Here is a 72,089-nt window from a genome sequence, read left to right as displayed (position 1 = left end):
ATTCTGGTGCCTTCCCCCTTCCTTTTCAGTCCTGAAGAAGGATCTCAGCCTAAAACATCAACTGTTTATTCTTTTCCATAGATGCTGCCTGACTTGCTGAGTTCCTCCTACATTTTGCATGTGTTAATAAAGAACTGTGTTAAGATTTCCATGCTAAAGGCACATTGTGCTTGCAGAGATTGAATCAGGTGCTTTGATCTGCATTTACAGCTTGGGAAACCTGTATGTTGGTTATTGAGTTACCTGTACTGGCCTCTCTTGTCGCTGATCTGCTTTCTTCCCCTGACAGATAATTTGCGGGGGCATTTCTCCAATTTCAGCCAGAGGCTGAGCTTTGCATTTTTGGAATAGAGTCTGTATTCTGGACCCTTCAGCCCAATTCTTATGTTTTAACAAAATAAAAACTGATTTGTATTGTTATAATTTGATATGAAAATAAATCTCAAACATTATCCATTTGTAAAATCTGTAATACCTTCGTGTTACACATTCTTGCATGTTCCCATATCTTGAATTTAAATGCTTGTAGATGTGGATAACAGTTAACTATATGGACGTAGGGTGTCCATACCATGGAAAAAAGGCAAATGAGACAATCCCCAAGACCATGAAGCCCAGGTAACAACCTTATTCAGCAGCCTGATGGAAAATGGGTCACATTATTCACTCACCCTAAGTTCCACAGTCTATTATTTTAAATTGCTTTCATAAACAGATAGCAAGGACATCAAAGGAATCTTCCTCTTCACAGACAGCAGCAGGAATTGAACCCTGATCAGTGATTGCTAGCACTGTAAAGCGTTGTGCTAACCACTAAGCTACTGTGCCACCCTTTCCTATATAGGAAGAGCTACTTCCTTATAACCATTAGGTTCTTGTACCTTAATCCTTCCTCAGCAACTTGTCTTTGATCGTGTCTTTGTGCCAAGACAATGCCTTAGTGCAAGTAACAGTCTTGTATATTGTACTTTGTATCTACGCGCTTGCGATGGTACTGCAAGTTTTTCATTGCAGCCATACCTAATCATAATTGTGAATATGAAAAATGCGACTTCTTTACGTATGAAAGTACTTACAGTAAAGGATCTCAGAATACTTGTGCTGGCAACTCATTTCCTGACACCCAAAGCCCATTACACCAGCTACAAGGTAAAAGTCAGAAATGTAATGGAATAAGCTGCTCTTCCTCGGATTATTACAATTCCGACAACTTTCGAGAAACTCAACATCATCCAGAACAGAGCCACCCACTTCCCTAAACAATCTTCATCCACTAATGCATATTGAGTACAGCATTGAAAAATGCATTGCCCATATTTGCCCTATAACACCACCGGTGCATTAGAACCCCATCTCCACCAAGGTAGGACCTCCTTCAAGTCATGCATAACCCTGACTTCAAAACGTGTTGCTGACCATTCAACACTGGGTTTAAATCTAGGACCTCCCGCTACAACAGCACCATGGCAGTGTGTTCATGATAAAGACTGCACCAGGTCAAGAGAGTGACTCAACATCACCATCTTCTCAAGATCAATTGCAAATGGACAATAAACTTTGGCCTTACAATTCATATGGTCAAATCTCTAAAATCACTTTTACAATCGTTTGGACCTAAATGTGGAAGGAAGTTCTAGACTGTGGTAAGATAGAGACCAAAACTTTCATAACATTAAAATGACTTGAATGTGTACTTTAAGAACCATGACTTGCCAGTCCGAATACTAAGTGATTAGGTTAGGCAGCTTTCAGGCATAACAGACACAATAGTCAGAATGGTCTTCCTATTATAAAACATTTTGTCTGATCCTATTCTACTTAATAGAGTCCCAATCAGAATCAGCTCTTTAAGGCTTACACTTCCAATTTCTCTCGTTGCTAGCGCTGTATAAATGCAAAGGACTCATAATTAAAATTAGAACAAATAAAGCAGAGGAAATGTACAGCGATGCCACTTCCTAACAATTAAGCATAGTATAAGATGTGCAAAAGAATTCTACCCTTTGATAGTATTAAATCCCAAATTGTAACGACTGCCAAGATGTCTGTGCAAGCAGAGGGCAGTGAATAGAGCAGACACTGCCTCAACCCCGTGAGTCTGTTCATGCATGTCATTTTCCAGGTTTGTTCTCTTTTAATGTGGTCAGTTTGACAGCATTTCAATGAACAACTTTAAATTCATTTCTATTACTACAAAGGGAAAGTTTAAAGCATATTATAAGTTCCCATTTATATCTTTTACTGTAGCATACTATATCTCAAAAATAATTAGACCAATATAGACACAAAACGAAGGAGGAAATATTAAGATGAGCAATCAAACGATCAATAAAAGAAGTGGGTTTCAGAGAAGGGGGTAAAAGAAGTGAGGGACGTGAAAATTAAGTGAGCTTCAGGAAAGGAATGATGAAGTATGGTGTCCAGATGAGTGAAGGTGAGGTTTTTGAGGAGGCACCGAAGGCCCGAGCTGGTGGAATGAGGAATATGTAAGAGCTTTGTGGAAGGTTACAGTGAGAGTCAAGGGACACTGGAACAAATGTATGAAAGGTTGCTAAGGGAACAAAAGCCAGATCAGGGGTGAGAGGTAAGCAGGTGAGGTAAAAACAATAGTTAGTTTGAAAATATGAAATGAAAATCAGGAAATACTGGAATAACACCTCTGGCCAAATGACAGATTGATGTCTTTTCATCAGAACTGGGAGAAAATACAGATGCAGTAAAAGGGAGGAGGGAGAAGACCACAACACAAGAGGTTTGTGGTAGAATGGAAGACCATAAGATATAGGAGCAGAATTAGGCCATTTGGCCCATCGAGTCTGCTCCACCATTCAATCATGGCTGATACTTTTTTCCCCTCCTCAGCCCCACTCCCCGGTCTTCTTCCCGTAACCTTTGATGACATTACAAAGAAAATGACAAGAGGAATGATGGTCCAGTCCTAAAGGGGAGAGTGGTAGATCAGGTATGGCACCCAAAGATCAGGTAGGATGAATAATAATTACAGAATACTGTGAAATTACCTAACATACTGGAAATCCAATATAAAAATGAAGACCACAAACAATGTAGAGGTGGACACAGGTGATGCAAATTTGAGGGAGTCTGTGCTGGTGTGTTGCAAAATCAATTCAGACAGAGCTGGAGTGAGTGATTCATAGAGGGGAAATCAAGGAGTTTTGATGCCTGCCCGACTAGCCAGGGTGTGAGCTTGGATCGCTCTAAATGCGGAGTCAATTTGGAGAGGTCGAGAACGGCCTTGGGCTGAGCAACAAGGCCTAGAGTGAATCACTGGGCAGCGTGGCCTAGCCTGGAGCATTTTGCTGCAGTGGGGTTTTAATGCGAGGCACAATCTCCTGTTTGGACAATTTAAATGCCATCCTGGATAGATTGGAATGGCAGGCTATTGGGACCATAGGTGACAGTCAGGCTGATTTTGCTCACTCTCCTGTGATGTTCACTCCTCTCTGCACAGTGTGGAGGCTGTGAGACTGCCCTAGCTGCAGTACTTCGTGTCTGTGAGCTTTACAATGATTTTTCCCACCAATGTGATGAACTGAGACCGAGGATTGGGCCTACTCTGGGCTTCTCTGGAGATACGGATCTAAGGACTCAGTTTTGTTCAAATGCTGATGCTCACTTCTATTGTTTGCATGATTTGTGTTTTTTTTCTTCTTTCTCTGCCCATTGTGTGTTGGTCTTTTTTTAAATTGGGTTCTTTTGGGTTTCTTGCTTTGTGGCTGCCTGTAAGCAGACAAATCTGAGAGTTGAATAATTTCTACATTTTTTGATAATAAATGTACTTTGAATCTTCGAAAGTCCAGGTAACTATATATATTACCAAAGTCAAGCCCAGAATTATTCCAAGTGTGAAAGTGAAGTACTGCTCCTCAGGCCTATTTTTAACTTCTTTGGCAGAGTGTAGGAAGCTAAGGCCAGAAGGGTTAGAATAGGAGTGAGGTAGAAAATTACAGTGACAGGCTGGAAGCTCGGAATGATACTTCCTGGCGGAATGAAGGCATTCTGTAAAGCATTAAATCTGTTTTTCATCTACCAGTTGTAAAGGTGACAACTTCATGAGCGGTGAATATAGTACATTAAATTGAAAGTACAATGAATTCACTGCTTCACTTAGAGCCCTGAACAGCAGGAAAGGAGGGCAAGTCAATTAGGCCAAATATCATGGGCTTGAGAGTTCTTAGGACTTCAGAGTTTGCCACTTTTTATTACAGTGTGCGATCTAAACTAAGTTTTATGCAATCAATCATGGAACTTCCAGGGTAACTTACAGTCACCAGCTCATAAATGCCTCATTTACATCAGTTTGAGCAAATTCTGTTGTTTGTGGTACAGGGAGTCGAATCACTGGCAGCAGCTGTGCGGCTGAAAGTAATGTTGGAAGATTCTATCTGACTGTTTGAATTACATGAACCAAAACCAATTTGGAGAAGCTATTGTAAATAAATATACATAAAACATAACAAGTTAGATACTCTCCAATGATAATGCAGAAAGTGCAGTAGGAGATATAACAACATACAATAGATAAATTATGCTAATAGTTTTGAAATAAAAGTTTACTGGTAGTTTAATAAAACTTTACAAAATGGTGGCATTTTTGTACTGTATCCAGCTGGTTTCTACAAAGGCAAAACCATCAGGAGAGCTGCAGTGTTATATTTCAAATTGTACTGTGCCTAATCCACTGAATAGTTCCAAAACAATTTTAGAGCTGAGTAGCACAGTATGAAAATTAATATAGTGTTTCTCATTACAGACCATGAGCATTTACTGCTGTGTCTGGATAAAATTCTCCACTGCACGGAATATGCCATCACTTATTAACACCAGCAACAAAAATAATTTTGAAATAATAGTCTAGTCTGGATTTTAGATGATCTAATTTTATTAGGAAATTGAATTGTTAATTAATATATTGCTTCAATAATGTTCAACAAACATAGGGTGTACAAATTCACCACCTCTGTCAAATATGCATGACTGCCCTTCCATATTATATTTCAATGCATATTTACCATGAATGACCGTGGATGAATATCTAGTCCCCTTGTTCACTGACAAGTGTAATGAATTCTCAGCAGCTTCATAATCATCGCAGCACCATGCGTGGAGCAGCAATGATCTATTTTTAGATTCAAATCCATTCTTCTGGGTGAAAGTGCAAAAACTGAATACTTCAGCAAGAACAAGATTCTAGGAAATAATCAAAATTCGAGTTATTGTTACCCATTCTAAAGTTTACTGGGGTTCAGAGGAAATACTAAGCTTCTAAGTCTTGAACATTGTCCAATACTTTTGGAACAAAATAATAAATGTAATAAGATCTAACATGAAAGAGAAATGAAAACTTTGATTGCTTAGGATAATTCTTAGGACAGACAAATATTAGCAAAAACCAACTCAAAATAAGTAAATATTATTAATGTTACTGATGCAAAAAGAAACACACATTGATATGCTTGTTCATAAATTAATATGCTTTTACATTAATCTTGTGGTATAATATGGAAGGACAAATTGTGTACAAATTGCTTCCAATTTATAACCATCAGCATTACGTTATATCTGTGAATATTTTGATAATTATATTGGATGAAATCAAAATAGTTTTGTACATTGATTTATGGTGAAGTTTATGGTTGTGGGTGCATTAACATCACAAATGAGTATATTGGTCACTGCAATGCCCGTAGGATTGTTAATATAAAAAAAAGCATTACTCAGCCACTCACTCTGATGCTTCCAGGATAACAGTACTTCCCTTTTTCCACACCGGCTCCTGGTGATTTATTAGAAGTTTCATGAAGTGCAAGGCTGTGACCAGTGATGGCAGAGATGACCGAGTTCAGCTTAATTTCAGAATGTTGTCAGTCAAGCTCTATAGCTGCAAGTGACTGGCTTTGATTTTATGCGCATAATTTATATTCTCTGCTCACATTTTCTAGGGGGGAGAGAGCCCTATTTATATCTGGAGACGTTTCCACAGATTTGGCTTCCTGTCCATTTTCTTCCTGAGTAAATTGACATTTTTTTGCAGCATGATAGATCGTTTGCTGTAATTCATATTTCCAGCCTCCAAATCATTGACTTAGAGTTTGCAGTGATTCTGTTCATTAAACATGCATTCATTTTCTTCCCCCAAGTAATGCTTGATATTCCAACATTTGCATATCCTTTCCACAAAGAAGTAGATATTGTAACTGCCTTAAACCCACCTTTTACAGCCAAAAATTTATGATTGCTTATTCTGTTACCTTAGTATATTTAAAAATATTATTTCAGATGACTTTCTCCCCTTTTATTAGCATGCATATTTCTATGAACAATCCTTTTAAGATACCTTTTTGGAGCGGAAGTATTCCAGCTACGCAAGTTATTTTTTCTACGCAGAAGATACAAAAGATTGAAACACATTCCTTCAGGCTCAAGAACAACATCTACTCCACTGTAATAACATGATTAAATGTTTTCCCAGTACGATGAGATGGACAATAGCACAATCTACCTCGCTACAACTTTGCATTTTATTGTCCACCTGCACTGCCTTTGTCTGTAGCGATACACCTTATTCTGCATTATTACTGTATTACCTTGTTCTACCTCAATGCACTGTGTAATGATTTGATCTGTATGAACAATATGCAAGATAAGATTTTCACTGTATTTTGGTAGCTGTGACAATAATAAACCAATAACGAGCACAAGAATAGCAAGATCAGGCATCTTAATGCATGACTGGTGTAGGGGGCAGGGCTTTGGGTTCCTGGATCAGTGGGAGAGGTTTGACCTGTACAAAAAGGACGGGTTACACCTGAATCCAAAAGGGTCCAATACCCTATCAGGCAGGTTTAATAGAGCTGTTCTGGAGGGTGTAAAACTAATTTGGGAGAGGGATGGGAACCAGAGTGATAGGGCTGAGGAAGGGGGAAACAGAAATAAATCAAAGATTGTGTGCAACAAAGATGATAGAAAGGACAGGCAGGAGATGAGGCATAATCACAGCCAGTGGGATGGGTTAAAGGGCAATAGAGGCGTGATGCAGTTAAAACAGAAAGCAACAAATACTGGACTGAAAATGTTATGCTTGAATGCACGCAGCATAAGAAATAAAATGGACAATCTTGAAATTCAGCTACAAATTGACAAGTATGAAGTTGTGGCGATCTCTGAAACTTGGCTAAAGGATGGCTGCCATTGGGAGCTGAACGTCCAAGGATATACGGTGTATTGGAAAGATAGGTTAGTAGGCAGAGGGGGTGGTGTGGCTCTGTATAAGAAATAATATTAAATCATTAGAAAGAGATGACATAGGATCGGAAGATGTAGAGTCTCTATGGGTTGAGTTAAGAAATGACAAGGGTAAGAGGACCCTAATTGAAGTTGTATACAGGCCTCCAAACAACAGCCGGGATGTGGATTACAAATTACAGCAGGGGATAGAAAAGGTGTTTCAGAAAGACAATGTCATGATCATCGTTGGGGATTTTAACATGAAAGTGGATTGGGAAAACCAGGCCAGTAGTGGACTTTAAGAGAGAGAATGTGTAGAATGTCTAAGGGATGGCTTTTTAGGACAGCTTGTTGTTGAGCCCACAAGGGGATCAGCTGTGCTGGATTAGGTGTTATGCAATGATCTGAAGATGATAACAGAGCTTGAGGTTAAGGAACCCTTAGGGAACAGTGATCACAATATGATTAAATTCCAATGTGTTGGTATTTCAGTGGAATAAAGGAAATTACAATGGCATGAGAGGGGAGCTGGCCAAGGTTGACTGGAAAGGGACACTAGCAGGAAGGACAGCAGAGCAGCAATGGCTGGAGTTTCTGTGAAAAATGAGGAAAGTGCAAGACAGATATATTCCAAATAAGAAGATATTTTCGAATGGAAGAAGGATGCTACCATGGCTGACAAGTGAAGTTAGAGCCAAAGTAAAAGCAAAAGAGTGGAAATACAAGGAAGCCAAAGCTAGTGGAAAGATAGACAATTAGGAAGCTTTTAAAAACTTGCAGAAGGAACTAAGAAGGTCATTAGGGAGGAAAAGATGAATTATGAAAGGAAGCTGGTGACTAATATCAGAGAAGATAATAAAAGCTTTTTTAAGTATATAAAGGGTAAAAGAGAGTTGAGGGTAGATATTGGACCAATAGAAAATGATGCTGGAGATATTGTAATAAGAGACACAGAGATGGCAGAGGAACTAAATGTATATTTTGGATCAGTCTTCACAGTGGAAGACATCTGTAATATACTAGACATTCAAGAGTGTCAGGGAAATGATATGTGCAGTGAAAATTACAACTGAGGAAGTGCTCAGGAAGCTTAATTGTCTGAGGGTGGATAAGTCTCCTGGACCTGATGGAATGCACCCTCAGGATCTGAAGGAAGTGGCTGGAGAGATTGCGGAGACATTAACAATGATCTTTCAAGAATCAGTAGATTCTGGCATTGTACCAGATGACTGGAAAATTGCAAATGTTACTCCACTATTTAAGAAGGGTGGGAGGCAGCAGAAAGGAAACTATAGACTTGTTAGCCTGACATCAGTGGTTGGGAAGTTGTTGGAATCAATTATTAGGGATGAGATTACACAGTACCTGGAGGCACATGACAAGATAGGCCAAAGCCAGCATTGTTTCCTGAAAGGAAAATCCTCCCTGACCAACCAACTGCAATTTTTAAAGGAAACTACAAGCAGGGTAGACAAAGGAGATGCAGAAGGCGTGGTGTACTTGGATTTTCAGAAGGCCTTTGATAAGATGCTGCACATGAAGCTGCTTAGCAAGATAAGGTCCCATGGAATTATAGGATAGTTACTAGCATAGGTGGAGCATTGGTTGATCAGCAGAAAACAGAGAGGGGGAATAAAGGGATCCTATTCTGGCTGGCTGGCAGTTACCAGTGGAGTTCCACTGGGGTCAGTGTTGGGACCACTGCTTTTTACGATGTATGTAATGATTTGGACTATGGGATTAATGGATTTGTGGCTAAATTTGTGGATGATACAAAGACAGGTGGAGGAGTGGTAAGTGTTGAGGAAACAGAGAGCTGCAATGAGACTTATATAGTTTAGGGAATGGGCAAAGAAGTGGCAAATGAAATACAATGTTGGAAAGTGTATGGTCATGCACTTTGGTGGAAGAAATAAATAGGCAGACTATTATTTATGTGGGAAGAGAATTCAAAATGCAGAGATGCAAAGGGACTTGGGAGTCCTTGTGCAGGATTCCCTAAAGGTTAACCTCCAGATTGAGTTGGTGGTGAAAAAGGCAAGTGCATTGTTGGCCTTCATTTCTAGAGGTATAGAATATAAGAGCAGGGATGTGATGCTGAGGCTGTATAAGACACTCGTGAGACCACACTTGGAGTATTGTGTGTAGTTTTGGGCTCCTTATTTTAGAAAGGATATACTGACATTGGAGAGGGTTCAGAGAAGATTCACAAGAATGATTCCAGGAATGAAAGGGTTTCTGTATGAGGAACATCTGGCAGCTCTTGGGCTGTATTCCCTGGAGTTCAGGAAAATGGGGAGAAATCTCATAGAAACATTCCAAATGTTAAAAGGTCTGAACAGATTAGATATGGCAAAGTTATTTCCGATGGTAGGGGAGTCCAGGACAAGAGGACGTGACTTCAGGATTGCAAGACGTCCATTTAGAACAGAGATGTGGAGAAATTACTTTAGTCAGACGGTGGTAAATCTGTGGAATTTGTTGCCACAAACAGCTGTGGAAGCCAAGTCATTGGGTGCATTTCAGGCAGAGATAGATAGGTTCTAGATTAACCAGGGCATGAAAAGGTATGGGGTGAAGGCTGGGGAGTGGAGATGACTGGAAGAATTGGATCAGCCCACGATTGAATGGAGGAGCAGAGTCGATGGGCTGAATCACCTACATCTTATGGTCTTAATACTAGCTTTATTCATTAATGGAAATTGCTAGAATTGCATCAAGGTCATCCAGAATCTTGCAAAATACAAACATTTCAACACCTGATCATTTAGAGACGTTTCAAAGGGCTCAGTAATGTTACACTCTGACTTATTATTTACAATTAAGTATATTGTTCACATTGTCAGTATTTTGTTCTTTATATTAGTCAGGTCTGCTACCATTGCTAGAAAATAAATATCTGCATATTAAACAATCAATATAGAGATTTGCTTGAATGCAAAATATTCAACATTTAAATTGACTACCAATTTGTGTGCTATTGAGCATATTCAGCAAGGAAATTAAAAAATTACGTTATCATATTAATTGGAAATGCCATTCACAATTATCCACTTTTGGTCAAGAAAAAGTGTAAAGACCATAAGACATAGTAGCAGAGTTAGGCTATTTAGCCCATTGAGTCTGCTCTGCCATTTCAATATAGCTGATTCAATATTCTTCTCAGCCCCAGTCTCCTGCCTTCCCCCCCACCCCCATCCCCCATATCCCTTCATGCCCAGACCAGTCAGGAATCTATCAACCTCTGTCTTAGGTATACATAAATACTTGGTCTTCACAGCTGCCTGTGGCAATGGATTCCACGGATGCACCACTCTCTGGCTAAAGAAATTCCTCCTCATCTCTGTTCTATAAGGACACCCTGCTCTTCTGAGGTTGTGTCCTCTGGTCTTAGAACTTAAGTGATCATTCTATATTGTCACCAATGACACAAGTGTTGTCAAATGGTGATGAGATAGATCAGCTGGTTGAATGGCGTCACAACAAAAACCTTGTACTCGATGTCAGTAAAACCAATGAATTGATTGAGGACTACAAAAAGTGAAAATTGTGGGAATGTGCGGTAGTTCCCATCGAGGGCTCAGCAAGGAAAAGGATGAGCAGCTTTAAGTTTCTAAGTGTCAACATTTCAGAAGGTCTATCCAGATCCCAAGATTCTAATGCAATTACGAAGAAGGCAGTTCAGCGGCTATATTTCATGAGAAGTTTAAGGAGATTTGATTTGTCACAAAGCCTAGTAAATTTCTACAAGTGTACCGTGCAGAGCATTCTGACAGGTTGCATCACCATCTGGTTTGGAGGCACCAATGCACAGGATCGGAAAAAGCTACAGAGGCTTGGAAACTCAGCCAATTCCACCAACGGCACTCAGACATCTTCAAAAGGCTGTATTTGGCCCAGTTCTTTCATGAATTAATCTTTGAAATATGGGAGTGCTGGCATGTCTACTCACCATCCAAAATGTCCCAAGATGCTGAAGTCATTTCCTACAGCACACAAGTTCACCTCTACTTCTCCAGATTTACAAAAAAGCTAAATTACATTTTCAGTTTGCCATGGTAGGGATGTGAATTCACATCTTGATGATTTTAGGTCAGACTTATGATCACATCTAGTAATCCACCATGCTCATTACCAAGCCTGTGCCCTGTGGCATCCACTTCACTGCAGACATAAACCTTGAGAGAAAAGAAGGGAAGCAGGCAACTTCAGCAAAATTACCATTGAAATAATGAGGTGACTCAAAGGGACCAATTAAAGCACAACTGTAGCAGAAAAAAAGTACCAATGTTGTTTCAAGGCAGATGTATTTTTGTTTTATACTTATACTTCCCATTAATCATTTATGATTTTTAAACTATAAAGATTTATTCATGGCCATTCTTCCACAATAAAAGCCTCCAACATTCTAAGGTTATACTGTCAAGCATATTAAAAATTAATAAAGGATTAAATATCTTAACATAAATTTATACCAGGTCAATTCCACTGGAATATGAATGTTCATTATGTCTTACAAACTCCTATCACAGCTTATTTCAAGCAATGGTTCATGAAGCTAGTCTTTTCTTGCAAATCACCAAATGCTAGTTGTGCATCACTCACCATTTACACAACTTGCCTCACTTTTGTGTCATTGATACATTGCACATAGGACTCAAAATCTCTTCACAGTCTATTTTGTGAACAGAGAAAGCGTTTGTTCTATGAATATGAGCCTAATATACAATTTATATCACATGCACATGACACCATCTTGTCATTTTCTTCATTCTATCCCAGAGAACCTAAAGTTTGCAGTATGATTTCTGATTATTTTGGGACTTTTGGCTCCTGTGTGATTTCTTTAGGCAGAATATAGAGTTCAAGCATTGTGAATCCTTCATTTTTGATGCATATGATTTAGTGCTTGAAACATATAGGTAGAGTTTATGAATCATTCATTCTATGGATGAAATATTGACAAGCTGACAATAAGGTATCTGTATGAAACTAGAAGCCAATGGGATGACAGATTATTAAGGCAAATTTCCACAGTGGCTTGTTATTAATGAAAACAGATGTCTGAAATGTAGCGGATTAACTGGCAAAGTAACTAGGTCTCAAGGAGGTGATAAAACACAAAATAAGAATCTGCATTGGCCCATCAGAAATAACATCACCAGTTCTGTACTAATGGCCACTGATGGAGACAACATGGTTCTTTCCTATCCACTCCTCATTATGAACCTGGGGCAGTGTTTGTTTATTCATATTAGTATACCATGATCTAGTAATGTATTAGAAGGAAAAGTGGCTGGTCATCAAGGACCATCAGTAGTCTCAGAAATACCCATGGTCATATTTGGGAGAAGTGTTTAATTCACGTAGGAATAACCCAAGTTATTGTGGCATTCAATATTTTATCAGGGGAGGGAATGAGGCCTTTGTTCAATTGTAGTGTTCTCACCCAGGAGTTTCACTACAGGCTTGAGAAGATTGGATGGGACTTTATCAAAATGCCATGTGGGCTATATTTTAGAGATATTAATTCATCAGGGGCACACAAGGCACTATTTTGAAAAAAGACCTATCCATTTTCCCACCCCTCCCATGAACATCCATTGCTCAGAAGCTTCATGAAAGCAGAACACTTGTTCATTGATCTCATTGCCATTTATGAATTCTCAACATTACAACAGTGAACACACTGTCAAATTATGCAAGTGGTTGGGAAATGCTGAAATGTGAAAGATGTAACTCAACTTTAACCATCTTACACTGGATTCCAACAATGAATTCCGAACCATCAATCAAACATCAGGACTGATATGGCAGAGATGATGTCCAATTCAACTCACTCGAACACCCTTTCAATCCTATTTCCTATTCTTTTCCCATGACTTTGCAACTTATTTGTTTTCCTGCAGTTCTTATTCAATTCTGTCTTTGGAGGAAAAAGCTCCAAATATAGACAGTCAATAAGTACTGGGGGAACTCAGCAGGCCAGGCAGCAAGACAGTTACCATTTTGAAAGTGAAATAAACAAATATAGTTAAATCCAGAGCTGGTGAAACCATTCAAGTCTTAGTATGGGTGACACTCATTTCTGTTGACAGAAATTACATAATCATCTACAAAACATTCTTTCCATAATTGAAAAGGGAAACACAAAGTTAGATGCTCTGCAAAAAAGATCAACAAACTGACAGAATTGCTTACAAATGAAAAATCACTGTATCATTTAAAAGCTGCTTGTGAAAAAGTAATGTACTGTTTTAAGTGACAATGGTCAGAAATAGATCTAAAGCAATATCAAGCACCATGATGTATTTTTGTATGGTATACCAGATGTGTTTACTGGGTCATTAATGCAGAGAAAAAATCCAATTTACAGCAGCACATGAATGGAACAAAGTCTCTCATGAAAAACTGTGAGTTGTTCAATTTATTGATCACAATGTTTCTACTGGTTCATGCAAAGTCGGATGGGCAAATATGAAATAAGAAAAGAAATATTGAGCACCTCAAGCACCATCAAGGAAAAGAGAAACAATTGATTTTTCCAATCAACAGTCTTTTCTCAGAACAGATTCAGTGCTACTTTGTTGTAAACTGAGGTTAATATTTTAAGAAATAATCTTTGATTGGTGCTGATGAAGTTCATATTTCAAAATGATATAATGGCTTTTCTTTTACAGATGGCAGTGTACTCACTGATTGTCTCAATCATCTTCAGCTTTCAATTTCAATACTGTTAAATTGACATCATGTGATTCAGGGATGAATTCACAATTTAAACATTTCAGACCAAGTAACTATAAGCAAATCCAATGTTTGGCACAAACATTACCTTTTTAATATTTCATAAGCTTTAAAAATTATTCTGTTGATACTTTCTCTATGAATTCAAAATATGAATAAGTTTGCCTTTTCTGTGAAAATTGACAATCATTTAGTATTTACAATTGGAGTGTAGTATATTTCAGTTGTCCTGCTGTTGTTGACCTACAGTCTGTAATCTTTTACGTACCAGCCTGGCTCAGCAGATAACAACCTAATGAGAATACACACAACTGACAGTTCAGCAGGGTACTGATGGACCGCTGTACTGTCAGCCATGCTATCTTTGAATAACAGGGAAAGAGCCTCTCTTTCCCAACGTAGATGGAGTTCAGTGACGGATTTATATATATATCCAGAAATTCTCTCTAATGTCTTTATTGCTCCTCAGCCCTTAACTATCAGGCTTTTGAATCAATGAGGATAACTTCACTAGCCCCATCACTGAATTGTTCCCACAATCTATGGACTCACTTTCCATCTCAATATGATATATATATTGCTTGTTTATTTTTTTTCTCGTTTGTAGTTGCACAGTTTGATCTCTTTTGTAAATTGTCTGTTTGTCCATCCTGTGGATCGGCCTGTCATTGATTCCATTGTATTTCTTGGATTTACCATGTATGCCCACAAGAAAACAAATCTCGCTGTTATACAGTGATGTATACTGTAAGGATAATAAGATAATAAATTTACTTTGAACTTTGCTGTTTCTCAACAAATTCACAAAACCTTCTAAATTTGTCATTTGTTCTTTGAAAGATAATCTTAGATTTAGACTGTCCAGAAAAGGATGGTTAAGATTAGCATTAATCTGAGAGAAAATTAATCTTTCAATTGCCTTTATTAGCATAATTACAGTCATAATTAGTATCTTTACAGTCATACAAGCCTCACTTGGAGTAATGTGAGCAGTTCTGGGAACCTTATCTAAGAACGGATGTCCTGACATTGGAGGTTCATGAAAATGATTCTGGGTTTGAAAGGCTAATCACATGAGGAGCATTTGATGGCTCTGGGCCTGTACTCACTGGAATTCAGAAGAATGAGGGGTGACCTCATTGAAATCTATTGATTGATGAAAGACCTGAAAAGAGTGGATGGGGAGAGGATGTTTCCTATGGTGGGAGAGTCTAAGACCAGATGACACAGCCATGGAATAGGGGGGTGTGCTTTTAGAATGGAGATGAGGAGGAATTTCTTTAGCCAGAATCTGTAGAATTCTTTACCACAAACAGTTGTGGAAGCCAAGTCAATGGGTATGTTTAAGGCAGAAGTTGATAGGTTCTTGATTGGTCAGGGCATGAAGAGTTATGGGGAGAGGGCAGGAGATTGGGGCTGAGAGGGAAAATGGATCAGCATGATGAAATGGTGGAGCCGACTCAATGGGCCAAATATCCTAATTCTGCTCCTATATCATACGGTCTTATAATAAGGTACACTTTCTGTGTAGATCCAGAACAACAGAAAACAGAAAATGTTGGAAACACTCAGTGGATCGATCAGGCAGCGGCAATGCAAGAGAAATAATTCATGTTTCAGGCTGAAGACCTTTGTGATGCAGAGAAAGAGATTAAAAAGCTCACATTACTTTGCAGGCAAGATGAAGTGAGGGATGGTTCAAACAATGTTTGTGAAAGGGCAGGATCAGGTAAATTGGGTTAATTGGGCAGCTGGAAAGTATTACACATCTTTGCCTGCAGAGGATGGTCCAAAATCCCAGAGGAATGGTGGTGGTGAGAGAGAAGCTTGTATCGTTTCTACACTTACTCTGCTTACTTGTACAGTAGAAGGAAGTTAAACTCAGCCATTGATTGGAGGACATCAGAGAACTATTTACATCTAGGCTGTACTTTTGACTGGATTTAATGTGATGAGGCAAAAGCATGAACCAGATTAATCCAGGATAAAGGGAAGGCCAGTCATTCATTTCAGCATCGAGCTTCTAAGCAGCAACTTTAGAAGACAGTGCCTTGGATCTTGAGGATGCATTTGTTGAAAAGCTGAAATGTTTATCCTGTTTCCCCTTCCATAGATGCTGCCTGACCAGATATACACTTCCAGCATTTTCCATATATTATATATAAACTTCAGAACATTCCTGGTTATACCGTAATTTAGGATGAATTGAAAAATATTTCTTGTGATTTATTTCCCATTTTACATTCTGTCCAATTACACTTACCATGAGAACTGAAAACCCGTCCAATTGGATCATTTTCCCTTTGTGCTAACACTATCTTCTTTATGGTTGCAGATTTTTTTCCTTAATGTACCGAAACATAACTGCAATATTTTGTATTCATAACATGATGATAAAATGGCCTTCAAATAAAACAGAATAATTTAACTTTCTAAAAGGTTTGGGTAGTGATATCAAAACCAGCTTTCATTGTTTGAAATGGAAATGAAGCTGCTGTGCAAACGATTGGATCTTTCTGTGTTGGTAAGACATGAATTTAAAAGACAAAAGAGACATATCAATAACCAGTTGCTAGGCAATGATGCTCCCTTAACCATGGTAACAACTTTCAATACGAGGTCTTCAGCATACTGACTCCCATGTCAATTAACCTCAATGGTTTTCTGAATATAACTTTTTATCTTGTGCCATATTTTATAGATGAGCCATAAATTTCTGGTCCCACTTGACAGTCAACTGAACTATTTTGATATTCCAGAGCCATAATTTATTTATTCTTATCAGAGATGTTGGCTTATTTATCTAGATTTACTCATTTAAGCTGTGTTCCATAATATATGTTTGGCATGCTAATAGCACTTGGTTAATTTGGCTGATTAATCTCATATTATCTTTAATTTTCTCCAAAAAGAAACAATACGTTTGTATTTATGTATCATCTTGTTGTTGCTTCCTGTGGCACAACAGTTGGCTTTTTTTTTTGCTGCTTTGGTAGCATTTTAGCAGTTTTTTACAAGGCCAAGTTACTAGCTCAATGCTCAACGCAGCCAGGATGGAAAACATGCAAGGAGCCAGCTGGATTTGAACTTGAGACCACTAGCCTTGAAGTCCAGTGCTAATGCCACTACGCTACTGGGTAGGTTATGTATCATCTTAAACATGTGAAAATATCACAAAGTACTTACTAGGAGGAAAAAAACTAACAAAGGAAATGGATGCTTATAAAGAAGTGCAAGTAAACTTTTAAGTAGGAGAAGGATTGGATGTGAAGAGGTGGGAAATCCACAGCAAAGCCTTAAGCAGCTGAAGCCGATACTGACAATAATAGGGGAAAGAATAAGGAAAATTTTCAAGAGGCCAGTGTTAGATGAATATGGTATTTAACAAAGAATTGTTGATCTGGAGGAAATTAGAGAGACATAGAGAGAGAATTCTATATGAGGGTCTGAGCACAAGGATAAGAGATTAAAAATCAAGATATTTGTGGGCTGGAAGCCCATTTAAGTCAACAAGCACAGGAAAAGTGGGTGAATGACGTTTGATGCAAATTGGATACCAGGCAACAGAATTTTGAATGATTCAAAATTTATATGAAAAACAGAAGTAAATTATGGAGAGACCCTGTGTTCTGAATGACCTGACTTACAAATATCATACTATTCTCCCATATATTTTCAAAACATTTTTAAGCTAATAATAATACTTTATCATGGTACTCATTTGTGACTGGATACAGTACAGGTATACTGTATTTTATTAGTTTAGTTATGGGTAGCATTAGACCAATCATTGAATAACAAAAAAGAATTTTAGCAAGTGTATGTAGAACAATAAAATATGGGTTATGATAGAAAACAGATATTTCAAATTTATGGAAAAATCAGCAAATTAATAGTTCCCAGGATCCCAGGAACGGAATCCTTGCATAACCTGAGGACCGCCTGTATCTGCAATGATCTGTACAAGGGACCAGTCATTTAAAATTGAGGTGTGCTGAAATGTTCTCTGTCTGGGAGTGGTAAGGGCCAGATTAATAGTATTATGTTAAAAATTTGGAAGTTGAAGGAACTGAGGGTTTAGGAGGAACTGGTACAGAAGGGTGGATTATGTTTGTGGCTTTCTATATTTGCTTGCAGTTAAGTGCAGAACAGTTGCTCTACAGTTGCTGTCATATGTGGATGAGAGTAGACATGGAGTAGTTAATAAGTTTGCAAATGACACAAAAATAAGTATTATAGACAGCGAACAGACATATTCAGAATTGAAGCAGGATCTTGATCAGCTCAGTAGGAATAGAAGATGGAATTTAATTCAGATAAGTGTTACATTTTGAAAAGACAATCATGGCAGGTCTTTAACATTGCATGAAGAGCCCTGGGTACTATTGCAAAACAGAGGATCTTGGAATACGGATGGATATTCCCTTAGGGTCACAGGTAAACAGAGCCACGAAAAAGGCTTTTGACATCTTGGCCTTCATCAGTCAGGGCATTGAATATAGAAGTTGGGAGACAAAAATTCCTTTCAGGTGGGACAACACTTTTCCTGTAAACCTGTTGGGGTTGTCTACTTTATCTGGTGCTCCTGAGGCGACCTCCTCTACATCGGTGAAAACTGATGTGGAATGGGGGACTGCTTTGTCGAGCATCTTCGCTTCATCCAAAACAAGCAGTACTTCCTGGTGGCCAAGCATCTTAATTCTGCTCCCCACTCTCATTCTGACATGTTGGTTCATGGCCTCCTCTACTGCCACGATGAAGCCACCTTCAGGCTGGAGGAGCAGCACCTCAGATTATGTCTGGGTGGCTTCCAGCAGGATGGCATGAACATCAATTTCTCTAACTTCCAATAATATTTCCCCTCCCCCTTCCCTCTTCGACCATAAGACATAGGAGCAGAATTGGGCCATTTGGCATCTCAAGCCTGCTCAGCCATTTTATCATGGCTGATCCATTTCCTTCTCAACCACGATCTCCTGCCTTTTCCCTGTTCCCTTTCACACCCTGACTAATCACGAACCTATCAACTTCTGCCTTAAATACACCCAATGAATTGGTCTCCATAGGCACCTATGACAATGAATTCCACAGATTCACCACTCTCTGGCTAAAGCAATTCCTCCCCATCTCCATTCCAAATGGACGTCCCTCTATCCAGAAGCTGTACCGTCTTGTCCTAGACTCCCCCACCATGGTAAACATCCTCTCCACATTCACTCTAGGCCTTTCAACATTCAATATGTTTCAATGAGATTCCCCCTCAATGTCAGCACATCCTTTCTTAAATAAGATGCCCAAAAATGCTCTCAATATTCCAAGTAAGGCTTCACCAGTGTTTTAAAAAGCCTCAACATTACATCCTTGCTTTTATATTCTCATCCTCTCAAAATGAATGATAACTTTACATTTTCCTTCCTCATCACTGGCTCAACCTGCAAATTAACTTTTAGAGAATCCTGCATGAGGACTCCCATGTTCCCTTGCACCTCTGATTTCTGAATTTCCTCTCCGTGTAGAAAATAATCTATGTTTCATTCCTTCTACCAAAGTGCATGACCGTACATTTCCGGCATTGTATTCCATCAGCCACTTTGCTCATTCCTCAACGCTACCTGGCCTTCCACCTCTTTTCCGTAAACTTTGCCACAAACCCATCAATTCCATTAACTAAATTATTGACATGCAACATTAAAAAAGTGGTCCCAACACCAACCCCTGTGGAACACCACTAATAACCGGCAACCAATCAGAAAAGCTCACTTTATTCCCACTCTTTGTCTCTTGCCAATCAGCCAATGCTCTAACCATGCTAATATCTTTCCTGTAACGTTGTGAGCTCTTATCTTGTTAAGGAGCCTCCTGTCAGGCACCTTGTCAAAGACCTTCTGGAAATCCAAGTACACAACATCCATCAATTCTCTTTTATCTATCCTGTTTGTTATTTTCTCAATGAATTCTAATGGATTTTTCAGGCAAAATTTCCCCTTAAGGAAATCACACTGATTTTGGCCTATTTTATCATGTATCTCCAAGTACCCTGAGACTTCATCCTTAAAAATTGACTCCAACATCTTCCCACCCACTGAGGTCAGGCTAACTGGTATATAATTTCCTTTCTTCTGGCTTCCCCCCTTCTTGAAGAGTGGAGTGATATTTGCAATTTTCCAGTTCTCCAGAACCATGCCAGAATCTATTTATTCTAGGCAGATCATTGGTAATGCCTTCACAATCTCTTTAACAATCTCTTTCAGAATGATGGGGTGTAGTCCATTTGGTCCTAGTGACTTACCTACTTTTAAACCTTTCGGTTTCCCAAGCACCTTCTCCGTAGTAATATCAACTGCACTCACTCCAGCCCCTGACACTCTCGAACTTCCATCGTACTGCCACAGTGAAGACTGATGCAAAATACTTATTTAGTTCACCTGTCATTTCTTTGTTCCCATTACTACCTCTGCTGTGTTATTTACTAGTGATCCACTATCCACTCTCACCTCTCTTTTACTCTTTATGTATCTGAAAAGAACTTGGTATTTTCTTTGGCAACATGAGTGAATCTGCAGATGCTGGAAATAAATAAAAACACAAAATGCTGGCAGAACTCAGCAGGCCAGACAGCATCTATGGGAGGAGGTAGTGACGACACTCCTGATGAAGGGTTTTGGCCCGAAACATCGTCACTACCTCCTCCCATAGATGCTGTCTGGCCTGCTGAGTTCTGCCAGCATTTTGTGTTTTTATTGGTATTTTCTTTGATTTTATTGGTTGGCTTAATTCCCCCCATGGGTTTTTTAGTTGCCTTTTGTTGGTTTCTAAAATTTTCCTAATCCTCTAACTTCCCACTAATTTTTGCAATATTATATGCCCTCTCTTCTGCTTTTATGTTGGCTTTGACTTCCCTTGTCAGCCATGGTTGCTTCACCCTGCCTTTAAAGTACTCCTTCTTTGGATGTAGCTACCCTACACCTTCCAAATTTCTCCCATTGCTGCTCTGCCATCATCCCTATTGGTGTCACCTTCCAATCAACTTTGACCAGCTACGTTCTTATGACTGTAATTCCCTTTACTCCACTATAATACTGATACACCTGACTTCAGCTTCTCCCTCTCAAATTACAGGGTGAATTCTAGGATATTATAATGACTCTCTCCTAAAGCTACTTTTACCTTAAGCTTCCTAATCAAATCTGGGTTATTATGTAACACCCAGTTCAGAATTGCCATTTCCCTAGTGAGTGGAGCCACAGGCTACTCCAAAATGACATCTCATAGATATTCTACAAATTCCCTATCTTGGGATCAGGCACTAACCTGATTTCCCAAATCTACCTGTATATTGAAATCTCCCATGGCTATATAATGTTCCCTTTTGACATGCCTTTTCTATCTCCCATTGTAATTTGTAGCCCACATCCTGGTTACTTTTCAGAGGCCTGTATATTACACCCATCAGGGTCTTTTTACCCTTGAAGTTTCTTAACTCTACCCAGAAGACTTCTATATCTTCTAATCCTTTGTCACCTCTTTTTAAGGATTTGATTTTATCTTTTACCAACAAAACCATGCAACCTCCTATGCCTACCTGCCTGTCCTTTTGATAAAAAAATGTATTCTTGGATGTTAAGCTCCCAACTATTATTTTCTTTCTGCCACAACTCAGTGATGCCCATGATACCATACCTGCCAATCTCTAACTGCGCTAGAAGATCATCTACCTTATTCCGTATACTGTGTGTATTCAAATATAACACCTTCGGTCTTGTATCCATCTCCATTTTCAATTTTGTCCCCTTTTTGCACTGCAACTCATCCACCGACTGCAATTTTACCCTATCATCTGCCAGCCTCACCACACACTGCCTCTGTTTGTAAGCCAGCAGCCCTATCCTTAGCCCTAAGGAATCTGTCCCCATTCCCTTGTCATATTATTTTAAACCCTTCCCATCCCCTCTTTTTCCATTCACCACTCTGGCTCCCCTCTTACCTCTTCTCTGATTCTCATCTCAGTCCCCCTCCTCTTCCTTTTTCCCAGTGTCTACTATCCTCACCTCTCTGTATCCTTCTTCTTCAGCTCTCTACCTTTTCCACCTGCCACTTCCCAAAAAACTAGGGGATATAGTTTTAAAGTTAGAGATGAAAGATTTAAATAAGAACCTGAGGGACAATTTCTTCTGTATAGACACAGCAGGTGGTAGATATATGGAACCATCTGCCAGCAGAAGTGGTTGAGGCAGATACATTACATACGTTTAAGAAGTATGTGGACACTTCTGTGGATGACAAGAGTTGAGAGAGATATGGGCCAAGTGTAGGGAAATGGGATTAGCATGAATATACTTTTTAGGTGGCATCGACACATTTGGATTGAAGGGCCTTTTTCTATGCTGTACAACTTTATAACTCTAAGAAGAGTTGACGCCAGAACAAACCAGGCACGCTCAAATTGAATTGCAGGGCAAACCTGAGATCCCTGGTGAATTACTCCTGCTCTCTTAGATCTGTTGGATTAGACTACATAATTGTTACTTTCTTTGTGTTTGCTTGTATTTTATATAATTACCTATATACGTGCAATTGTTCAGTGTGTCTCCTAGTGGTCACAGTTCCTTGTATGATTCTGGTAGCTTCTTGAATAGGAACAATCTGATTAGTTAACTCTTATCCACAAATTTGAATGGAATGTGTGTTACTTAGGGCATAAGAAGGACGGAGCACGTTGGCTCACCATCTTCCCCTTTCATTTCTTCTTTGTTCTTAGACTCCTGCTACTCTCCATTTCCAATACCTTTGTTATCTTTGCGCTTAGTAAAATGATCATGAAGCAACAAGTTTTATGTCTCATTCTTGATTTCTGAAAGAACCTTGGTTCAAAAATATCAGAATCCAATGCATCCTTATGTTAGCAAAGCTCATATAACTACTGGGCTGGGTAATGTAATTGTTTTAGCACTACAAGTAGCCATTGCTTCTAGTTTTAGACATGAATTATAAACGTTTTTGCTTTAACTCAGATTTTGGCAGATTTACCAGAGCACTACTCAAGTGTTGCTCATACACACAGATATATACAGTTTGCACAGATGGTTATATAAGCCTTCATACAGTCCGACTTGATGGTTGTAGTACCAAATGGGTCATGGTCATAGACCATAAGACCATAAAACACAGGAACATATTTAGACCATCAATCCATCGAGTCTGCTCATTCCATCAGACTGATTTATTTTCCCTCTCAACCCCATTCTCCTGCCTTCTCTCTGTAATCTTTGATACTATGAATAATCAAGAACCTTTCAACCTCTACTTTAAATGTACCTTATGATCTGCCTCCACTGCTGTCTGTGGGAATAAATTCCGGAGATTCACTACCCTCTGGCTAAGTAAATTCCTCTTCATCTCTGTTCTATATAGATATCCCTCTATTCGGAGGGTTTGCCCTCTGGTCCTCGGCTCCCCTACTATAGGAAACATTCTCTCCACATCCACTCTATCTAGTTAGGCCTTTCAATATTCAATAGGTTTCAATGAGATCCCCATCATTCTTCTAAACTTCAGCAAGTACAGGCCCAGAGCCATCAAGCGTTCCTCATACAACAACCTTTTCATTCCCAGAATATTTTCGTGAACCTCCTGTGGACACTCTCCAATGCCAGTACATCCTTTCCTAGATAAGAGGCCCAAAACTGCCTACATTATACCATATGTGGTCTGACCAATGCTTTATAAAACCTTAGCATTATATCCTTGCTTTTAAATTCTAGTCATCTTGAAATGGATGCTAACATTGTATTTGCCTTCCTTACTTCCAACTCAACCTGCAAGTTAACCTTTAGGGAATCTTGCATGAGGACTTCCAAGTCCCTCTGATTTTTGAATTCTTTTCACAAATTAGAAAATAGTCTATGCCTTTATTCCTTCTACCAAAATGCATGACCATAGATTTTCATAAACCACTTCTTTGCACATTCTCCTAATCTATCTAAGACTTAATGGCAATACAGTTCACCTAGTGTGTTAGCTGCCAATGGGAACCCTGGCTTTAGCTGAGACTAAATGACATCAGGCATGTTGGTGAAGAACAGTTGATTCCAAAAGTCAATGGACAACCATTAGCTGATGAGATCATAAGGTACCTTGTGAAATTATACACAAAAAGCAGGACAAATCAACTCCTAGTCTGCTATATCATCAAACCAGTGAAATGAGTTGCTGGAGATGCAGACTGGACACCTGGTTCTCAACTCCAGTGCAAGCTGTACACAGAAGGGGAGAAACCTGCTGACAAATGCACTGTAATAGAGCATACCATCAGTACAGGATAGGATGTGGGTTAAGAGTATGTCAATTGCTGAGTGGAGTGTGAAGGTATGGTGAGAAATGAAGAAGTCACCGTTTTGATAAAGGATCTTGGTCTGAGACGTCAACTGTACTCTTCTCCATAGGTGCTGCCTAGCCTGTTGAGTTCCTACAGCACTGAGTGTGTGTTACTTGGAATTCCAGCATCTGCAGATTTTCTTCTGTTTGTGTCAATTTCAGTCAGTTGCTGATGCAGCTTCTATTCTAGCCCATCTATTGCTCATATGCAACACCATTTGGGTGACTTCAGACAGGTAGCATTCACTTTACCCAAGTATCAGACAATTGCCATTTCCTACAAGAGAGCTGTTTCACATACAGCAACAATAATGTTCCCAGATTCATCCATTATCCAGATCTTGGAATCAATGTGGAAAACTGCCTGGATATATCTATCCACAAAGAGCAGCACAAATCCAATCCAGTTAATTTGGCTGAATTGGTTAACTTTTAATCATCTAAATGCTTGAACTTATTATCAAAGGGTGCTATCAAACAGCATTCGCCCTCCAATCACCTGCTTACTGATGTCCTACTTAGGTTTTGCCTGAGTTCTGGGAAATAATCAGGTCTTGCAGAAGATGGGGTGGCTATAGTTTTCTGAAGTTGTTAGCCATCATTCTGGAAAGTTGCAGGGCTGTTTCCCGGACTAAACATGCCAGCTGGCATATTGAACTTCCTTCTATCATTTGCAAAGATCTTCATTTCTAGCTTAGGTTAAGATAATTTCAAATCAATTCATAAAACACATCCTGCAACTGTGTCTGACAAGGACAACTCTAACAATCCGTGCATTACCCACTGCAGAATCGCTGTGGGGTCTCTGTGACCAGAACATCAGTTGGACTTGTCACATCAAACCTGTGGCTATGGGAAGTGGTCAGAGGTTCAGTATCTGACTGTACCTATTCTCCCTTCCAGCACCCTAAAGCAGGGGTTTCCAACCTTTTTTAAATGCCATGGAACCCTACCATTAACTGAGAGGTCCATGACCCCAGGTTGGGAACACCTGCCCTAAAGGCTTTTCACCAATTACAAAGAACCTGCCTGGATGAGTGCAGTGAGACCACTCAAGCAATGTGTCACCACCCAGAACAAAGCAGCTTCCCTGATTGGCAAATAAATTCTACCAGCAGTATTTTGTACCATGTTTATACTGATATTAACAAATTATCAAAGGCAGTCACTACCACTTCTGGAATTCCACTAAACCCACCACCTGGAAAACTCTTGGGAGCTGACATCTGGACTAAGTTTTGCTCCCACCATCTCCAGAGGTCTGGTGTTGATAGTTCCAGTGACTTACTCCTTCTCCTGCCACAGATGGGGAGCCATGAGAATGAGTGCTCTGTTTTAAAGCTTCGAAAGTGACACCGATGCCCCTTTGGATGAACAGTAAAACTCAAATTTAAATTATGCTCCAGGCATACTTTACTGTTCCTTCTGAAAAACTAACAACACTGAGTCATTTTATCAGCGTAACATCCATTTTGCTATTTGTTGCATCCAAACACTGAGGCACAAAATATTATGTTGAACCCAATTGTCCAAGCTAATAGTTTTTGTCATCTTGGAGCTGAAAGAAACAAGAAAATGAGTGCTTTCATGCTTGATGAAATTTTTCCAATACATTGAGTTTCATTTATCATTGTAGAATTCATGTCAGGATGTCACAGCAGCAATTTAAAATTGATCCTGACAAAGGAAATAGAGTGTGCTTTATCACTCCAAAGATCACCTAGACGTTCTCCCTGGAAGCCAATGTGGAGAAAGTACAGAATTGAGCAAAATATTTTTAAATTATATTTACCAGGATGCTGCCTGGATTAGAGGGCAATACTATAGGGAGAGGTTGAACAAATCAATTGTAATGAAAAAGAAATTTTTAAAAATATTTATTTTTAGAAAGAGCCAGTTTAATGGCACAAAATAAATCTGAAATTACGCATGTCAATCAGTAAAGGACTTATAAAATAAGGAAGTAAAATGCTTAGATGGAGAAGTTGCAATTGGAGAGATTAACTCTTTGGCCTCAGTCAAGATCTGCTGTAATTCAGACAAAAATAAGTGAATTATAGAACAGGTCCATACAAGAGGCCATTCCACAATGAATATCTATTAGAGCAACTCACAAGTTTTATAACCTGGCCCCATTTGTGCAATCTTGCATATTTTTCCTCACTATATATTTTCCTCTTAAACACCTCTATCATATCCGGCTCTCCACCCCACCCCGCTCCCAGCTGTGCATTCCAGGCCCCACTAATCTCTGTGTAAAAAGTATTGACTTGCACATCTACTTTGACCCCCATGCACCCCACCCTTCTCATTTCACCTTAAAAGCAAGTCCTTTCATATTAGACATTTTGATTCCGGGAAAAAGGTACCAGCTGAGTAATCTATCTATACAGTATGCCCCTGCAACTTTATAAACTTATATCAGGCCACCCCTTAGCCTCCACTGCTCCAGAGCGAAATAAAAATAAGCCAGGTTTGTGCAACGTCTCCTTGTAGTACCTGCCCTCTAATCTAGCTAGCATCCTGGTGAGCCTCTTCTGCACCCTCTCCAAAGCTTCCACATCCTCCTGATAATGAGATGACCAGAATTGAATACAATAATCCAGACAATTGCTGGTGCTTAGGCACTTGTATCTAAGGAGCACTGAAAAATGATGATCAACAGTTCTCCAGTTTCCTCACACACAGTCTTCAAAATCCTAGGATGTCTCCCATTTGGTCCTGCTGACTGATCTTTTTTAAACTGTTTCTAGTGACTAAACCATCTCCTCCTTCATTGATGAAGACAAAGGAAAAGTACTCGTTTAATGTATCAATAAAAATTGTCTTAGGTGCCAATATTTCAACCAAAAGAAATTGTTGAGTCTGAAAAGTTTAATCGAACCTTTTTTGGAGGTAAAACAGTATGTGTAGAGTCTAAAAGAGCTTCATTAAGATACACTCAGAAATTTATTCCATAAATGTATGGAGCAGTATTAAAGTAGTTTTAATGATATATATAGTTTTCCTATCATTAGGCAAAAACGTCTGAGGTTGGGAAGTCTGATTGGACTAAACAAAATAATGGCATATTTTGATTAAAATTTCCATTGATGAGTTTATAAATTAACGACAAGAATGCAGTTTTAAAAAATGTCAAAAAGAGATGCTGAATCTATAATAGTTTTCAAAACTACAAATAAAACAAATTAAAGAATGTAAATTACAGCAGAGGAATGGGATTAAGGGATTAGTTCCTTCAGAGCTGTAAAATTCCTTATGGTGAATTTATTCATAGGGACGAAGGAAAAGGCCTGTCCATTTTACAAAGCTTCTGTCCTTTTGACTGTGTTCTGAGATTTATTCAGGGAAAAGCCAAGGTTAGAAAAAAATCCATTTCAGCTATATGACATTCTGCAGCACCCATCTTAAACATTCTTCGATGTGGACATCAGCTGAATGTTATAGGGCATCTGGATAATACTCCATAATAGGCCATTATTCAGTTTGTTTTCAACTGGAGCCTCTACAGAGATCCTGACACCAATGAAAATAAAATGATCGTGGCTGTGTTCTGATTTCCTCTTCCTGCTGCAGGCAGGAGACCATGCAGAGGAAGTTCTGAGCTGTTGATGCCCTGTATAACAATCACAATAAATCTTGGGTTAAGAAAGGGGAGGGATATATTAAAGCAGAGCTCAGTAATCGAAACAACATTCTGGCAACAATTTTGTTCTCAGCTACAAATTTATTTCTGATTGTGATGCTGGCAGTTAACTGAAGTTGTATGGATGTCTGGTGGAAGTTGACTCGTACTGACTGATTCTAACTATGCATTTGAGGTACCAAACATCTACTGTAACAGTAAAACTCTGTTGGTAAGCAGACAGGATCTAGTGCCTTATGTATGCCTAATTAAATTTTACAAAGAAGTTTTTTACAGGTGATGCATTCAATTCAACTGATAAGCTGCTGGATCCTAGAGCAAACTCAAAAATTGACTCATTGATATAATTAGATACACTGTTCTATCAGTACGTACAATTTTTATTTACACAATTACACACCACACCAGAACTTTCCTCCTTAAAACCTCCTGCATTTTTCTACCTCCAGAGGCCATTTTCTCCTTGATATCTATATTTGCAAATTAATCACCTTTCACGTGAGTTAAGAGGCATCATCCGGCATTGGGATCTCTGGGAAAACATGTCATTTAAAGCATATTATAAACCAGAGTACATTTAAACTAACTTTTATTTACATCCTTTGATAATTCTTAGCCACGCAAACATAGAATGCAACTGATGCTGAGACTCTTAGAACAACTTAGAAGTTTGCCCATTGTAATTTGAAGGAAATACAAGAGTTAGTATTCTGAGTAAATTGCAGTGGTGAGCATACTCAGGAGGTCATCACCAAATACCTAAGATATAGTATTACTTCCCTGGTATAATACTCCTGGTATACCAGGTAATCACTTTTACAATGATAAGATCCCCACATTCAGAATAAGTGACAGGAATGCATGAGGTTCAGATTTCATTTCTTTTGAAAAAAACACTAAAAGGCAAAACTAAGTCATCCTAATTATCATTTATCATTGATTTACAATGAACATTACTGAAGTTGTTTGTGATGAGGCACACATAACACAACTGCAGTAAAAAGCAATGCATTGCAAATTATTATAGATAGATAGATACTTTATTGATCCCAAAGGAAATTACAGTGTCACAGTAGCATTACCACTAAAAGCATTGCTTCTAAGAGAAGAACGTTTGCAACAGGCGAGGAGTTGAAGTTTTTTTTAGTAACAGACCAACTGAGTTTGCATTTTCTTCTTTTTAAAACATTCTCTTTTACTAAAGTTGATATCATTTCATTCATGTCAAAAGTCACAGAATATTTTGTTCAGGAGATCTTTATTCTGAACAATAGTGTTGGCCATCTGCTCCATTTTGACAAGGTATAAGACTAAATTAAATATGGATGCATGCCCAATATCCACAGATGTGTATTCTCCAGGGACATCTGGAATAGGAATGGGAATGCAGACACTTCCCATCGTTCATTACCCAGAAGTGTAGAGAATAACTTTAGTGTTCCGAGTACAGGACAATGTAAAATTGATTTATATGTGCACCCAACCAAAAATTCAGAATGTTGACACCATTTTAAAAGCAATTGTTACATTGCCATGTCTGAATAAAAAGATGAGCTGCAATTTTTTTTCATAAGTAAACCAACAGTAATTTACAGGTAAATTTGAAATGAGTTATTCATCTTTCGTGTATTTATAAATTATTTAATTCAAGATAAAATTGTGGGAAGTTTGACGATTGGGAAGATTTTAAAACCCTACAGAAGACAACTAAAAAAGTCATTAAGGTAAAGATGAAATACGAAAGTAAGCTAGCCAATAATATTAAAGAGGATAGCAAAAGTGTCTTCAGATACATAAAGTGTAAAAGAGAGGCAAAAGTGGATATTGGACAACTGGAAAACGATGCTGGAGAGGTAGCGGGGGGTGGGTCAACAAAATGGTGAACAAACTGAATAAATATTTTGTGTCTGTCTTCACCGTGGAAAACACTAGCAGCATAGTGGAAGTTCTAGGTGTCAGGGATTATGAATGTGTGCAAAGAGAAGGTTCTTGGGAAAATGAAAGGTCTGAGGGTAGATAAGTCACCTGGACCAGATGAACTACATCCCAGGGTTCTGAAAGAGGTGGCTGAAGAGATCGTGGAGGCATTGGTAATAATCTTTCAAGGAGCACTAGATTCTGGAAAAGTTCCAGAAGACTGGAAAATTGCAAATGTTACTCCACTCTTCAAGAAGGGAGAGAGGCAGAAGAAAGGGAACTACAGGCCAATTAGTCTGACCTCAATGGTTGGGAGGATGTTGGAGTACGTTATTAAGGATACATTCTCAGGGTACTTGGAAGCATATGATAAAATTGGTCATAGTCACCAAGATTTCCCCAAGGGAAAATCTTACCTGACAAATCTGTTGGAATTCTTTGAAGAAGTAATAAGCAGGATAGACAAAGGAGAATTGGTTGATGATGTACTTGGATTTTCAGAAGGCCTTTGACAAGGTGTCACACATGAGGTTGCTTAACAAGGCAAGAGCCCATGGTATTACAGGAAAGATTCTAGCACGGATAAAACAGTGGCTAATTGGCAAGAGGAAAAGAATGGGAATAAAGGGAGACTTTTCAGGCTGGCTGACAGTGACTAGTGATGTTCCACAGGAGTCTGTGTTGGGACCAATTCTTTTTATGTTATATGTCAATGATTTGGCTGATGGAATTGATGGCTTTGTTGCAAAGTTTACAGACGATATGAAGATAGGTGGACGGAAAGGTGGTTTTGAGGAAGTTCAGAGGTTACAGAAGGGCTTATACAGATTAGGAGAATGGGCAAAGAAATGGCAGATGGGATACATTGCTGGAAAGTGTATGACCATGCACTTTGGTAGAAGAAATGAAAGGTTGACTATTTTCTAAATGGAGAGAAAATACAAAATAACTGAGGTGCGAAGGGACTTGGGAGTCATTGTGCAAGATTCCCTAAAGGCTAATTTGTGGGTTGAGTCTGTAATGAGGAAGGCAAATGCAATGTTAGTATTCAGTTCAAGAGGACTAGAAAATAAAAGCAAGGATGTAACGTTGAGACTTTAATAAAGCACTGGTGAGGCCTTCACAAAGTACTGTGAGCAGTTTTGGGCCCCTTATCCTGGAGAGGGTTCAAAGAAGGTTCACAAAAATGATTCCAGTATTGAATGGCTTGTCATATGAAAAGCGTTTGATGGCTCTGGGCTTGTACACACTAGATTTCAGAAGAGTGAGGGGTGAACTCACTGAAACCCATCGAATGGCGAAAGGCCTTGATAAAGTGGATGTGGAGAGGATGTTTCCCATGGTAGATTGGGGGAGGGGGGTCCTTTTAAAATGGAGATGAGGAAGAATTTCTTTAGCCAGAGAGTGGAGAATCTGTGGAATACTTTACCACAGACAGCTGTGGAGGCCAAGTCTTTATGTATATTTAAGGCAAAGGTTGATAGATTCTTGATTGGTCAGGGCATGAAGGGATATGGGAAGCAGACAGGAGATTGGATCAGCCATAATGAAATGACGGAGCAGACTCAATGAGCCAAATTGCCTAATTCTGCTCCTATATTTGATGGTCTTGTGGTCTAACACGAGAAAGTCTGCAAATGCTGGAAATCCCAAGTAACACACAAAATGCTGGAGGACCTCAGCAGGTCAGGCAGCATCTATGGAAATGAATAAACAGTCGGTGTTTCAGGCTGAGACCCTTCTTCAGGGCTGGAAAGGAAGGGAAAATGTCATCAATTCAATCCAGTTCCATTTAATTTAATTCAAGAAGCTGGCCTTCACCATAGGCTTAGAAATGTTAAAGTGGTCAAATATTATCATGTTAGGTTCTGGGACACATCCCTTGTGTTATCTTCCTTTTGTGAAGGTTTAAGGATATCAATAAAAGAACATTGATTATAATTCCCAGGTTGCATAAAGGAATTGCTCTTCGTGAAATTCTTTATTGTAGAATTATTTCTTGCAACAGAATGCATATTTGGAATAAATTAATCAGGGACTGAGCAACCTGTCATACACGTATTTAAAAATGATTCATCTATTAATAATTCTCAGTTGCCTTCTTTTGAGAATATTTTGTATTATTTGCTTAATAGTATTCTTGAAGTGTGGTTTAATCACTACACATCAGCATGAAAACGTCTATTTATAGAGTACTTCTATTGACAGGAGAACATCCTGAGGAGCTTTACGGCAATTAACTGCATTTAAAGTGTAGAGAATATTAGAATAAAGGAATCTTATCAGCTAATTCCACACAACTGTTTCAGAAACAGAGTGACCCAATAATTATACTTTTTATAGATTTGATCAAGGAACACTAGGGAGAACTCTTAGTCATCTTCTTCAAAAGAGAAACTTCGGACTTTTTGTTTTCCTGAAGGAGGGAAGAGTTTGGTTTAAAAGACCTAAAGGTTAGTACAAACTTCAGTATTATTCCAGGCACCGTCTTTCTGCTTTCACAACATTGAAATGAAACTTTAGGAAATGAGAATGCTATGAAGTGGACCACAAAGAAGTTTAAGTGAAGAAGGCTGCAGGGTTACTGTGGATTTCAAATCCATTGTCATTCTGCATTACTGCAAAAATACCTATAATGTGACCGTAAAGCCTGTTTTGACTCATCACCATTGTATTTGTTTATGATAATATAAAATCATTGGATTTGTTCAGTTTGGCTCAGCTGTTAGTACTGCGTATCATTCCAAGTCAGAAAGCCTGGGGCTTAACTGCCATTCAGGGTTTGAGCTCATGGATAATCTGACTGTTTGTTGTAATGCTAAGAGATGCTGGCTTGTTTGCAGTAATAACTTCTAGCTATAACAATCAAGCATGTTTCAATATAAACAGGTCTACTCATTTGTGTTTTGCAATTCCCATGGAAAAGCAATATTCCATTTGAGCTAAGAGGAGGAAAATGAGGCTGCTCAGTTTTTGAAATGGAAAGAACGCTTTTTTTTTCATTTATATGCATTCCATGGCAACTTCATTAGGTAGCTCCTGTAGCTAATAAAGTGGCCTCTAAGTGCATGTTCATGGTCTTCTGCTGCTGTAGCCCATCCACTTCAAGGTTCAATGTGTTGTGCATTCAGAGATGCTCTTCTACACGCTACTGTTGTAACATGTGGCTATTTGAGTTACTATCACCTTCCTGTCAGCTTGAAACATTCTGGCCATTCTCCTCTGACCTCTCATTTACAAGACATTTTGCCCATGGAACTGCTGCTCGCTGGATTTTAAAAAATGCACTATTTCTCTGAAAATTTTAGAGACAGGTGTGTATGAAAATCCCAGGAAATCAGCAGTTTCTGAGATACTCTGACCACCCCATCTGGCACCAGCAGTCATTCCACAATCAAAGTCATATACAGCACACTTCTTCCCCACTCTGATGTTTGGTGCTTTTATGCACTGAGTTGCTGCCACATGATTGGCTGATTAGTTATATGAATTAACAAGGTGTACAGGTGTACCTATTAAAGTGGCTACTTATATAAAGCAGCAGTATTTCAAAAATTAGATTATAAGAAATCTTAGTTTTATCTAATTTGGTAAACTAGCAAAGATTTTAAGACATGCAGATTTTACAGCCATGGCGTAACGTCTGATAAAATCAAAGACAGTAAGTATTTAGCAGGAGACAGAAAACTATCTGAATCCTTCAAAGATATTGACTTGTTCCTTCTAAAAACACAACAGAATTTTACTTATGGGGAGATAAAGGAAAAAGAGGTATCTTTACTCATATAATTTGAAACTGTGTTGGGACATTTTCTGAGTGATGAGACTATTAGATCTATTGTGAAAGAAGAGAAAGCTTGGTTAGCCCGGCTTTCAATTGTCAAAGTAGCTCATCATTCCAGGAATGCAAAGGCAGTACAAATGCCTCCCTGGCTACATTTCTCTACAGCAAGTTATATTACTAATCCTCTCTGTCCAATGAACTTCAGTTTACCTTCCAAAACAAATGCAAAAAACATGATTTTTTTTTTGTCACTAGGACTGAGGCCATATTGGCTGACTGTGCCCCATCCTTCACTCCCCCTTCTCCATTGGCACCTTCTGCCCCAGCTCTGAACACCTTTTTCTTTGTTTCAGAATCAGAATCAAAATCAGAATCAGAATCAGGTTTATTATCACTGGCATGTGTCATGAAATTTGTTAACTTAGCAGCAGCGGTACAATCCAATACATAATATAGAAAGAAAAAAACTAAATGAGTAAATCAATTATAGTAAATATGTACATAATAGATTAAAAATAGTGCAAAACAAAAATAATATATAAAAAGGGAGGTAGTGTTCATGGGTTCAATGTCCATTTAGGAATCATATAGCAGAGGGGAAGAAGCTCTTCCTGAATTGCTGAGTGTGTGCTTTCAGGCTTCTGTACCTCCTTCCTAATGGTAACAGTGAAAAGAGGGCATGTCCTGGGTGATGTGGGTCCATAATAATGAACACTGCCTTTCTGAGGCACCACTCTTTGAAGATCTCTTGGATACTATGGAGGCTCGTACCTAAGATGGCGCTGACAACTTTCTGCAGCTTCCTTCAGTCCTGTGCAGTCGCCCCTTCATACCAGACAGTGATGCAGCCCGTCTGAATGGTACATCTATCTCCATGGTATATTAGTTTTTGAGTGCTTTAGGTGACAAACTAAATCTCTTCAAACTCCTAATGAAATATAGCCACTGTCTTGCCTTCTTTATAGCTGCATCGATATGTTGTGACCAGGTTAGATCCTCAGAGATGTTGACACCCAGGGACTTGAAATTGCTCACTCTCTCCACTTCTGATCCCTCTATGAGGATTGGTTCACGTTCCCTTGCCTTGCCCTTTCTGAAGTGCACAATCAGCTTTTTCGTCTTACTGGCATTGAGTGCAAGATTGTTAGTGTGACACCACTCAACTAACTGGTATATCTCACTCCCATACACCCCCACATCTCCATCTGAGATTCTGCCAACAATGGTTGTATCATCAGCAAATTTATAGATGCCATTTGAGCTATGCCTAGCCACACAGTCACGGGTATAGAGGGAGTAGAGCAGTGGGCCAGTATTGATTGTCAGCGAGGAGGAGATATTATCACCAATCTGCACAGATTGTGGTCTTCCAGTTAAGGAAGCCAAGTATCCAATTGCAGAGGGAGGTACAGAGGTCCAGGTACTGTAGTTTATTGATCAGGACTGTGGGAATGAATCTTTTTTTCTTAGAGTGTGGGATGTTAGGTATATAATATTATGAGGGGTATAGGTAATAGATGGCAGGAAATCTTTCCCCATATCAAATGTAAATAGAACTAGAGGATATAGATTTTAGGCAAGAGATAAAAGGCTTAGAGGAAATTGGAAGGGAGACCCTTTTCACCCAGAGAGGGCAAGTACCTGGATCACAGTGCTTGGGAGGCAATCAATGGTGAGTGGTGTGCCGCAGGGGTCGGTGCTGGGCCTGCAACTGTTCAAGATACTGTATACATTAACAGTCTGAAAGAGGGGGCCAAGTGTAGTGTATCTAAGTTTGCTGATGATACTAAATTGAGTGGAAAAGCAAATTGTGCAGAAGATACAGAGAGTCTGCTGAGCAATATAGATAGGTTAAGTGAGTGGGCAAGGGCCTGGCAGATAGAGTACAATGTTGGTAAAGGTGAGGTCATCCACTTTGGAAGGAAAAATGAAAGAGTAGATTATTATTTAAATGGTAAAAAATTGCAGCATGCTGCTGTGCAGAGGGACTTGGGAGTGCTTGTGCATGAATCACAAAAAGTTGGTTTGCAGGTGCAGCAGGCTAGCAGGTGATCGAGAAGGCAAATGGGATGTAGGTGTCAGGTGGTCGGTCAAATATGATTGCAGAATTTAGTATTAATGATATGACTCTTGGCAGTGTGGAGGATCAGAGGGATCTTGGGGTCCGAGTCCAGGTTAACTGCGTCATTAAGAAGGCATACGGTGCATTGGCCTTCATCAACTGTAGGACCGAGTCCAAGAGCCAAGAGGTAATGCTACAGCTATGTAGGACCCTGGTCAGACCCCACGGTGTACTGTGCTCAGTTCTGGTCACCTCACTACAGGAAATATGTGGAAACTATAGAAAGGGTGCAGAGGAGATTTACAAAGATGTTGCCTGAATTGGAGAGCATGCCTTATAAGAATAGGATGAGTGAAGTCGGCCTTTTCTCCTTGGAGTGAAGGAGGATGAGAGGTGACCTGATAGAGGTGTATAAGATGATGAGAAGCATTGATCGTGTGGATAGTCAGAGGCTTTTCTCCAGGGCTGAAATGGCTAACACAAGAGGGCACAGTTTTAACATCCTTGGAAGTAGGTGTAGAGGAGATGTTGGGGTAAGTTTTTTATGCAAAGTGGTGAGTGCGTGGAATGGGCTGCCTGTGATGGTGGTGGAGGCGGATACGAAAGGGTCTTTTAAGAGACTCCTGGATAGGTAAATGGAGCTTAGAAAATTAGAAGGCTATGGGTAACCTCAGGTAATTTCTAAAGTAAGTACATGTTCAGCACAGCATTGTGGGCTGAAGGGCCTGTATTGTGCTGTAGGTTTTCTATCACTACCAAAGGTCAGGGCAAGCTCTGGAGCAGACCTGACTATCAACAAAGGCAAACGCTGTCGGCAATGTATAACTAGAACTGGGTCTTCAAAACACACATTTTTACACAGGAGGTATTGGCTCTCTGGAATACGCTCTTCCAAAAGGCTTTGGATGTTAATGATCAACTAAAACGTTCAAGAATGAGGTTAGTCGTGTTTTCTATTAGTGAAGAACGTAGCATTGAAAGAAATCGATGAGATAAACGGAAGAAAGCCGAACAAACCCGAGAGTAGTGATCAGTGGTGAGTTGTGATTGTATGCCTACTTAAAATGCGCACGTTTGAAATAGGAGTGTTTCCATTGGTTAGTAAAGGTTAATGTCAATATACGCATTAAGCGTTCCGTTATCTGAGCCGAGCTTTATGGTGTGGGCGAATTTCACGTGAAAATTACTTATTTATATTCAGCAAATCGAATACATCGTCTGATATTATTTTTCTGTCAAAGGACCAATCGAGAAAAAAATAAGAATAAAGAATTAAAAGATAATTGAGACCGAGTATTCTTAAATTCGTTTAGAGCTCCTGTAATCTATTACCAGAGTAAGAATCCTTTTATTCAACTTTCAAGAAATAAAATTATGTTTTTACGTCAACATTGCTGAAGATCTTGATAAACCGTGTGTGAGCGACCAACAGGGTTCATGCTGATTAGCCGTCCGGTTTTAGAAGTGCCCAAACGATTACTAACCCGGTTTGCAGATTGAATGAATTTTAACAACGCGCCGGTGTACATTTTGCTTTCACTAAGTAAGGGTCATTAGCATAAGAAAGCAGCTCACACTGTAGCCTTTGAGAAGGTAACAGATGTGAGTAGGGTTTTTTCCACGATTCTCAAGCGAGCCTCTAAAAGGTTAAATGTATGAGCATACATATTTCATCCCGTACCGCGTAAATATCAAACACGCACTGTTTAATTAAAAAGTAAACACGCTGAAAAAAATCAGCATCTACTGAGAGAGGAAATTGATTTCGGAGTGATGTTCTTTTTTTTATCAGATCCAGTCTATACAAGCTAGAGGTGACATTAACGGGGACTTTTGTGTGAATTATGCAATAGAATGTCCTGGAGCAGGAGGAAAATCTCGGAGATTTGAGGGTTGGATTTAAGGTTTCAGGTTGGAGCTGATGGCGGTGAATCTGGGGAAGGGGAACTCATTACCACAGATGGACGTGGAAGCCAACTCATTGAGTATATTTAAAACGGAGTTTGATAAATTCGTGATTACTAATAGTGTCAAAGGTTACGAGGAGAATGGGGTTGAGAGGGATGATAACTTAGCCATGATGAAATGGCGGAGCAGACTCGATGGGCTGAGTGGCCTAATTCTGCTTCTATAATTTATCATCTCTTTCTGCAGATGCTGCCTGACCTGCTGAGTTTCTCCAATATTTTATGTTTTTATTTTGGCTAAGTACAACCAGGCCTGGGTAAAACACCAGCTTCAGTCCCCGTTTAAAAGAAAAGACTATCATTTATAGGAACAGAACAAAGTTCAAAGTAAACCTGTTATCAAAGTTCCTTTATGTCACCATATACTCCACCAATAGTCATCTTCTTGCAGGCATGCGCAGTAGAACAAAGAAAAAGTCGAAAAATACACACAAATACTGATAAACAATCAACGTGCAAAGAAGTTAAACTGTACAAACTTAAAGAAAACAATTAATTATACATCAATACTGAGAACATGAGTCGTAGAGTGTTTGAAAGTGAACCCACAGAGCTGAGTGAAGAACCAACGGGATGGCAGCCGCTGTTGACCTGTGGTGACAGTAGGCAAATTGGAGCGGATCCAAGTCGCTTCGCAGGCGGGGGTTTATGCGCGTCGCGACCAACCTCTCAAAGCACTTCATCACAGTGGAACTAAATGCTACTGGGATGGTAATCATTGAGGCAGGTTACCACGTTCTTCTCGGGCACCGATGTGTTTCCAGCAGGTCGGTATCCCAGAATGCCGAAGCCAGAGGTTAAAGATGTCCAGATCTTCTGGTTAACGCCAGAATTTAAAGAAGCGACAGATGAGAAGCTAATGATGATTTGAATCTCTTTTCAGTTATTGACGTTTTGAATACAAAGGATGCAAAAAAATTTTGTGACACAAATTTAACACTATATGAAAATGAGGAAATAATAATACAATTTAATCAAATAATTATTAAATAGATTGTTGACATTACAGCAAGACAAAAAGCAATGAGTTTTAAGAAGCAACTGGACATTTTGGAATCAACTCTTTGTATTTGTATTAGTTTCTAACCTCGTATAAACGTCTCAGAGCACTGAGCTGTCAGCTGTCAGATACAAATTGACTTTGAAAGGACGAATTTACGGGGAAAACTCACAAAATTGCAGTGGCGCCAGTATTTATTGTCAAACTGAACATAAATTGGATTAAAAACAGGAAAGATGAATTAAACGAGGCTAATTGATGGTCATTTGATTTAATGTAGGGTGAGCTTTGATGTGGTACCACACCTCGATACTCTCTCTGCACTCTAAGCAAGGAAAGAATGATGGACGGGTCTGTCTTGTACGAGGTTCTGGCTGCAGTAGCTGATGAAATACAGGTTTTTAGAAATGCTCGTGCGGCAGACTTTGTTTAGTTGCATTGCCCACGGTATTTGAATTAAGAAAGCAATGTGCTTTGCAATTTCTAAAGCAGACTGCCTATCAGTCGATTCCTGTGATCCACTGAGCCGGATTATTACAGCACAATTACAATTTTAATTTATTTCCCAGCAAGACAGGACTAAAGAGACTTAGGTGTATCAAAACTGGGTTTTTTTCCCCTTCGTGATCTCCGGCCTTGTTACTGTGGTTCTTTAGGAAAATATATATCTATTTTTATAAATAGGTACGTGGAAATGCATCGGGATGAGAGTAGCCCAACAAAGATACAAGCGGTTAGTATCCGGATTGTGGTTGGACTCATGACCTCAAGGGTAAATGATCAGGCACGACTTCCTTTGTGTGCGTCAAACCTTCCTCTTCCGAGTTACCACTACTATCGAGATTGCAATTAATTGTCTTAACTGGTAAAACTTACGTAAACTAATATTAGCGTTCTCGTGTCATGAAAGGCTAGATTGAAACGGTAAAAGTATAAACAACGAACTGATTAGAATATGAAAACCTATTTTACAGCAATATTCATTGCTTTATTTTGAGGTCCGTGATAACGTTAGCTATATCACTGATCAACATGAGAAATGCCATTTGCGCTGCAGTGCAATTATACATTTAAATATTATATTTGTGTATACTTCCACTGTGGCCTTTACACTTAATTCGGCATTATCACTTTAGCAACACACACAAAACTGCTGGAAGAACTCAACAAGTCAGGCAGTATCTATGGATGAAAGTAAACAGGACTCCTGATGGAGGGTCTTGGCTCAAAACGTCGACTGTTTACTCTTTTCCATAGAAGCTGCCTGGCCTGCTGAGTTCCTCCAGCATTTTGTGTGCGTCGCTTTGGATTTCCAGCATCGGCAGTTTTCTCTTGCTTTGTTGTTATATCTTGCTCCGTTTCAGTGCACTGTGTAATGGGCTGACCTGTATGAACGGTATGCAAGACAAGCTTCCCCGCTCTGTCTTGGTGCACGTGTAACAATAATAAACCAATACCAATGGAATCATTTATGACCTCGGAATGTGCCAAAGCTCTTCATATTCAATAAAAAGTCTTTGAAGAGTAGTCATCATTCCCCCATAGGAAACCAATTAGAACTGAGTGCTGTGATTATTACCCTTTTTTTCTCACCATGTTTGTTGATTAGGGATAACTGTCATACTCGTCAAGCATATTTTTCATATGAGCGACAAAAGGACTGCAGTTTAATCGCTGGTCCATTGGCAGCTCATTGGGACATCACCGTTGGCATCACCATTTTATAGTGGTAGCCTGGATATTTGAGTTTCAATCTCTGGATCGGGGCCTAACCTCGCATCCTTCTGACTATGAATCAAGCGTGATGCCTACAGAACGACAGCTCACAGAAATGAGGAATCGCTGGGATTTGCGGGACTGCAGGCAAGCCGTTGCTTTCAGAGAGAAAGTGAATTGTGATGCTTACAGCTAATTATTTTGACAGATAAAAATGAAGTAAACTGCTTAAAAATATGACCAGAGTAATTCCATGATGGAATGGATAAACAAAGAAAGGGGAATGATTTGATGACAGTAAAACTCGGATTTGTGATCATTGACAAAAAGAAACAGGTCTCGGGGAAAACTCGGCATAAGATTATTCCTTCAAAGACATGGCACATAAACAGCACATTATATTCAAGCAGACGAGGTTGGTTATTGTCCATCGGAGATGCCCGTTTTTCTTCATTTATCAGCCACTTCATACACTGCCCTGCTATTTGCTGTGGCTTCTCATGTCGCGAATTCCACATTGACGCCAATTTCTCTGCAGAAGTTTCTTCCTGATTTCTTGGTGACTGTCTTACGCAGATTGCTTCCCCGTAAAGAGAACCATTTCCACTGTATCCATTCTACAAAAACGCCATCTAGTTTTAAAAGCGTTAATTGGGTCACGACCTCGGCAATTTTTCTCTTCCTTGCTATCAAGATAACTGATGTCGGGCACGAAACGCCCTTTAAGAAAGTGGGTTCGCTTTGATATAGAGCGCCAGTTGGAGTGGACGCATGCGTCTTTCAGGGTGTGCTCTCACTTAACGGTTGGACGGATGATATGGCCTCATTGTTTGATCCGTGTGTCTGTTCTGCGATGTAGTATGGTGTTGGGCAGCAGGTAAGATAATATTGGTCCAGCGAAAAAGTTTAAACAAAAATGTCCAGGCACAACCGCTACCTCTCACACCACCTTTACTCACTCAGGAACTGAAGGTTGGCAAGCTTCTGGTAAACCGCCCTTTCACTATTGCTGTTGTTAATCGTGATTCATCTGTCCCTCCTCCGAACAAAGGAGGATGTAAATTATTACCTGTCCCATCCCACGAATGTACTTAAATAACTGGTTGTGGTTAACCACATCTTAAGTGTCTTTGAGAATAGAGTCCCACTTCTGTTTCTTGTTAGGCAAGCGCTGTTGTCCTCCTGCGCTCCTGCATATTTAAAGTCCAATTTATCTTAACCGGTGTTTTTATTTCTGGGACATTGAGACGCTGAATCTCGTGGGAATGTATAACTTTATCATCTCAGGGAGACAGATGAAACTAGACGGATGACCCCGGTGCGGGATGGCGAACGTGGTATCACTGCATTTCGATCTGAATTACAAATATTTCTAACTGCTGCCTAGGTTGTTAGAAGAGTATAAATCCCCGGCAAGGAAGCAGCAATGGATCTTCACTCTGCTCATTCGATGCTAAGGTGCTGCATTTTGATCCTCACTGTCGGTGGATTTGCCCAAGGTAAAACTAGTATTTATTTCAGATTCGGTAGGAAAAGAAAAATGTTATCTGGAGAAGGGGCCAATATTTCGCCGGTAAAGAAACAAGATCTGTCTCGTTAACGATGCTGTTGGCCGCCCTCGCATGGATTTGCTCTCGGTAGTAAAGGACGGTGGCGGTCTTGCTATAATACAGTACGTTGCAATACGACTTGCAAATTCCCAGATGCGAAGTAACTTGAATTAATTCCGAGTAACACCTAAATACAGACAAGTCTGAATGCAGAATGAAATAAAGATGAATAAACTCGATTCGTGTCGATTACTGGGCTAAAGTTAATGCAACCGATACTTTTCACGTTCCTATTGAGTCTTGTATCTGTACGTGCTTAGATAGCAGAAGGACTATCGATCGCCGATGATAAGTGGTCATTTAAGTGAAGAATTGATTATAAAGTATAGTGAAGTAAGGGCAAAGATTCGATAACCTGTCCAGGAAGTTCCTTAAATCAACTTGTTTGGGCACGTTAAAACAATAATTTGAAGGAAGTATTGGAAGACCCAAAGCGCCAATTCAAGATTCAAGCAATGCAATAAATACTAATGCAGATTATTTAAGGCATTAACCAAGCTTTAAAACGCTGGACGCGACCACTGTCCATGATTTATAGCCATTAGAGGTAATTGAATCCAAGAGTGCGCTAAGAAACGTAATCAAATCGGGATCCTGTATAGCTGCAGCTTTTAAATAGAGGGAGAGTCTCTTTTGAAACTCAGCTCTTAAGATTTTGCCACAACAAATCTGGCGATTCCCCTGTTCTCTTGGAGAATCAACAAACAGGCAGAAGGCATTCTTTGAGAAAGCGAGTGGATTATGTTAAATCACCGTGGTTTTAGACAGTTTAAAACAAATAAACGAGAGAGATGGTTTGCTGTATATGGAGCATTATAGTCAGATACTGCATAGTTCTTTGTGTGGGGACAAACTGCCGCCTTGTGTCTCTGCCATGGAACGTGGTGCGCTTTGCTGCAGTTTCATTGCCCAAATGATTTGAGTTATTTCAATGTCAACACTCTAACTTGCGAAATTTATGTCTCTCATCTGAATTTATTCCTGCCGTCTGTAAATATGATCATCTCGTCATTCATAACTTTATTAAAATGAAAGAGATTGGACATGTTTATGGCCTTTTAAATGTAATATTACTCTGTGGAATCTGAAATAATTGTAGGTGTTCCTGCATTCATTCCAGCTGGACACAGACACTCGCCACTCTTTAGTTTTCACACTTAATCAATGAACTGTAGTATCAAGGACTTCCAAAAATCTAGTCCAGGTGGTTGCAACAGGAAAAGGAATCGATTGATAGAAAGGCATTTTAGAGAAGCCAGATTATAGAGGTCATCATAACACCAGTACATGACGTCCAGACACAAAATCGGGCAACCTGCCCTCTCATGCTTGCCGAAACATTCAAGGCGATCATGGCTGATATGTCCCTGAACTGAACTTTTCTTCTTTGTCAGTTCCCATAGTTCTCAATTCCCTGATATTTCAGAATATAATTTCCCTTCACTTTAAATATCTCTAGTGATCTGGTTCCAAAACCTGCCAGGGCAGAGAATTACAGAGATTGTCTTTGAGAAGAAACTTTTGAGCACCTCAGTTTTAAGTGACCTCTCTTTTACCTTGTGGCTGTGTTCCTTCAGTCAAGACTCACCAGTGGAAACTGCGTGAATTCAGAATTAGCTTGCCCATAGAAAGCAGAGGGTGGTGATCGATGGACCATAATTCTGCTCGGAGGTCAGTAACCAGTTGTGATCTGCAAGTATCTGATCTGTGACTCCTGCGTTTTGTGATTTTTTAAAAAAATATATAAATGACTTGGAGGAGGAAGTGGAAGAGTGGGTCAGTAAGCTTGCAGATGACACGAAAGTTGGTGGTTTTGTGGATACTGTAGAAGATTGTCACAGGTTGTGGATATGGCCAGTCCATCACGGGCAAAACCCTCCCCACCACTGAGTACATCTACATGGAGAGCTGTCGCAGGGAAGCCCCATCCGTCATCGAGGAATCCTACTGTCCAGTTCATGCATTCTTCTTGCTGCTGCCATCAGGAAGAAAGTACAGGAGCCCCAGGACCCACACCACCAGGTTCAGGAACAGTTATACCCCTCAACCATCCAGCCTTAGAACCAGAGGCAATAACTTTACTTGGCCCATCACTGAACTGTTCCCACACCTATGGACTCACTTTCAAGGATTCTTCATCTCATGTTCTCGATGTTTATTGCTTATTTATTTTTATTATCATTATTTTTGTATTTGCACAGTTTGTTGTCTTTAGCACATTAGTTGTTTGTCTGTCCTACTGGTGACGCCTTTCATTGACTCTGTTGTGTTTCTTGAATTTCCTGTGTATGCCTGCAAGAAACCAAAGCTTAGTGTTGTATATGGTGACGTATATGTACTTTGATAACAGATTTACTTTGAACTTCGAACTGACTATTTTAAGTATTAGAATGATATTTTACTCTAATTCTCTGGAAACTTTAATGCAGGTGATTAATTGACATCGCATCACAATTCATTCAAACTTGCTTTCCTCTACCAGCAACAGAATCCTAAATGCCCTGTGCCTGGAATTTTCTTGAATTAAATATGATAGATTTTTGTAAGAAAATGATAAAATTAAAAATGTAGATAGTTGGGAAATCAGTTCAGATATATTTCTCTAGTCAGTATACCAGAAGTAATTACAGTTCTACTATCTGCAGTATTAAATATCTTTTGTAATATACTAGAGGGAAAATGAAAGTCCATTTAAAATTGCAGAGGTGTTCCTTGTTGGGTATAGAAGCTAACACTTGGTTGATAATCAATAACTGACATTTTTTTCTATGCTTGTAGGGGCTGAGTGCCAACCTGGCTGTCATTCATTAAATGGATTCTGTGAGATCGCTGGTGAATGCAGGTACAAACTCATAATGTATTCAACTGGAGGAGAACTGACTGAACTAAGGATTTTATTTTTAACAAAAGAAAAACATTTTTTGTCCAATACTAAATTAACAAGATTTATTGTACACACATCTCAATAATAATTAAAACATTCTAATTAAAATCATACTAATATTGCTTTACCTCGATCTTGTTAAGAAAGCAATTTTTAGGCAATTCTGAAATAGTTGTTCCTTGGTAAACCATTGGTTTTGGAACTAGTCTGCTTTGATTTAAATCTTGTTAAAATTTTATTTAATTTGCATTTAACTCTAGCCATTCACTGTGGTCAAGGAGCATGATCACAACAATATAATCCATTTTTGGTAGTCTCATTGCTGAGTCCAAATCCTGTGGATTCAACCTTTTCTGAACACTATTGGTTCAGTTTCCTCATCATCCCACTCAAACCCAGGCAATGTAAATATAAAAGTCTATTTAGATTTCATTGTGCTATTTTACTGAAGAGTGTCATTGAGTCATAGAGCACTACAGCACAGAAACTGGTCCTTCAGCCCATCTAGTCCATGCTGAACTATTATTCTGCCTCGTCTCATTGACCAACACCTGGACCATAGCCCTCCATCCCCATCCTGTCCTTGTACTTAGCCAAACTTCTTTTAAATGTTGAAATTGAACCAGCATTCACCACTCCCACTGACAGCTCGTTCATATATTTTGGGGATATTTTTGTTGGTATACTGCAATGATATTTATCCCTTCTTAAATTACACTGAAATATTTACTGTATATGACCATTATCAGATTGCTGTTTGTGGCAGATGTGGCTTACAAACTGTTCGTTGCACTTCCTGCATTACAACAATGATCACACTAAAACAACATCAAGTGTAAAACTCTTTCTGAGTCTTGTGATCTTGAAAGATGTTCATGTATGTGGGTCCTACTTTTTTGAAAACTAGATACATTATCACCATAAGAATGTAAGTAATAGGAATAGGAGCAGGTCATCTGGCCCATTGAGCCTGCTCCGCCATTCAGTAAGATCATGGCTGATCTGTCCGTAAACTCAGCTTCATCTACCTGCCTTTTCTCCATAACCCGTAATTCCCTTACTATGTGAAAATCTAACTGTTTCTTAAATATATTTAGTGAGGAAGCCTCAACTGCTTCCCTGGGTAGAGAATTCCACAGGTTCACCACTCTCTGAGAAAAACAGTTTCTCCTCATCTCCATCCTAAATCTTCTCCCCTGAACCTTGAAGCAATGCCCCCTAGTTCTAGTCTCACCTACCAATGGAAACTATTTCCTACTTCTATCTTATCTATCCCTTTCAAAATTTTGTATATTTCTATAAGATCCCCTCTTATTCTTAACTCCAGAGAGTATAGTCCCAGGCGACGCAATCTCTCTTCATAGGTTAACCCCAGAATCAACCTGCTGAACCTCCTCTACACTGCCTCCAAAGTCAGTATATCCTTCCTCAAGTATGGAGACCAGAAATGCACACAGTACTCCAGGTGTGGCCTCACCAGTACCCTGTATAGTTGCAGCATGACCTCCCTGCTTTTGTATTCAATCCCTCTAGCAATGAAGGCCAACATTCTGTTAGCCTTCTTAATGACCTGTTGTACCTGCGAGCCAACTTTTTGCATTTCATGAACAAGCGTTCCCAAGTCCCTCTACACAACAGCATGCTGCAATCTTTCACTATTTAAATAAATCTGTTCTTTTATTATTCCTTCCAAAGTGGATGTTCTCACATTTACCAACATTGTATTCCATCTGCCAGACCTTGGCCCACTCACTTAACCTATCTAAATCCCTCTGCAAACTCTCCACATCCTCTGTACAATTTGCTTTTCCACTCAGTTTAGTGTCATCAGCAAATTTTGCTACGCTACACTCAGTCCCCTCTTCCAAATCATCAATGTAAATGGTAAACAGCTGTGGACCCAGCACTGACCCCTGCGGCACCCCACTCACCACTGACTGCCAACCGGAGAAACACCCATTTATACCAACTCTCTGCCTTCTATCGGTTAACCAATCCACTATCCATGCCAATACGCTTCCTCCGACTCCATGCATCCATATCTTATTTATAAGTCTCTTGTGCAGCACCTTATCGAACAGCTTCTGGAAATCCAAGTATACGACATCCACCTCTTCCCCTCTATTCACTGCACTCATTATATCCTCAAAGAACTCCAGTAAGTTTGTCAAACAGGACCTGACCTTTCTGCCAAGGGTATATTATTCAAGGAATCTTGAGAAAAATCCTTTAGGAAGATTATACCTGATGACTGATCTCTGACATTTCCTTGGCTCTTTTTGTTGAAGGTACAGCAGTTGAACAGTCATACTGTATATCTGCCAGAAGTTCATTTCCACATGCACGTTCATATGAAAATTCTCCTTGATCTTTGTTCCTTTATTTCTTTAGCATGTTCCTTACAGATGTCCCTGGAATCAACTGGCGTAAGGAGTATTTGTAGCATTGTTCCTATAAAATCACATATCATCTTGACTTGAAAATATATTGCCATTCCTTCATTAACATAAGTGCACAGCACTCCACTCCACAGCAGTGAAGGAATACCTTCACCAGAAGAACTGCAGAAGGTCAAAGAGCTGGCTTACCCTTCTCAACTCAGCAGCAAAGGGCATAAACTTTGGCCTTACCAGTGAAGACCACATCCCAAAAAGTGAGTAGAGATAAATAAAGTATTATTAGATCACTCAACTCTCCTAATTTCCACCTCATGTATAAAGTTTAGCCCTCAATTGTTCAAATGAGTATAGAATTTAGACATATTGAACTAGAATGAAAGCACTCCATGTAGACAGCTGGATATTACAATAATGTCAGGCATTTCTATACATGATCTTAGTTTCTTTACAAGGTCTATTTCTCATGGGAGGCAATCACTTTTTCTTCTCATGAGTATTTATAACTCTCATAAGTGGTAGGAGCAGATTCTGTGAATATTTTTAAAGCAGAGGTTCTCGATAGGCTACTTCAGTTAAATGAGGATGTGCTAAGCTCTATCCAAGAGATGGAAATAAGGAGAGTTGAAATATAAAAGTGATCTACTAACATTTTATTACTCAGACCAGTCATGGGTTTACTGAAAGGTTTGAAGGCCACTCCTGCTCCTAATTTGTGTGCTCACTGTTGAATTTCTGCCCCATATCTACTGAGTAGTTCCCTATGCTAAGTGACTCCTGAAAATGACAAATTTCCCAAGGAAATAGAAATAAAACCTCAGTGATGTGGCAGTTTGAATAAAAAATTGATCAGCAAGGCTAGTCAGGAAGAAAGAATCACTGTTGCTGAAATGTGTGCTCATTAGCTAAAGGATGTTCTTATGAAGAGTCAAACATGGTCTCCAACCCCCGCGCTGCTTCTTGTATTTAGTGAAATATCAGTACACTTTCAGGTATAACACTACCAAATAAAGAATAACATTGCCATTTATCACACCGTACAATTCATCTCTAAGTCATTTGACCATTAATTTTTAAAGGTTATTCTCACTGTGCATAAATCATGAGTAAGGATGTATCTAGAACAGTAGGTTGGAACCCTGCCAACCTGCCTGCAGTGCACACATTGATCGTTGATCAAAAAGGAGAGATAAAAGTAATTCTGAAACTTATGAAGGGGAATTTCAAGACCTGACCTTAATGCAGGCAAGAGACTGAAGAGAATATATGATGCAGCAGGCTCCTTGTCTTAGACATAAAATATTAAAGACATTGTACCATTTCTAAGGAGTTTATATCCCTGGCAACACACATTGTCAGAATATGATGATGCTTTTCTCTGTTGCAGGTGTAAGTCTGGTTGGCAAGGAGAGTTGTGTGATAAGTGTATCCCTTCTCCTGGCTGTTTACATGGGATGTGCACCAAACCATGGGAGTGTGTTTGTAAAGAGGGTTGGACTGGCAGTCTGTGCAACAAAGGTTAGTTCATCAATGAGATGACATTTCAATATTAAAGCAAAAGTGTGAAAAGCAGGCTATCACTTGCAAACAGCTGGCAACTGTCCAGAATCACACCTGAGCCTAAAAATAATGTGGTGCTGCAGATTTATTATTACATTTAGTACACAAGTTCTTTTTTTATTCAGACAATAGAAATAACTTGAACTACTTATGTGATATTTTCATATTGATGATTTAAGTCATACGTATTGGTACCCACTGCAGAGGCAGGAACAGGGAGGAGGTCCTAAAGAGAGAATACAAGGAGTTAGGTAGAAAGCTAAAAACCGGGACCTCTAGAGTAGTAATCTCTAGATTGCTGCCTTTGCCACGTGCCAGTGAAGGTAAGCATAGGGTGATATGGCAGATGAATTAATGGCTGAAGAATTGGAGCAGGGGGCAAAGGGACTTAGGAGTTCTCATGCGGATTCTCTAAAGTAGTGGTTGGCAACCCGTCGATTGCGATCGACTGGTCGATCTTTGAGACTTTCCCAGTAGATCCTGCCAAAAAAAGAAAAATAAATACACAAATACTGTTGAGAGATTGTTTCCGGGTTGCGGGGTTTCAGTTCTGTTCTTTCTGCCCAGTGCGCATGCGTGTAGCTCCCCCGCACTACACAGTGTAATTCAGTGGTCCCCAACCACCGGGCCACGAGGAAACGATATGAGTCAGCTGCACCTTTCCTCATTTCCTGTCCCGCCAATGTTGAACTTGAATACACGCGAGGTCATCAGTCGCCTAAACGCAGTGATACCCTCACACCAGGGATCACTGGTTGGTCTCGGGTGGCCCACGGGAAGTGCCGTTGCTACTGGCCTGGAGCGCCACCTCTAAACCTGTTTAGCACACCGAATGTCCGTGGGGATCCCGGTGCTAAAATATTCACGCACAACCTTATTCGGGCTCAGCATTTCATAAGTAGCAGAGCAGCTACCTCGCTGCGATCTACTGAAGCAAACTTTTGTCTGCTGACAGATCCTACGGGGGGGGGGGGGGCACGCATCCTGTCACACTCCTCGCTTGGTCAGTCACTCTCTCTGGACTGCGACCGCTGTGGCCCCAGTACGGGAACCTCCGGTCCTTACCTTGTCCTCTCACTCCACCCACGACCAGCCGCACCTGGCCAAAGCATCTGGCGGTGGGTGGGTGGGAGGCTGTCTAATGAGGCAATGAAGCCCTCAAAACTGCTTCAGCACCTTGAGTCCAAGCACCCTGCACTTCAAGACAAGCCCACTGAGTTTTTTCAGCGGAAAAAACATGAGCAAGTGGGACAGAAGCAAGTGCCGAGAGCTGCGAAAGCTAAATTGCGGAATAGACTGGACATAAGGAACCTGCTTCGAGTATCGCTGCATTCCCGTCGTGTTTAACACCCCCCCCCCCCCCCAACACCCTCCCATCCCCGGTCGGCCAGTCTGCAAGAATATTGTCAATATTAAAAAGAAGGGTGGATACCCCTGGTGTTTATACATTATTTCTACTTCCGGTCTTTTCTGCCCATGCGTGTAACTAATCGATCTGGGGTCGATCTCGCCTTTCACTAAGGCCGAGGTAGGGGATCTTGGGCTTAAAAAGGTTGGTGACCACTACTCTAAAGGGTAACTTACAGGTTGAGTTGCTGGTAAGGAATGCAAATGCGAGGTTAGCTGGCACTCATTTTGAAAGCACTAGAATACAAAAGCAAAGGTGTAATACTGAGGCTTTATAGGCCATTGGTCAGATAGCACTAGAATATTGTGAGCAGTTTTGGGCTCCTTATCTCAGAAAAGATGTGCTGTTATTGGAGAAGGTTGAGAGTAGGTTCATGAGACTATTTCCAGGATAAAAGGGGTAATGTATGAGCATTTGATGGCTGTGAGCCTGTAGAAGATGCTTCCTATAATGGGGGAGTCTAGGACCAGAGGCCACAGCCTCAGAACAGAGGAACATCCATTTACAAAAGAAATTAAGAAAATTTCTTTAGCCAGAGGATTGTGAATCTGTGGAATTCATTGCCACAGACCGCTGTGCAGACATGTCACTAGGGATACTTGAGGTGGAGGTTGATAGATTCTTGATTAATCAGGGTGTCAAATGTTACGGGAAGAAGGCAGGAGAATTTCTGCGCCAAAGACTACATGGCAAATATTTCTCATAAAATCATGTGGACAATTTTTCTGCCTACTTTTATTATCCTATCGATAATATTGAGTTTATGCCATGTTTGCCACATCTCAAGCTGAATTTTAGTATGAAAGCCTTTAATCTCCCTAACCTTCAAAAGTTCAGTGAAATGTAACTGATTATATATTTGTGTTTCCCAAATATTTCTTGTTGAAAAAGTGGTTATTTATGGGCTAGTTAATCTTTTGGCTAATAAAAAACTCCATAGAAGTCCTTCCTGGAATGGAACTGTGTCAATCTGATGATGTAACAACTGGACAACAAAGATTTTGGATTTTGGGTGTATCTTGGAGACTATGGAATATCACCATGAAATTTCACTATCACTAACCATTTTTATGTCACCTATATTCGCTATTTCATTTCATAATTCCAATCAGAATAACTGATGCCAAGATTAAGCAAGGCATTTTTGTTGATCCACAAATCAAACAGGTCATCAGTCAACTCAAAGAACTTCTAGTTGGTCTGGAGAAAAGCATATGGAAGGCATTCACGGAACTTGTTGACAATTTCCTTGGCAACAGCAGTGAACCAAACTATATGCAGCAGATTGACAATATGCTTCAAGCATACAAAAACATGAAGCATAACATGTCACTAAAGATTCATTTTCCACATTCCCTTTTAGACTTATTCCCTGCAAATCTTGGCAGTGTCAGTGACAGGCACTGTGAAAGATTTCACCAGGACATTAGTCATGGAGAAACTGTATTGGGGCAACTGGCATCCATCAATGCTGGGTGATTATTGTTGGATACTTAAAGCAAGAAGTCTCGGACACTGAGTACAAACGAAAATCATCAAAACATTTTTAACTTAGTTGAACTATTGCAAAGCATCAGCACTGTTATGCAATTAAACATATCATATTCAATAAAAGTAATTTCTTGTTTCACAAATTCCTACATGATACAAGTACTCTGAAATTATATTTGTGCTCAGCCTCAATGGTCTATCATAAACAAAAATTCTGAGGAAGCAACACTTATGAAAAAATTTGTTGCCTAGTGTAATCCCCCAGCTATTTGCCCTGATTACTGATGCCCTGAATACTAACTTATGTATTCAGGGCCTGATATCCATTATCATTAAAGAAGAGGGAAGCCTCTACCTTAAAGTCCTCTGGTGTGTAGTTTTATTCCAGTATATATGGAACTCTATTTGTGTGTTTCTGTGCCTTTAGATCAATGCTTTAGTAATGTCTGAAAAACCTTTCATGCAACATAAAATGAATTAACAACTAAACATTTATTTTATCAATACATTATTATTCATAACACAAAGTGTTTTCTATGTTTAATTAGTTACACTTTTTATTACAGCGTCCCATAATTGTTCCGCTGAATATCCATGTACTAATAACTCTACGTGTATAAGGAATGAAGATGGTGATTATGTGTGTAGCTGTGTAGAGGAATTCACAGGAAAAGAATGCCAATTTCGGAAAAGGCCTTGCAATGACAATGGGTAAGGGACGGATGGTGGACAATTTTCATGTTACATTGATAAGAAACTGTACATCAACTCCATATGTGGTGCATGCGCTAGATGTGAATTTGACTCATTTGATCAACTAATTGTAGCATCTTTGTTTCCGATGCAGTCCTTTTACGTTGATCGTTCTGTGTACGAGAGGGATCATCTGATACAGTCCTAAGAATTGCCTTTTCTTTCTTTAAGAGTTCTGTGTATTTTGGGTTCCAACCTGATCCTTTGCCCAGGCATTGGATTTAAATATCTTTGAAGCATGTCTTACACTGCTTGTGTTAGTGGAGTGTGAATTACATTGTGTTTTGCCAGAATTAATGGAATGCACTAAAAATATCCCATAGTAAAGATAAATCCGAAGTTGCAAAAGGTCTATTTTTAGCTGGCATTTGCTGCACAGTTACACTGGTTTGAAAATCACTCTATCGAGTCAGTTTGCACAACTGTATTCAGAAACCTCTTACAGAAATTGAAAACTAGAAACCTATTGAAACTTTCAACCCATTGTGCTTGAACTGAATGGACTCCAACTGTAGCTACAGAGTCTCATTTATTTTACGTTCCTTTCAAAGTCCCACATAGCAGATTAGTCTGGAAGGTAAGATCACATGGGATCTAGGGAGAGATAGCTAATCGGATCAATGGTAAGAAGGAATACTGATGGCCAAATGTTCTTTCTTAGACTGGAGGCTGGTAACTCGTGGTATGCCTCAGTATTAGGACATTTGTTGTTTGTTATTTGTAGAAACAATTTCTATGTACATGTTCAACCAAGGTTAGTAAGTTTGAGGACGATACTAAATTAAGTCACCTTATGTAAGTGGGCCAGGGATTGGATAATGGCCTTCAATTCAGATAAGTGTGAGGTGTTGCATTATGGGAAATCAAACCAGGCGCAGACTTGTACAGTGACTGGTAGGGCTCTGGAAAGTGTTGTGGAACCGAGGAACTAGGAATTCAAGCACATAGTTGCTGAAGGTGTTGTCTCAGGTAGATACACTGGCTTTCATCACTCAATATAGGAAATAGGATATTGTGTTGTAGTTGCACAACTCAGCGAGACCACGTTTTGTTACGAACCCTGTAACTGGGTCACTTAGCAGCAAAGATAGAGAGGTCCATTTAAGTCTGATGATACGATTTTTAACAGTATTTATTAGTAAAAATACACAAAAATAATATCAATGCAAACATACAGATAATATACGTCGTCAATACTAAATCTAAAAGTGCGGGTATAATAATAATAAGAAATAAGCTCTATCGTTGTCTAGGGGATAATGTATTTTCTGATGGAAATATAAAGTTCACTCAGTTCATGCAGGCTGCAGCCTTTGGGGACCGCTGGGTTTGCAATGGTTGGAGAGAGAGAGAGTTTTGGGAGAAAAACTTGCCGATTTTCCTTTTATGATTTCGATCCGTTGGAGTCTCGTTGGTGTGGCCGTTCACTTGTGGCCTCTCCTTTAGCTAAAGCCGTTCTTCCGTGGTGAGCCCGCCACCCTGGCAAGGGAAGGATGCATACGAGCCCCCCACCGGCTGTAGCTATTAAATGCTGTCACGGGATTTCTAGCGTTTCTCCTGGTGCGTCTAAAGGGGTTGTTCCCTAGACCCTCTTTTATCCTTACTCACGGGGTCTCAGATGTCAATCAGGTTGGGATGATGCAATCCCTCAACCAACCCACTCTGGTCGTCCCCTGAGGGGCTTCAATGAATAGTACAGTACTCAATACACAATTCCGTCTCCAAGAGACAATAGCCGTTATCAGTGGCTTTATTTCGCTGAGGCCAGGACACATTCCAAACCTTGTGGATTCTGCATGTCTCTCTCTCATTTCCTGGGTCCCAGACCCGAATTAATAGCGATCTTGCGATTCTCAAAAAGGAGGGGGCGACTTTGTACCCTTCAGCCCCTCAGAGTTGTGGCACATTCGTAACACCCCCTTCCTTCTAAGATTTTTACCACCGATAAAAATGAATTAATACAGAGTCTTACAGGATTTTCAGAATCTAACACAATACAAAAGAGTTTTTTTTCACTACAGAGTAATACAGTTATACATTCAATTCAGCATCTAAACAGTTAGCGATTACATTGTCACTTCCTTTAATATCTTAACATCTTGTACCTTAATAAATTTTTGTAGCATCAGACTCCAATTTAATAACCATCTATTTTTATTCCTTTTCTTCAGCAAACAAAAACTAAAGAATTGTGATCTTAGCTTACGTGTATATTACAAAAGTTTATGCAAATACTAATCTTTATTTTACTTTCAAACTTAACAGTCAATCTTCCATAGGGGGGTTAACTTGTATACTAGTGTGGAATAGGCTTTTGCATGCTCCTTTCATAGGAGTTATTTTATCAACAATGTGTTCCAAACTTAGACCATTTTCCGAATTTCCACACAATTCTTTAATTTTAAGCAAGTCGTTAATTTTATCTTCAGGATCATTCATGCTATTAGTTTTCAGTTTAAAATCTGCAAGCGATCCCTCTTTGTCCAAACAGCATTTCAAATTCTGCCTCTTCACAGCACACTCTTGAATAACAATAGCGTGTGGGGCACCTTTACATTCCAAATCAACCTGTAATTGATTCGCAGGCACCATGTTACCAAGCCATAGTCTCTGTAGCCTGGTTACTGCTTCTGACACCAATCCAGACTTTAAATTTTCTTCATTCAATTTAGGAACTACACTTTTCCCTTTTCCTTCAATAATAAGATTCACATCACCACCTTTTATCTCCTCACTAACTTTTAACACACCTTCGAACACAAACAACTGGGAATTCTCACTTCCCACTATTACCAAGGTTAACCCTTTCTTCACTGAACCAAGTCCATCTGACCCACAAGGACTGCATTCCTTTTCAACTGAATCAAATACCTCAGACTTTTTCTGAGCTCCATTACTAGGTTCAGTACCACGTGCATCCACATCTTGAACACACTCAAATGGGACATCTGCCTCTTCCAGGCTTTCAATACCCATACCCTTTTCAATTTCTAAGTTCCCCTGATCCTCCCAGTTCCTCTCTGGGCAACTCCCTTCCAGAGTAAACTCAACCCCGCAGGCTGAAACAACCTCATCTGCCAACCCAGCAGACTTCTTCACGGTAATAGCATCCTTTTCATCTAGGACTGCCCTCATTTCATTCTCGGGAACACATTTAATATTTTCAACTTCTTCAAACAGTTCTGCCAAACCAGACAGATCATCCATGTCCAACCCTGGACCTTTTAACAGCCTTATCTGTTTCTCATCTTTACTCTGTGCCTCTATAAATTTCCTCCTGGCTAAGGGCAGGTCTACCTCCTCTCCCTTACTCTCTTTCACTTTCCTATTCTCCATTTTACCACCCTCTAACTCCTCTTGGTACAGGGTCGGTAAAACCGTCTCGGCCAAATTGATACTGGCCAGATTTAAACTGGTCTCGTTCTCAGCTGCCTTTCTCGACATGCTGCGAGTGGTCGCGCATGCGGGATAGATCTTGGAATCTAGGGGTGGGTCCTCAACACTTACAGGCTAGCTCATCAGCTCCATGGCCGACCAAACGTCACCACCAGCTAAATTGTTACCCAGAAGGATGTCTATGTCAGTTCTCAGGAATTCTGATCGCACCCCTATTTCAACTGGTCCAGATACCAGCTCACAATTTATAACGATCCTATGCAAAGGCACCACTTCTGTCCCTTTTCCTATGCCTCTCAAAGCTACCTCTCCAGTCTGAGGACCAAAATCTAGCACTGTACTGCGAATCAATGACAGCTCAGCTCCCGTGTCTCTCCAGATCCGCACTGGAACTGGTGTGTCTCCCTCTTTCACAGACACGGTTCCTTCTGAAATACATTTGTCAGACCCTTATCGTATTCTGTCTACCTGGGGCTTTCTCGTCGATTTACTGATCACCACAATACATCCTGTAGGAACTGCTGCTTTCCATTTTCCTGTCTCCTTCCTCGGAGCAAGGCACTTAGATGCAATATGACCCACCTTTCCACAATTAAAACAGGTCAAGCCAGGACCTCTCCTGCCGTCTTGCCTTTCCTCCTCCTTAATTTTACCGCTAGCTCCCGGCTGAATCTCTGCCTCAGCCGGCGGGCTTTCTCTACCGTTCCCATGGTCTCTCTGGTAACTTTTATTTGAGGAAAACTTTGTCTTGTGGGTTAGGGCATATTCATCTGCGAACCTAGCAAATTCGGATATGGACATTCGGCTTCTCGTTCAAATACATCCGGATATCATCCGAAACACAACCTTTAAATTCCTCAATCAGAATTAACTCCCTGAGACACCAAAAATCTTCTTCTACCATTTCTGCTGCACACCAACGATCCAAGAGCACACACTACTACCTGGGGATTCATTTTCTTGTGGGCATTCACAGTAAATACAAAGAATCGTAATAGAATCGATGAAAAACCACAACCATGAATCCACCGACCAACAATGACGTCAATGACGTTCATGAAGTACTTCTTTTTCTCCTTCTTTTAAATTTCCTTCTATTAATCTGCACGTGATTGGAGCCTGTAATTTACATTTTGATAGCAACTCAGCAATATGGCACATTTGCTGCCTCCGAGGGAATTCGGCGAGATTGAGAACAGAGTGTGAGACTTAATAACAGAACAGGAAGGTATGATCGTCTCCATTATTCACCAATTAAAGCACCGAGCAAGATTGAAATTGACAAGGATGTGAGCCGAAGAGTGAGTGTCCAGCATTGTTTGCCTGTATACCTCAGCATTGTATGTGCTTGTGGTCTTGTGCTCCTGGATCAGGAGCCTCGCCACCTTTTTTGATCCCTTTGGTTTGCCATGCTAGTCAGATGTAGATGGCACAGTGGACTGCTGGGCAGTAAAGACATCAGTACTGTTACCAGGACCCCTAGCAGGATGTGACTCTGCAGTTCATATTACATGTGTTTCTGATTTCTGGTTACTAAAAAATAGCTATTTTACGCAATTTTGGTCGAGGAACTTCACAGACGTGGTTCTGTAGCCTGCAGTTTACAAGCAACGGAGAGCTAAATTGAACTGAACTAAATGGAACATCCCTAGACTGTTTCATATTTTGTGTGTTATTTGTGCTTCTTTTGTTGTTTGCAGGATTTGCTCCTTTTTTTTGCGTGTTGGGTGTTTGATGTTTTGTTTGTACAGGTTCCATGGTGTTTCTTTGTTTCATAGCTGCCTGTGGGAAGACAAATAAATGCACTTTGAATCTTTGAACCAATGTGCAAAAGACAATGATGTGCAAATACAAAAAAAAACCACAAAATAATAATTAAAAATAAATAAGCAGTAACTTTCAAGAATATGAGATGAAGAGTCCTTGAGAGTGAGTTGATCCCTGACTCTAGGATAGCCACCTTCGGCAATATAGTAGGAGACGGACTTACATAAGATCAAGAGCAGAATTAGGCCATTTGGCCCATCGGGTCTGCTCCACCATTTCATCATGGCTGATCCATTTTCCCTCTCAGCCCTAGTCTCCTGCCTTCTCCCTGTAACTCTTCATGCCCTGACTAATCAAGAATTTGTCAAACTCGGCCTGTGGCAAAAAATTCCACAGATTCACCAGTCTCTGGCCAAAGAAATTCCTCTTCATCTCTGTTCTAAAAGGCCATCCCTCTGTTTTATGGCTGTGTCCTCTGGTCTTAGACTCCCCCACCATAGGAAGCATCCACTGTACCACGGCTTTTCAACATTGAATAGGTTTCAATGAGATCCCACCTTATTCTTTTGAATTCCAGTGAGTATAGGCCCAGAGCCATCAAATGCTCTTCACATGACAAGCCTTTCAATCGCATAATCATTTTCGTGAACCTCCTTTGAACCCTCTCCAGTTTCAACGCATCCTCTCTCAGATTAGCGTCCAAAACTGCTCACAATACTCCAAGTGAGGCCTCGAGAGTGCTTTATAAAGCCTCAACATTACAGCTTTGCTTTTATATTCTGGTCCCCTTGAAATCAATGCTAATAACGCATTTGCCTTCCTCACCACCGACTCGAACCTGCAAATGAACCTTTAGGGAATCCTGCACAAGAATCCCAAGTCCCTTTGCGCCTCAAAGTTTTGAATTTTCTCTGCATTTAGAAAATAGTCTATGCTTTTATTTTTTCTGTCAAACTGCATGACCATACACTTCCTGACACTGTATTCCACCTGCCACTTCTTTACACATTCTCCTAATCTGTCCAAGTCCTTCTGTAGCATTAGGTTAAAAATAAGTGTGCAATCACAAGTCCCACAGCTAGATTCTAGTAAAGCATAAATACTGCAATGTCAGCTCTGTAGTTAAGTTTCTAGGTGCTCACTATTTTGATTTTCATTTTATAAATTTGTTGGAAATGATTCATTTCTGTTGAGTTATCATCATATTATAATATCTTGAAAGCTAGGGTGGTCTTAAGCAATGAAGAGTAAGGTTGATGACTAGCGAATTGGGATTGCCACTTCATTGCTAAGAGCTGACTATAGAGTGCTTGTCTGGGAAATGGCAGTCATTTCCACGGCTTATCTTTCTCTGCTTTCTTCACAGGTGTTTGCTGTATGCTTGTTGGCAATAGCTAAATGATCCAGACATCAAAGTTTAAGCAGCATTTGACAAGCCACCCTAAATCTAGGCAAAGAATACAGCCGGACTTGTCTGAGGCTGTTCAATCACTCTGGCAATCATTCTTTGAACATGACATCAGTGCAGTCTTTCACACTGTATACCTCAGCATTGTGTGTGCGTGTGGTCTTGTGCTCCTGGATCAGGAGCCTCGCCACCTTTTTTGATCCCTTTGGTTTGCCATGCTAGTCAGATGTAGATGGCACAGTGGACTGCTGGGCAGTAAAGACATCAGTACTGTTACCAGGACCCCTAGCAGTGGCCACATGGTGCACAAACCTCCTTTTGCTTTCTGGACATCGCGATGTTGACGTGCAGGACGTGGAAATGATATACATGCATTCAATGACACTCAGTATCATGTGGGGAACTGGAATCATCATTACAATGCCTATTTGTTCTATTGGCAGCATCCCAATGAAAGAGAATGAACTGTGGTTTCTCTTTGAATTGATATGAGGCTGGTACCTCAGTCAACAAGCAACCACATCTAGTTCTAGTCTTGAAGGATTCCAAATACCATAGCCACAGTTATATACTCCTAGGCCTGGTCTGAAGCTGCAATTGTGGCTGCAGTACGTGGCAGATTTAAGTGAAGACTTTTTGAGGTTCAGTATGGAGAAATGCTACCTGCGAATATGGTCACCCATAAAAAGTTATCTCCCTTCTTATTCCCTTTCATTTTTTTTGCAGCTGTTTTGTGCAAAAGCTGCCAAGGTCAGGCAAAATCCATTCCCCAGAAGAACCACTAATCCAAGATCAAACAAAACTATTGCTGCTAGTCTGTGACCGCCACAGGGTTGTTATTTTTGCATGATGCACCCTCAGCTCCAATTAAATGATTGTTCCAAAGAATTGAATCTCTCTCAATTAACAATAAGCAAACATACAATGAAGTATTTTTGAGCATTGCCTCAGTGAATTCAAATGGTCAGCAAAGATATGATCTCCGCCAGTCCCAAACTACAAACTGCCATGGAATAAGCAAGAATATGTAACTTACTCAATTCGCATTTACCACGCCCCCATTCATGTGACTAGTTACCATAATTGACATAATAAATGCACAACACAGAACACAAGGCAAATAGAGAACAGATACATGGCTGCTATGTTCCAGTCCCCTAATTATTATACTAGAACAATTACAACTACATGCTACTAAGACACAGGAGACATGAAATCTTAATGTCATCTTTTGGTAAGCAGTCTATCCTGGATTGTGACCTTCTCCTGCGAAACCAAGTTGTCCCTCTTGACTACATTCAGAAAAGTCTGTCTTGAACTGCTGCTGCCAAAGCTCATCCAAGTGCAAAACTGAAGTCCCTTTAACTGTTAGTTTTGGCCAAGCATAGTCTCTTCCACCACCACAGTCTCCTTTCAATGGTCCATTAACAGTCCAACCTAGCATTGTTCTGGGTCCATCATTAACACTGCAAATTACTTGCAACGGCTCCAATGCCTTAGATACATTTACCCCTGTCAACAGGTCATTTTCTGAATCAATGTTAAGCAAATAAATACACTTCAGGTGAGACCATTCCTGAAGATCTCATTGAGGAAGATGTTCCCTTGTATAGACGTTAGGCAGTTCACAACAGGTTTCGCTATCTAAGCAGCCACTTCCAATCCTGAAACAAAGTGGCTACACAACCTTCGCTTGACCCATGATGCACAGGAGAATGTGCGTTTCCCTTCATGTCAAGTTGAGCTTGTGTATGAGGCTCACAGTGCAGAATACTGCTGTACTTCCTTGATCTAGGACAGCATAAGTAACCACTGTCTTGTTAGCCTTCTTAGAATTCACCTGAACTGGAATAATAATAAGTTTGATCACCAGTCCCCATAAGACCATTAGATACCAGGGCAATACTTGCTGCTGTGCTTGCTTCTTCCACGTCTTGTTTTGAATCTGCACCCTTTTCATATGAAGTATGCAGGGATGTTTGCCAACCCATAGGTTGCATGAAAGACACTCCTTGCAATTCTTGCTGATGTGTGCCCTATACAAACAACCAAAGCTGACACCATTGTCCTTTAGGAAGGCTTACTTCCCCTTATGAACCTTTTTCATCAACTTAAAGCACGAATCATTCACCCTGGCAGAACAGGCAAACCTTTTCATTAGTTCCAGGCTCAGTTTCACTTTCCACAGTAGCCACAATAATAACAAAGCTGCCTCCTTTAAAACTTGAATGACTTCATGTTCCGGTTTTGTTCACACCTTTACTTACTGCTGGCAATGTAGCCTTGTATATTTTCCCAGGTGTGTAACAATCTTTATTTGCCTTTCACAAAGTCAAACAACATCAGCAAAATTAACTTATCGTTGTGCCTCTCTTGCAGTTCATATCCTGCTGAACTCCATTTATTTCTAAATTCATTGGGCAATTTAGTTACAACAATCTTCATATTAGCAGGCATTTTAACTCATGCATGCCTTGCACATCTTCTATGGAATTGCAACAACGTCTAAGAAAAAGACTAGTCTTGAAGAGCTTTCATGTGTTCTGATTTGATATAGGACCAAGAAAGAGCCTATTCCATGTAGGCCACACCAATAATCTGCTCATCACTAAAATGTTCCTGTAGTAAAGCTTGGGCTTTTAGATATCTTTCCTTTGGACTGGCCTGCTGGAAGCTTTTGACAAACTTTCTCCAATGTACTGTTCAAGAAAATTGAGATGGTCACCATACTCTTCAATTTTGCCTTCAGTGCTATTCTTGAAAGCCCTCATAAATTAATGATACCACAATGGATCACCATTGAAGACTGGAATCTCTCTTTTAGGCAGAGATGTAATTCATTGTTGTTGCATCAATATGCTTGCTATTTCCTTTCGCTTTCTTATGGCTTCCAGCACGACATTTAGACCTTTATCATCTGAAACATGAGTGTCATGAGCACTGTAAATCAATGCTATTAGAAGCACCTTGTGCTATTGGATATAGCATGGGTTGAGATCACCTCCTTGATGCAGGCTGAGAATGAACTACCCCTTGGGATTCAAACTCATGGCTCATAAACATTTGATTCTCAAATGTATCCACCTTGACATTGAGTATGTTGGATCTTCTCTGTTCCATGACAAAATAGGAACTCTCGCCAGAGGACTGCTCTGCCAGAGAACGTTTAGCACCCATGGCACTTGAAGCCTGTAGAACTTTAACTCTGACCAACTTGGCTGTAATTTCCTCCATCAACTTAAACTCTTCATCTTCCTTCTAAGTTTCACTTCATCTCCCCCAGGGAACTGACCTTCAACATCGCATATTTGCTTAATTTCTCTCTTAGCTTCAAGGTCACTGCTTCCAGCTTAACTCATTTTGTCTTCCAAGTGCACAAACGAAACAAAACAATGGCAGTTCAATTCAGCTTTTCAACAATGGAAGCAATATTTCAACCTGTCAGCTTTTTTTCCCCAACAGAACACTTCAGGCAAACACCGCAATACAGCTTTTCAGTCCAACCCAGCTGGACACGGCACCATTAGACCATTGAAAATTGTGTTTCAAATCCAAAACCACACAGCATGAATCAACAAAGATTCATTATTTGCTGCAAGCTACTCCAAGCTGTGGTGCTTCTAATTTCTTGTGCACATCAGGATGCTGATGTTCATTGCGTATAACTGTCGAAATCTTTACTGACAAAATATGGCGGCAAAACTAATCCAAGATCAGATAAAACAACTGTCGCTGGCCTGCGACCACCACGGGGTTGTTATTCTCGCATGATGCACCCCAGCTTCAATGAAATGATCGTTCCAAAGAGCTGAATCCTTTATTAGCAATCAGCAAACATACAATTAAGCATCGTTGAGCGTTATCTCAACGATATTAAGCGGTCAGCAAAGATATGACCTCTGCCAGTCCCAAACTACAAGTTGACACAACATAAGCAAAATATGTAACTTACTACCTTTGCTTTTACCACACCCCCGCCAATGTGACTAGTTAGCATAATAAATGTGCAAAACTGAATACGAAGCAAATAGAGAATAGATAGCTGGCTCCTACATATCTGTACCCATCCCCATACAGAACTCTATGAAGTATCAGACTCTTGTAGAATTGCAGCGACTGTATGATAACAATCAGCAGCTAAGCAGCCAGCAGTGGATGTAGTATTGACTGGGAGTGGGCTATATCCAGCTGCTGAGTGAGTATTGACCAAAGTCTCCCACACAAAATGCTGGAGGAACTCAGCAGGCCAGGCAGCAAACAGTTGACGTCTCGGGCCGAGCCCCTTCACCCTGATGCTGCCTGGCCTGCTGAATTCCTCCAGCATTTTGTGTGTGTTGCTCGCTTGGATATCCAGCATCTGCAGATTTTCTTGCGTTTGCGATTGATGAAAGTGACTTTAATAGAAGGCACTGACCAGATGTTGAGTTTAAACATGATATCATTGTTGTTAAATCAATGAAAAATCACAAACTGCCTACTCTGCATGCATTCACAGGGGCAAGCGGTGCAAAAATTAATGCCCTCACCAGTATGTCAGTCAGTGCAATTTACAGTCAGATATGCCTGCCCATTGTATGCTATTTTGTAATGGATTCAGGATCTGAGTTCTTTTGTTCACATTCTAGAACTTCATTACATAATGTTCAGATTGCCCTTGGAGTTACTGATAACAAGATCAAAAATACATTAAAGTCAAAGCCAAGTTTATTGTCATATGCACAAGTACATGTATACACAGGTATGATGAAAAACTTACAGTAGCTTCAAAGACACATAGCAAGATGTAAGCAGTATTCACAAGAAAAAGGTATTATGCACATTGTTTTACAAGAAAGAACATAATTAGAACAAACTAAGTCCATTGTAGAACAAAATGGTTATAATGTTGCTGAACTACAGTGATTAGGGTTGTGCCAGTTGGTTCAAGAAACAAATGGTTAAAGGGATGTGGCTGTTTTTGAATATGGTGGCTTGGGACTTCAGGCTTCTGCACCTCCTGCCCAATTGTAGCTGCAAAACACTGCATGGGCCAGAGATATGGATCCTCTTGAGGCAGTGGCTCCTGTAGTTAGTACCAAGGCTGGGGAGGGATGTGCCCTTGAAGTATTGGGCAGGATCCACTGCTCTCTGCTGTTCCTGTGCATTCAAAATGCCGTACCAGACTATGATGCAACCAGCCAGAATACTTTCAAAATGCACCGGCAGAAGTTTTTACGTGTTCAGTGACAAACGAAACCCCCTTAACCTTAAAAGAAAGTAAAGATAGTTTCATCACTCTTTACTTATGATTATATCTATGTGCTAGGCCCAGGACAGATCATCACCTGCCATGTTACCACCCAGGAGTTTAAAGCTGGTGACTCCTTCCACTGTCAATTCTACATAGAAGGGGACCTGTTGGCCTTCCTTCCCTTTCTTAAAGTCAAGAATAAGCTCTTTAGTTCTGCTCAAGTTGAGCAAGAGGTTTTTGTTGACATCATCTTGGTCCAGTAAGGCTACTCGTCACCACCTACGACTCATCCAACAACAATAGCATCATCAGTGAGTTTTGAGGATGATATTGAACCTGTGATTAGTCACACAGTCACGTGTGTGTATAGAGAGTGGATTAAGGGCTAAGCATGCAAGGAGAAGATGTCATTACCAATCCTCACTGATTGAGGTCTGCCTAAGGGAAGCTGAGTATCCAATTGCAGAGAGAGGTTGCGGAGGCCCTGGTTTTGAAGCTTGATGATGAGTTTGTTAAAGCGTGATTTCTAAAATGTTAAAGTCACTGGAAATAGTGGTGTACATCAGGCCATAAATATATGAGATTTTTTTTTACAATTAATCAGAAATATGGTATTTGATTGATGTACCAGGCCAAGAGGTTTTACAGTTTCTGTGGTAATAGTACAGAAGAGAGCAAGGCTAGCAGATCATCTTTTAACATTAGATTAGATATCCCTTTACCTGTTTCTGCCCCATTTGGTGAGGTCCTTTATTTCAGAAATATCAATACAGTTAAATAGAAACATAGAAAACCTACCGCACAATACAGGCCCTATGGCCCACAAGGTTGTGCCGAACATGTCCCTTAGAAATTACTAGGCTTACCTATAGCCCTCTATTTTTCTGCAAAATTATAGCTAATTAATTTACAGACAAAAACAACATTGCCTTTATAGAGGTATTCATACATCCTCATGCTTTACCATATATCAAATGACCCAGGCACAGGAAAGCTAAATTGACATTTTTTAAGGCAATAACACTATTTAAAAATAAATAATAGCATATACTATTGTTTAGATGTTAACTATGGATTTTATATGAATTAGTGTCTATGTTTCAATGCTATTCAATATCTTACTTATTTTTTGACTTCAGACCTTTTTGCCAGAATGGAGGAAGTTGCTTTGAAGATAGTAGGACTGCAGTTAAGAACTACTGCTTATGTTTGCCTGGTTTTACTGGGGACTTCTGTGAAATAAGCATCAATAATTGTAATCCAAACCCTTGTGCCAACCATGGAACCTGCGCAGATCTGGTTTCCAGCTTTAGCTGTCTTTGCCTTAAAGAATTCACTGGCAAATCCTGTGAATATAGAGTCACACCTTGCCTTAACCATCCATGTCAAAATGGAGGCACATGCCATGACCGTCCTGAGGGCGGCTTTGATTGCGTGTGTTTGCCTGATTATTTAGGAGAAATCTGCCAAGAAAGAACATTTAAGAACTTTAAGCATGACTCGAAGCAAAATATATCCAAGCATCCAAGAGCAAAATGGATCAGTCATAGCAAGTATTTTCATTCTGTGCTACATGCCTCTCATAAATCAACACCACAACAAGAAAGCGATTTGATCAGGATCACAAGGAAAGAAACCACCCATACATCCGACTCTCTGCTTAATAGCAGTCAACTGATCTGTTTTACAGTACTTGGGTTATTGACCTGTCTTGTGATCCTGGGAACTACAGGAATCATCTTCTTCTCCAGGTGTGAAATGTGGCTGGCAAATGCTAAGTATCGACATCTCCTCTGGAAGCAAAGAAGGCATTTACTCCAAGACAAAAATGAAGACCTTTCAGTTAAAATCATATCTTCAAGCATGAATAAATTTCCAAGCTATGGAAAGAATTATACATCTATCTAACTTTTTATTGTTTTGTTTGTAAATTAAATACATCTACATACTGCATCATTTAATAATGTTTTCAATTGTTACAGTGTAATGAAGTGTTTTGTTAATAATATACCATATTATTTAAATGGTTTTGATCTTTGCTATAACACATGTATACATTCATGTAAAGTGCTTGTCCAGGATTTTCAACAAAAATGGTAATTACATGACTTCTGGTCATTTTTGACCTCCCATCATTCGGTAATCAGCAGAAGGCAGGTAAGACAGAATCTTATCTGCTTACATACATATCCCTTTTAACTGTTTACATACTTGTGGTTCCAACATAATTATGTCCTGTTTTACTCTGAAAATAGTCATTTTAGTCAAAATGTGTGTCATATGATGAAATATATTTAGCCAGATACATTTAAAAAATTCTCATGTTTAAGATGTTTATGTACTTAAAGAACTTGCTATTTATTATACATAAGTCACAGTCTGGCATTATGACAGTGTTGTGACAATGTTCATTTCGCATCCCAAATACAAGAATTAAATTTAAAACTTTGACCAAATAAGCATTTTTCTTTGACTGTCACACAATGTACTCAGATGTAGTGGCTTTGAATAAAAAAAACAAATTCAAGTCTGTTAAGATAATTGTTCATTTAGTATGCTGATCAGCAAGTCTTGTTTCAAAGGTTCAGACCATAAAAATTGTTAATTCACACAATTAGCTGCAAAATGTGACAAGTGGAATTAGAAAGAAACATCTTGCAGTTGAAGTGTATTATTGATCTCTTTGGCAAATCTCAGTCAAGAAATTACAGCTGTCACGTCAGAAACTGTAGCATCTAGTTTCTTTAGTAAAAGGATCCTCATAGATTCATAGTTAGACAGCTTGGAAATAAGCCCTTTGGCCTAACACATCCATGCCTATATACACTAATCCCATTTTCCTGTGTTTGCCCCATATCCTTCTAAACCTTTTTTATCAATACACCTATCCAAGTTCTTTTAACTGATGAATTACACCTGTCCCTACCTCCTTCTGTCACAGCTTGTTCCCTCTGTGTGAAAATTCTGTTTCCTAGATTCCTTTTAAATGTTTTCATTCTGACTCAAGGTCATACGCCCTCTAGTTTTAGACATCCTAATGTATAAAATGTCTTGACTGATGAAAGCAAGCATATCATACCTGGCATCCGAAGCATAAGATGGTGAAGGGCATTGATTGTGGGCCGAAAGGCCTGTAATGTGCTGTAAATTTCTATGTTCATATCAGCATTCAGTCTACTCACTTTCTGGGAACTATGTACTTACAAAGCTAGGTCTTGCTGTGGGTAACATTCCTTTGGACCTTGACATTTACTGAGTATGTGCTGAGCTGGTGTAATACCCCACCATCCATTACTTTGCGCTTACCTGAGTTAAATTTTATCTGGCATTCCCTTTGGTTATTTTCCCGTTGATCCAGATCCTGTCCTCCTCCAAACAGCAGTTTTCAAAATACCTAAATAACTTCAAGAGAATTGATGATGTTGGCTGGATGATAAATATTGGTTTGGACTTCAGGAGTATGCTTCTGCTTGTTCTATAAATTGCCACAGGACCGCTTGTAACTAGCTGATGGGAAGATGAAAGTTCCACTTTATGCTTCATCCTAAAGACAGGATGCCTAAACATTTGATTTGGATGAAAATCAAATGCTGGCATAGAATGGGCTGACTGTTTCACAAGGCTGCTCATGGTAGTACATTAAATTTGGGCTAGGTTCTTACAAAATGATTCAAGTGTGCAGGAATGGAATCATCACTTTGTCATTCCTGCACCTTTTTATGTGGAGTGGTAGAGACAGGTTTCTAGATCTAGAAAGATTTAGAACTCTGTCAGGTTTTTAGATCTAGGTGGAAGAGAGACAGGAATTAAGCAGCCTTGAAACCATTTAAAAGGGGCTCTATCTTGTTAAAGGGAGATATACTGGAGCAAAAAGTAGAAGATATTCTCAAAGGCCTAGGATATCTTCTGGACAAAACAGTCATGATCTCTCATGATGTGTCAAAGGTGTGCAGGCGGGGAACAAGAAGAAGCTGTATCACTAATGCATATTAAAGGAGGTCATATAAGAGGTCAATGCATGAAGGATTAAGAGCATGACTGCCAGTACCAAAATACTGTATATTCAATTGTCTTTTCAGGGCTGTCATAGCAAGACATCCATGTCACCATGTTTGCACAAGACTCTCACACCTTAGACTCATATCTTACATGCAGCATGCCAGCTATTCAGCCATGAAAGATGCATTCTCCAAATGTATCAGAAGACTATTGCTGACAATCCAGTTGACCTTAATTAAAGAGATCAAACATATCCCCTGTCATAGCAAAAAGACAAGTCCCCGTCTTCAGAGCCAGTGCATTCATTTCAGGCCAGGAGCAAGGATAAGCTGCTTCTGCCTCAATTTGGTGGATTCTAAAAAGACACTTCCAAAGATGGGATAGGATCTGCCTGACAGCGAGCTGGACATTTTGTGAGCTGTGCATCTATATCTAAATTTACACTTTGCTTCTGAATTCTTCTTTCTCTATTTGGAACGAGCAAGAGGCCAGGGATTCACAGTAGCCTGTGGGGATAATGCATTTTTCAAGGAGGCTGTGAGAAAATCTTTGAAGCTTTTCTTCTGTCATCTGGGAATCGTTTCCTGTGACAGAGCTCCATATAAAGGAGAACCATACTGGCTGTCAAAACAACAGCATATTTATAAAGCACCTTTGAATCTGCAGAGTACCTTGAGGCACATTACAGTAGCTTCACTGGGAGATGGGGATGAGTTAATGTAGTGGAAGGCTCCATGGAGGAGCAATCAGTAGTGTTATTTGTAACACAATAGAAGTAGCACGCGGCACAAAACTTATGGACCAGAGTGTCTGGACAGTCAAGTAGTGCTTTCCACTAGAGCCAGTTCTGATTTATTTGCAATGAAGATGCCACTTCTGCGTGTAAAGCTTTTGGTGAGTGAGAGCATCTCAGACATTGCTCATGAGAAAAGATAACAGTGAAGAGATGCTCTCTGCCTTTTGTGGGCAAGGTGAGGCACAGTGCCTGCTTCCAGCATCTCCAGCAGCTCAGTGGTTGTCCTCCTTGCTGTTTCTGTTCTTCATCCTCACCCATGAGGCACCTCTGACCATCAATGACTGCAGCCATGAAGAGTGCAACACCAAGAGATTATTTTCTTTTTTTCCCTCAAAAGAACACCTTCAAGGGTGGCAAAACACACGACGAGAAACACCCTTTCACCCAGCAGAGACATTAGCTCCTCTTTGCTAATTCATCAAGTGGCATGTGTTCTCTTGGGAACTGAAAACTTGAAAACAGGCCTTGAAAAGAAAAAAATCTAGTTCCATCATTTAAATAAAATTATTCTACACTTTAAATATGAGAATTGGAGTCCTGACTCTAGCGGAAATGCCTTTACCAATGCAGTAAGAGGCAGACTTCAAGCAAGTAACAGACACTCATGACCACTTTATTAGGTACAGGAGTGGAACCCGGTAGCCCTCCGCTGCTACCGATGTGTTGTGCATTCAGAGATGCTCCCCTGCATTACTGTTCACTGTTGTAACTTGTGGTTATTTGAGATACTGTTGCTACCTATTGCTATCGGCTCGAACCAGTCTGGCCATTCTCCTCTGACTTCTCTGACAAGATGTTTTCACCCACAGCACTGACACTCACTGGATTTTTTTTTTGTTATTTTTCACACCGTTCTCTATAACGTTTAGAGACTGTTGTGCATGGAAGCCCCAGGAGATAAGCAGTTTCTGAGATACTCAAACCACACCAACCACCTTGTCTGTCACCAACAATCTTTCCACGGTCAAAGATACTTAGAACACACTTCTTCCCCATTCTGGTGTTTGATCTGAACAACAACTGAACCTCTTGACCATGTCTGCTTGCTTTTGTGCATTGAGTTGCTGCCACATGATTGGCTGACTAGACATTTGCATTAGCGAGCAGGTTACAGGTGTACCCAACAAGTGGCGACTGACTGTATAGCCACATCACACCCAGCAGCACCAGATCCTTGCAGGCAGGACGAGAGTGAACAAAGTTATCCTTCAGAGCTAAAAGCATCTCAAACACATGAAGATTGTATCATCCAAGGAGGCTGAATGATTGGAATTGATACCCCGTACACAGAAAGTGCTAACAATACAAATATATAGAACAAGTAACACTGAATGGAATGAGACCAGAAATATAAATAAAGCCATGCTGTGATTTTGGATTTCTTGCACGGTATATGTTTGTGATGAGAGTCCTTGATGAGGATGGCTTGGACCCAAATGCTGTAGTATCTGAGGCAAGGATTGAGGCACGAAATAAAACTGGATTGGGAACTGAGCACAAAATAAAAGGCTAGACGATACCTCTGGTTGGGCTTACGACTAAGCCCTGAGGCTCTGTTCAGGTGCTTTTGAAATACTCAATTCTTGGCACACAAAACATGATTGCCAATAAGCGGGACAGTCTTGAATCTATAAGGGGGCTGTGCCAGCTATCCATATCCCAGAGAGTTAGAGAGTCTGATCCCTGGAATCTGGCGTGATTGAGAGCGTGTCGTAACAATGTTTTTATGAAACTTTTTTGAAATAATAAAAACTTCTCTGGGAAGTAATCTAAATAACTAAATTTAACTCCTCATCAGCTCAGGGACGTTTAAGAGAGGCACATGGATGATAGAACGATGATAGACATAGAATGATGGCGGTCAATGCAGGAGGGAAGGGTTAGATTGAAATTAGAGTAGATTAAAAGGTCAGCACAACACAATGGGCTGAAGGGCCTGTAATGTGCTGTCATATTCTATGTTCCATGTTCAAGTTCAGGGAGAGGAAGGACATAAAACTTCTGCCAAGGCATGATTAACACGAAGGATGTGGAAATGACTAGCTCCAATGTGGTCCTTCTTTGGAGCATTGAGTTATAACAACTATATTCTTTCATCAGAAAATTGAGCAAAAGGAATCAAGGCAATAATCCTGGTCCCAGCACCAGCACCTGCTAGATTATATTTTGGAGTACAAACGTATCCAGACTGCTCCTGCAACGATAGGTACTTGTGATTGCAGGATGGATCACTAACCAACCTGTTCTGTTGTCTCCATCAACCTGGTCCTGAAGCATCAGCATCAACAGATGATTAGTGAAGGTGTCAAGGATTCCACAAGGTTGCTGTTCTCAGACAAAGCCTCACTAGAAACAGTCAGGTCTCAGGCAATAGTGTTCATATCTTATGGCCTGCATGAAATCCCCCATAAATGGCACCTGTGAAGAGATTTTTGGTTTGTCTAACAAGAACAAACAACAACCATGACAATAATCAAGAGATTGAGGAGGTAATTAACTGCAGGGATTTACACTTCAAATGTTATTTCATTCTTTTGGAACATAGAACATAGAAATCTACAGCACATTACAGGTCCTTTGGCCCACAATGTTGTGCCAACCATGTAACGTACTCTAGAAACTGCCTAGAATTTCCCTACCACATAGCCCTCCATTTTTCTAAGCTCCATGTACCTATCTAAAATGTCTCTTATAAGGCCCTATTGTATCCGCCTCTACCACAGTCACTGGCAGTGCATTCCACACACCCACCACTCTTTTTTTAAAACCTTACCTCTGACATCTCCCCTGTACCTACTTCTAAGACCTTAAATCTGTGCCCCCTCATGTTAGCCATTTCAGTCTTGAGAAAAAACTCCTGGCTACATACACAATCAATGCCTCTCATCATCTTATACACCTCTATCAGGTCACCTCGCATCCTCCATCACACC

The 72,089-nt window shown here is 39.9% G+C and overlaps 1 protein-coding gene across 3 annotated transcripts; it reads left to right on the top strand.

Moving 5' to 3' along the window:
- The first annotated feature begins 41,083 nt into the window (after positions 1-41,083).
- Positions 41,084-66,888, top strand: dlk1 (delta like non-canonical Notch ligand 1). 3 transcript variants are annotated; one of them, XM_073039656.1, is made up of 6 exons: positions 41,084-41,335; positions 41,846-41,957; positions 44,847-44,910; positions 48,736-48,866; positions 52,374-52,518; positions 65,501-66,888. In XM_073039656.1, the coding sequence occupies exons 2-6, from the start codon at positions 41,885-41,887 to the stop codon at positions 66,267-66,269; spliced, it is 1,182 nt and encodes a 393-aa protein (XP_072895757.1). In that variant the 5' UTR covers positions 41,084-41,335; positions 41,846-41,884; the 3' UTR covers positions 66,270-66,888. The 3 variants fall into 3 exon arrangements, with proteins under 3 accessions (XP_072895757.1, XP_072895758.1, XP_072895759.1); XM_073039657.1 differs by having other exon boundaries at positions 41,746-41,957; XM_073039658.1 differs by lacking the exon at positions 41,846-41,957 and having other exon boundaries at positions 41,085-41,335.
- Positions 66,889-72,089: the final 5,201 nt, after the last annotated feature.

Source organism: Hemitrygon akajei, chromosome 3 (assembly GCF_048418815.1).
Source record: "Hemitrygon akajei chromosome 3, sHemAka1.3, whole genome shotgun sequence".
NCBI classification, from domain to species: domain Eukaryota; kingdom Metazoa; phylum Chordata; class Chondrichthyes; order Myliobatiformes; family Dasyatidae; genus Hemitrygon; species Hemitrygon akajei.
The sequence above is the reverse complement of the archived record's forward strand: the minus strand, read 5'-3'. Positions and strand labels throughout refer to the sequence as shown.

What these genes read in the sequence shown, in the direction of transcription:
- dlk1 (XM_073039656.1), top strand. Translation starts at nt 41,885, where the DNA reads ATGGATCTTCACTCTGCTCATTCGATGCTAAGGTGCTGCATTTTGATC. An exon ending in TGGCAGTCTGTGCAACAAAG is followed by an intron (nt 48,867 to 52,373) that starts GTTAGTTCATCA and finishes TTTTTATTACAG; the next exon opens with CGTCCCATAATTGTTCCGCT. An exon ending in AGGCCTTGCAATGACAATGG is followed by an intron (nt 52,519 to 65,500) that starts GTAAGGGACGGA and finishes TTTTGACTTCAG; the next exon opens with ACCTTTTTGCCAGAATGGAG.